General features: G+C 37.2%; 1 protein-coding gene across 1 annotated transcript; it reads right to left on the bottom strand.

Annotated features, from left to right (window-relative positions):
• Positions 1-25606: 25606 nt before the first annotated feature.
• Positions 25607-60682, bottom strand: APOB (apolipoprotein B). The gene is given in 30 exon segments (XM_062488442.1): positions 25607-25816; positions 25818-27428; positions 28464-28647; positions 29474-29588; positions 30034-37614; positions 38516-38892; positions 40531-40676; positions 40962-41149; positions 41278-41453; positions 42639-42849; positions 43404-43525; positions 43738-43920; positions 44434-44645; positions 45829-45996; positions 46758-46949; positions 47250-47426; positions 47967-48204; positions 48543-48754; positions 49811-49957; positions 50343-50460; positions 50634-50861; positions 51639-51858; positions 52586-52671; positions 52863-52987; positions 53977-54132; positions 54318-54471; positions 55478-55623; positions 56480-56595; positions 59222-59260; positions 60625-60682. Coding segments are annotated over 30 exon segments (13896 nt in total).
• Positions 60683-72089: the final 11407 nt, after the last annotated feature.

Below are 72089 nucleotides of genomic sequence, written 5' to 3'. Positions count from 1 at the left end.
AGGGAATTAAGTGTGTTTAATCTGGAAAAATGGAGGCTCAGGAATGAACTTATGTCTGTCTATAAGTACTTGAAAAGAGGTTGTGCCAAGGTGTGGGTCATTGTCTTCTCCTGAGTAACAAGCAGGATGAGAGAAAAAGGCCTCAAGTTGCACAAGGGGATGTTTATATCAGATAGTAGGAAAAAAATTCTTCACTGAAAGAGTGGTCAGGTGTTTGAAAAGGTTGCCCAGGGAAGTGTTTGAGTCACTATCCCTGGAGGTATTTTAGACATGTACATGTGGCACTTGGGGACATGATTTAGTGGTGGATCTGTCAGTATTAGGTTGATGGCAGAACCCCATGATCTTAGACGTATTTCCCAACCTTAATGATTCTATGAATTTATAAATTACATGCCTAAATGTGGCTGTGGAAGTGATTCCAGTGTCCCATGAATTCAGCAGGATGGCTGAGGTGCAAAGGTCCAAGCTGGATTAGGATCTAGTCTGTAAGAAAAACATTCCTTGTGGATGAAACCCTGCTTTGTAATTCAGTGAAACCTATTAAGGAATAGGTTGCTGTAACAAAAGTCAAAGTGTGAAAGTAGTCCTGGACTGCTTAGCAAACTGATTTCTATTTTACGCCTTTTGGCAGCCTCATGGTTTGGGCTTTTCCTATATTACCAACATACATAAAACTCTGGCTCCTGGGTTTCTGGTGTATTAGCTGGTTTTTACTGAGGGTTAGCTCGAGCTGTTCAGGTTGTATTTACCCTTAGTACAGCATCACCTGTCTCTCCAGCAGACCCAAGAGGCTCAGCTGTGACCTCTGCCAGTGGAGACTGTTCATTGTTATTATTGCAATCTAGCCCTGGGAACCAACCCTCAGCCATCCAATTCCTTCACCCTTGACTCTTACATGCCTCCTTGCTTCTCAAGTGCTATGGCAGCATTTGGCCAGGCAGAGAGTGCAGACTGGTGCACTCCAAGCGTTTTCTGTACATGGAGTAGTTTTCTCTCGAGTGTATGAAAGTTGTTTCTTTGACAAAAAAGGTTGGATATGATAAGGTTGTTAAAGTCTATACACTTTGTGTGATGTGAATGTCATTTCAAAATCTTTTTTAATGATTTTTTTTGCCTTATTAAGTTTCTAAGCACAAATATTCTAAGAATTTATGCAGAGGATAAAAGCCATTTTAATCATATTCATGCATATGCCAAAGCCTCTCTAATTCTGATCAACATTTATGTTTCCTTTCTATCTGCTCTTCTTAATTTTACTTATCTTCCCTTAGGTCATTTAAATTAATATTAACAGCAGGATAAATTCCCCCAAATTCCCATTTCTCTGCCTTCCTCCGAACCAGCACCTTGAAGGCTGAGAGAAGAGTTTGATTGAGAGCAGAGCTGTACAGCTAAAAATCTCACTTTGCAGAGGTACAGAACAAATCTGGTTGCTTCAGTATCATTTGTCCATTTGCTTGGAATAAGGTGCTTTGAGGAATCAGGTGAAGGTGGGACAGATGTGGCAGACACACTGATATTGTGTCAACCCTTTTCCCAGCCTCACCAATGTGGTGCAGCTCTGAGTGGAAGTAGCAGTGCCAGGACACAGGAGTCTGTGTGGACCAGTAGCCATTATGGCACCTGCTGGCGGAGCAGACAGATACAGAAACAAAAACCTCCAGTTAAAATGCTCTGAAGCATAAATAGCATTACACACACATCAAGAGATCTCCTTTTACATTGTGGCGCTGCACCAATTCTGCTGGTAGTAATTTTCTTTTGATTTAGTCACAGTGGTATAAAACTCTTTATAGACAAGCACTTCATATTGAAACAAGTATGATAAGCACTATCCTGTTTTCATTCAGAAGAAAAAATACATATTTAATAACAAGTTTGATTAGAGCTTTTACATAGTAATGATAGAATGCCTTTTCTGACTTATGTCCAGATTTGCTGTGAATGGAAAAGAGAAGTAAGCCCTTGAAACACTTGTCTTTAGCTCAGTTCTTGCAGCTTTGTCCTTTTCCCCCCATGAATCCCTATATTTGGAGAGAAGAAAGGAAAGGAGAGAAAGATCACCACCCTGTTCTCCTTCTGTCCGTAAATCTTATGAATCGAGGATCTATTTTTTCCCTTGGTTTCCATCATATTTAGTTAAGCAAATTTATGCCAAAGCAGTGATGGAAAAGGAATGTTTCAAATAAAAAAGTGCTTCCCAAAATCACATGAGGAAACCCATTAATCCAAAGCATTAGTGAATGAGTTAGAGTTCAGTTTCGAAATGGATGTCTCAGATGTAAAACAAAAGCTTGAGCTGAGCACAACACAGTTATGTGGTAATGCTGAATATTTCACTGTTTTTCACTGTGCTGAAATGCAACAATAAGTTAAAATTACGCACATTTTTTAAACACAATTGAGAGATTGCACTGAATTACAAAAGCCTAAATTTTGGTATAAAGCAATTAAAATTTTCTGATGAAAACAACATTTGTTGTAAAACTTTGATCTTGGATGATGCATTAACAAATTGGGAAACAACAAATTACTAAACTTCGCATCCTTGGCTTGTTTCTGGTTACTTAATTGCAGGCTGGCTCCTCTGCAGTTTTGGAGGAGATGGCATCTCTCCCCCCTGCTTCCTGTGTAATTTCACATGGTTTCACCTACACTTCATTGAGACCTGGACCCCATCTTGTATCACAGGACCTGTCTAAGTGTGAGAGGCAGAATTAACAGCATCACACTTTTTCTTTCTCTGAGGAGCCAGAGAAATGTTCTCAGTGTTCTCTGCTGTGAAAAGGGTAGAGTCAAGCCCCTCTAATCTTCCTGAATGTGGCAGAAACTCCTTTGCTATAGGATTTCCTGCTATGTAATTGAAATGTTTGCCTCTGACAAGGAATTTACTTCCACCAGGCACCAATCTATCCTTACATGCCAGACTGGCAGCTTCCTTTGTTGTTTTGAAGAGGATGGAAATTCTTTCAGGAATTCTTTCAGGCCTGCGGGACTAAGCCTACTATTTAGTTGCTTTCAATTGTATCTTTGTGGGATATTGAAGGTTAAACAATGCCATTTCAAGTGTCCAATTCTCATTCTTCTTTTCTTCATTATTTCTTACATGCTGCCAAGTTATAAATGCGACCCTCTTGCAGTAGGTGTTCCTTAAACATTTACACTGTCCCTCTCCCAAAGAGTTTGTAATTTAGCACAAAGACAGTCAAGGCAAGATTAAAGGAAAAAACTCAGAAGCCAATCACTTGGATGGAGTTGATATACACTATGTCAAGCAGCACCAACTATTTGCTGAGGTGTTTTCAATTCCTCTTAAAAACTTCTTGCTGACTCCATATTAATGGTTAAAATCACTATATTTGCATACATGTCCATTTTAAAAATTTCCTTCTCCCACACAGAATCCATTGACAGATACTTATTCATAGCATAGACATCACATTGATTTAAATAATATGGATAAAAAACCCAAAGACTCAACGTATTGTAAAGAGGTCTCCATCTGACATCCTGTCAGAAGATTCAGTCCCTCCCTTCAGCACTAATCAGGGCAATTATGACTGAATGCACAGGGAACAAACCACTAAACTTTTCTTGCTGATGTATTACGAAAGGTTTATTCTGTCCAAGTTCTGTGACCTCCTTTGGCACCTCCAGTGAAACGTGGCAGGTCCCAGCCTGCTGAGTTAGATAGGCCATGATGCAGAAGCAAGTGACAGAATTGATTTTTCAGCCTTTCTCAGAGCAAGAAGAGACTGGTGGGGTATGAAGAAATCAAGCTTCAAAATTTTTTGGATAAGGTTTGGAGGAGCCCTTTTTGAGGACTGTGATTATATAAGGAGGACTTAGAAGAAAGATAGAGGACACTGTTTGCCAAGGCCTCCAGTGGCAAGACAAGGGGAAATGTTTTTTAACCAGAAAAGGGTAGGTTTAGATTGGATAAGGAAGACAGAAGACGGCATCTGAGGATGATGAGATGCTGAAACAGCTGCCCAGAGAACTTGTGGATGTCCCATTACTGGAAATATTCAAGGTAAAGGGGGATAGGACTTTAAGTAACCTGGTCTAGTGGAAGCTGTCCCTGCTTATGGCAGAAAGGGTTGGACTAAATGGTCTTTAAACGTTCCTTCCAACCAGGAGCATCCTGTGATTCTGTTAGCATATCCATCCATAAATGTTCATCTTGAAGCTCAGTGGCCATTTGTAACATCAGCATGTGGTGGACATTGATCACATGGATGTGTGATGTTGCCTAATGGATGGGTAGGAAGTACACTAAATTTTGTTGCTACCAGCATGGTTTCTTATCTGAAGGGCAGGGCAGCTTTCAACTTCGTCTGGTTTTGGGCTTTTCAAGGTGGGTTTCAAAGGTCTCTGTGGACAATGTCTAATTGTGTGGACACTGTAGAGCAGCCACTGCCAGCCACAGGGACTTCACAGTGCACATTAGAAACCATGCTAGATGTGGGGAGAGACAATTAAACTTCTCATATTTGGGAAATAAGATTTTTACTGATTCCTTTTCTTGGACATTTAGAACAAAATAACTGCTAAGTTTTTTTTCTCAGAATGAACCAGGACCAGTAAATAAAATTTAAAAATGGTTTTGAATCAAGTAATGTTTATTCCCATCTGTGGAAGGCAAAGTAGACAAGCAGAGAGATGGACAAGAAATACTTTAACATTGACACATTCACAAATATTCCTAGAAATACAGAAATTGAAAGTGTGTTATAAGTGTGCTGTTAAAAATGCTGAAAAGCCTGCTCATTTCTTGACACCATGTCTGTTTCTTGTATTAAAGGGTTCAGAAACATTGTTTATGGATATTGCACGACCATGAATGCCAAAAATAATAATCCTATTAAGTTTAGTCCAAATAGCATGTAATGAGATTCAAAATGATATGTTAAATACACATTCTAATAATGAAACTCAAATTGCTTTACAAATAGCATCGGAGAACATTAGCCTATTTTGATTCTAATAATTACTTGCATCCTGTGTTCCAAATCTATTCAATATGCTTTGCGTAAGAGCAAATATTTGTTCTACTAATTGTTCTGCAATTCTCCTGGTTATTTTTAAAAGGCTAAAGGGCTACACAAGACCAGAAGTTGTCTGTTAGAATAAGATCTGGTTGTTTTTTTTTACTTTAATCATCTTACAGAATTTGAAGAAATTAGGTTCTCTAATACCTCTGTCTTTTGTCCAGATTTCAGTTGTCTGTGTTTTGTATACTATCATTAAACCACTTTTCAAGTGAATCTTTGCCAGACTAAACATAATTTTTTCCTTGTAGAACATTCCATCCAAACCACATACAACCATTGTAGCCCTTTCTGGATTGTCCTAAGATATAGATTGTTGATTTTTAAGCTAGGCATTATTTCTAGTTTACATATTAATTCTTAACTATTACTATATTATGATCATATCATATAGTCAGTTAAAAAGGAGCTATCGATACATTTTTAACTGCAGAAAAATGTAAACTATCTTTAAAGAAACCATATGGTTTAAATGTTTCAAAATATTGTCTTAAATAGAAAGAGAACAACTATAAATGGGAAAGGAGCTCAGCTTTCTTTCACTTCTGGCTTCACAATGAAACAGCCTGGGATCTCAGTGGGTATTAGAAATGTACCAGAATTGTATAAATGCTACTTTATCCACCCCTTGAAATATTTATTCAGGTTTCTCTCCTTAAGTCTTTTACAGATGTGAAGTCCATTAGTCTTCAGTCTCACTGCCACAATCTCAAAGACCCAGTGTGTGGCCTCCAACACATGGAAAGATGACCAATGTGCAAGATGCACAGGGGACTTTTCAGATCTGAAGCCAACAGTCTGAAAAATAAAGTACCCAGGGAAAGTGTGTCTTCTTTCCACTGACAGTGAGGTCAGGTTCAAGGAGAAGCTAAGCATGCAAGTTAGATATCAAGAAAAAAGTCAAACATACAGAACACCTTTGTCTTTGCATTTTTTTTCTTTTAAAAAGTACTTTAATTTTGTTTTGTACCATCCAAAGGGAGGTTGTCTGAAGATCACTGTTAAATCATAACCTTTGGATAATTTCATGTCTTTCCAATTTCCCTGCATTCTACTTAAAGAAGGAGAGGAGAAACAGTCAGACAGTAAAAATGCCCATTGCAATATCCTGGCCTTAAAAATATCCTGTGTTTGAATGGCAATTCCTTTTTTTCTTAGCTGAGTTGTGTGTAATTCTTTTCACATATATGGAATAGTCCTGGGTATTGAGTACAGCTGGGATTTCTGAATACAAATTCAACCTGACTGCATACCATTGAAACAGAACTCAGTTGCTTGGAGAGTCTATTGGAGAATTCCTTAAGTCTCATTAATCACGTATGTGGTGACACTGGAGGGGGCTCTTTACTTTTTTATTTCTCATTTGTCTCTGATATTCCCTGTTTATTACAAAATCCCTTCCTTTGCTGGATTTATAATGTGGCTATTTTCCAATACAGTTGTATCCTTTCACTCCCAAGCGGAGCCACCCATGTGTGAGAGCTGGGAACCTGGAGCTTTTTGATGAATATCCTTATTTGCCACAGAGCAGAGAGACCATGACAGACCTTGGAGATGCTTGATGGTGTGGCCCACCAGGAAGATGACAATTATAGATGGAGTTTGCTGATGCTGCTTGCACAGTCTGGTTCCAGTTCCCCCTACAGCAGAATGTGCCTGTCCCTCCACTGTTCTTCTCCAAGAAACATGTCATTTTCTTAAGCAATATGCATGTCTAATTAGGACATTTATTAATTAACCCTATTTGTAGCGTTGTTTCTGTTTTTTGGGTTTTTTTTTTTAATATTGACGCTGACATGAAAATTTGCAAAGATATTTAGGTACCAAGATGTCTTTGATGGCCATGGTTGCCTTATGGCATCCAGCTATCAATCCTGAACAAATAATCTTTCCCATTTCCAATTTGCTCATGCCTTCTCCTGCTCTCTGATCTGGATTCCCCTCTTGATCTGTGCAGTGGTACATCGTGACCACATATTTTGAAGATCAGTTGTTCCAGTCAGCTTTTTACACAAAGGTGTGATGCCGAGTACAGGGAATGGATTTGCAGAGAGGCTCCTCCTTGTGTTGGCAGAGTGGCAGTTGAAAAGACTCTAGAGGTCTGCAGTACATGCTGTTGATACTGCACAGTTAGGGCTCCAAAACTCCACTTGATTCTATGTGCAGAGGACAAATTTTCATGTGCACATGAAAAATGTCACTTTTTGTGTGTCTAGTATTCATACCTCATTTGTCCATAGACCTGAGACCTGAGCATGAAACCATAATTTGCTGTTAGGAGGCACCTAAGGTTCTTTTCCTAAGCTCATAGCAAATATTCTTCGTTGGAAAAATGTGACCTTTCAGATGAAAAACTATGTGAGGGTATAGGGACCAAGTAAAAGTTGCAGATGTGCAAAAACTTACTAATCGTGGAGAAAGGAAGGACAGAAGAGGAATTTTAGTTCTGTTTTAAAACATGCACTGACATATATGCAGCATATGGAATATGTAAGCATTACTCATATAAAATCACCAGCACAAATAAATTTCTAACAGTATTCATGAAGCCTGACACCTTTTCCCCCTCATTCCAAACAATACTTAGGTGATGTTTCTTCTCTACATTTGATGTGGCAAATTTCCCTTTCTGGTTTTGTGGTAGGAATTTGACATAAAAGAGAGCACCACTGCAGTGATTTCTACTAATTGTCGTGTTAAGTAACCTGATGCTAAGAGCTGCTATAGGTGTTAACAAAAAATTGCTTCCAGAACATAAATGTATGCTGCCAGCAGAATTTAACCTCAGTCTGTAAGACTGACACTGAGACATGGGGAGGCTGAAGTGGAATTCTGCCAGATTTCCCTGTGCAGATTATGCAGGTGTTTCCCTAAAAAGGAAAAGTTGATAATAGATATGATGGCAATTTATTTCCTCCAAATGATAGCACAGGCAAGTAGACATTTTGGCATGAGTTTTGACCAGGAAATAATTGTGATCTCCTCAGTATTACTTAAATATATTTTTAATAGAAAGCATAAAGAAATTTATGTTAAAATATATCATGTGTCAAAATCCCTATATTTGATAAATGAAAATATATGGTGGCTGGTCCCATAATGCTTTTTGAATTATAAATATGGGGAAGAATCAAGAAAATGGAAAAGAGAATATTTCAAAATGAAAACATTTGAAATAGAGAAGGTTTTAATTTTTTTAGAAGCTCTACTTAACAATTCAGGAAGATTTTTTTAAAACTTAATCTGCTGACTCTGCACCCTGGGGTGGAAGATTACCTTCTACTGCCTCAATTGTCAGGGTCAGTCCAAATAGGTGAAGGACTGTCCCACCATATCCTTAGTTACAGCAGTTTCATCTCCAAAGACACCAGCTGAGGTCACATCTTGGTAGAGGGCAGAAGTGTAACCTGTAGGGTGGCTTCTTCTCTCATTTGTAATGGTACAAATGAGCTAAAAGCAATGGAAGCCTGATTCAGAAATGGTAGAAAGTGGGAGCTGGGCTTCTGGATTCGACCCTCCCCAAAAGCCCATAATATTCATAACAGAACCAAATGACTCAGAGTTGCTAAATTTGAATGCTAAGGGATTAAGTAAAACACATATCCAGCACTTGGCTGTGACGAGCACTCGCTCTTGGAGAGACAGACTCACAGGGTGATGTCTGAGAGCAGAATAAAGCAGGTGAGATCAGCAGCTGAGTGACCCACGTGAGTTTGGATGTAGCTCTGGGTGAAGTCAAACTTCACTCAGTCCACTCACCCCCTCACCAATCCACTCAGCTGCCATGCAGACACAACAGACCCCTGAGCCCAGGGGAGCTGGTTTTACTGAGCAGAGCAGGATGCCCTTCAAACCCACTGCAGTCGCTGAGAAGGCTCCCTGTATTTGCGTGCTGTAGGATGAGGTTTGCTTTAGGAAACAGCATTATTGCATGAATGTATCCTGGAGTGAACCAGCTTGGAAAAAAGTCTCACAGCAGTGATGCTTGAGTGGGATCTTCCTCTGCAAATCCCCATCTATTCCCTTCCACTCTGCCATATATGTAACGTAAAAGACAATTGAACTCAGTGTTGAAAGCATAGGAATATTGTGAGAAACATTATTCTTGGAAGAACATATGTATGTGTTGAGGGATGACAGTGATTGTGTTCCAGTGTAGGGGAGTTAAGTGGGCCCAACCACATTTAGATTAAGGCCAGATTTAACCTCAGTCTATAAACTTGAATAAGCATTTGATTCCTGTTATCCAAAACTAAAAGCTGAACTGGAGGACAATTGAGGAAAAAGAGGGAAAAGAGCATTTACAATGTTAATCTATGTGGGGCATGAATGAATAAGGTTAAGAATGGAGTGGCTTTATTAGTAAAAAAACTTAGATTGTAAAAACTTAGATTAGTAAAAAACTTAGAATATTGACCAATGTTTGCTATAAATGCAGTCACAGTTTAACAGCATTTTGAACTGGGGCATCTGCAAAGCAAAAGCAAGCCTGGAGCTCTTGTCTGTGTCCATCCTGTGTCAGGTTTCAACATGTCTTTAATGGGACAAGAAATGTGTATCAAAGAGCATAAACTCTGCTAATTCTTCAGTATAACCTTTTCACATCACTTGGCAACTGTCCATTTAACTGAAAACTGCTTTAGGAGTATGTTAACAAGGAGATTTAAAGGTCCTTTTTATAAGATCAACATATCTGTCTTCCATATAAACTCTGAGGAAAAGGAGGAACTAGTAAGTAGAGCTGTAAATCCTTCTCAGTTTTTGAATTAGAATTTTGGCTTTATTAATGTATCATTTCTTCCTCTTCAAAATATGGTGGAAGTACTACAAGAAGTAAGATATTTTTATTTTGTTTAAAAAGTTGTTTTGAGTTCTTTGTTTTATTTTCTTAAAAAGGAAATTAATTATGAGTGGTACTGTCAAAACTTGCTTGCTTTTAACTTTTCAATGCAACTGTAAAATCAAAAATGTTTTACACACAAAAATGTTGGCCAACTATAAGAATGCAATGTTTGAATAATACCTTTTGTAAAAAGAGCAATGCCAGTCATGATGATCAGGCAGTCACTGATATTCCTTGTTGCCCCTTGTTTTTCACTGTGTGGCATAGGAAAAAGGACTATTAAAATTCAGCTGATAGTCTAGCATGATTCCTGTGTTTTATCCCCAGAGCTGCAGAAAAAGAGAGCATTGATGCTGCTAGGAAACATTTAGCTTGGATTGTATCAAGTGACGTAACTTCAAGAACTAAAAAATAAATCTCTCAGGCTCTGCTGAAATGGTTTTTCCCCTCCAATTTCCTTCACAAAAAAAAAAAAAAAAAAAAAAAAAAAACAAAAAGAAAAAAAAAGCAAAAAAAAGCCACAAAATGGACTGGAGAGATTGAGTCATGCACAAGTTCAGTGAAAAGATACTTTTTAGCTATAAGAACCAGCTTGTTGCCAATTTCCCTCAAAATAATTCCCCAGGTTAAATCCTGGTCCTATTGAAGTCATTGTCCAAATTCTCATTGGCTGCAAGGGGAGATCAGGATTTGTCCTGTACAATTCATTAGTGATGGTATGAACCCCAAGTAGCATTACGCTTCCTTTAAAGAAAGAGAAGCTCCTACTTACTGTTTATATACTAACGTTATTTCTCACACGTTTATTGTGTTACTCTCCTTAATTTGGTGCCTTGCTGGGTCCCTGTGGGATGCCACTCAAACATTATGTCAATGTTCTCAAAATTGAACTCCAGTGCTTTATTTTACAAATGGCTTCTAGCAGATGTGTGGCACACTTTATTAACTTAAGTACCCATTAGTTGAAAATTTCATTAGTTTGGGGGAAAGGGATCAGTTTCATCAATAGATCTGGTATGGGTGGACCCTTTGTGTCAACCTGACCCATATCAAAACGGATTATTGTTGTAAGTGAGACAAGTGACCTAATGTTCTGCCTATTATGCACACATGATCTATAACCTTTTAAAATACTAGTGTGGGAAAGGAGCACACTTCACTGCGTCCCCAAACCACGGATTCTTAACAGGTGGCAGTCCTTCTCTTAGCAACGTTTGCCATGGGCCGTCTGCGCCAGCATATGAATTATCAGGGGGTACAGTTTCCAACCAGGTAACCAGGGGAAAACTGGGATGGAGAATGAAACCAGAATAATGAACAGCCAAGCAGAAGTTTTAATGAGAGCAGCTGGTGGACCTGGGTCTGTAGTGCCATCGTCTGACTGACCAGTGTATTTCAGCTGAAGTGTTCCACGTGCTGCCTAGATCTGTCAGGATAATAAAGCCCCAGAGGTAAGAGCAGGAACATATGGTACATTTTACTCCACAGTTTTAATGTTTTGATGCTGTTTGTTCCTTGAATGATGGCAGCAGTAGTTTCCAATGCATTCCCTTGACCTCGTTTTGGAAACCATTTTAGGGGTGACTTGAAAGTCCATGCAAAAATATTTGGCGGGACCACACACTGAAAGGTGCACGACATAACCCTTTGGCTGTTTTGTGCAGCATTTCTCACACCTGCCTTGAACTGATTGACCTTCTGAAGAGGAAAAAGTAAATCTGTCTGGAAGCCATGAATCATAGAATCATTGAGGTTGGAAAAGACCTTTAAGATCATTGAGTCCAACCATCTAAACATGTCCAAGTCCACCACTAAACATGTCCCCAAGTACCACATCTAAATGTCTTTTAAATACCTCCAGGGATGGTGACTCAGCCACTTCCCTGGGCAGTCTGTTCCAGGGCTTGACAGCTCTTTCTGTGAAGAATGTTTTTCCAAATAACCAAACTAAACATCTCCAGTTGCAACTTGAGGCCATTTCCTCTTGCCCATTGCTTGTTATTTGGGAGAACAGACTGACCCCCTACCTGGCTACAACCTCCTTTCAGGGAGTTGCAGAGAGCAGTAACGTCTCCCTTGAGCCTCCTTTTCTCCAAGCTAAACACCCCCAGCTCCCTCAGCATCTCCTTGTAACTTGTCCTTCAGACCCTTCACCAGCTCCTGCACCTTTAGGATCTCCCTATTTCAAAATATCTTCCTGCACTTCTTTGCCCTTCAGGACTGCCTGCTGTTTCAGGGAAGGTCACACAGCTCACTTCTCATGAGCTCTGCACACTGTGGGTTGGGAAGCAAAAGTTAAAGACAAACTGCCCTATGTGGAACAGCACACTTGAAATGCCATCCTCAGGGCAGCCATTTCCGTGCCATATATTCAATACCAGAATGCTGGTGATGTGATTAAAGGTGTGAGAAAACCGGGAAGACAGTAGCTGGGGTAAACTGAAGTGATCATGTAAGGCAAAACACAGAATCAGTAGACTCCAAAATCAAAGGAACTGAGATGGGCAAACTAGATTTCCTAGTTTAGTGGTGGCTTCCTTTCTCCTTCTGCCAGCTTTGATGGATTCTCAAAGTTTGGGTTTCTGTCAGTCAGCTGAACAGAGAGGGGCTGTCTTGCTGCTGCAGGCCCCACAGATATGCATTTATTCCTCTAGGGAGACACAGGTTAGGTACAGAAGAAATGGCTGAGAAAAGCGGAAGGATGAAATATGTGCCTTGGGCAGCATACTTGCAGATTCTAAGTGATTGTAGGACACTTGGTTCACTTTTAGTTGCTCATGCTTTTTTCCCACCTCTGACATTTAGGTCTATTTGCCTCCTACAGAAAGTGTTTTCAAGTAGACTGAAAAAAGTTTGGTGAGAGAATGTCATGAGAAGTATGTCAATTCTTATACAGTGTCACATCACCATAAATCATGTTCTGTAATGAAACCATGACAATGTTATTAAGTTTAATCTTCTGTCTGTTGCTGAACAGACAGAATTTATGGAGATTTAATTCCAATCACTGCTTCTGCTGACAAGATGAGGTCCTCCCTCTCTCAAGTCAGTAGAGAAACACGCAGTTGCTTCTTCAGCTTAGGTTCATTGCAGTAATTTCAGTATATTTTGCTGGAAAGTGCTTTCTCACAGCCAGGTCTCCCATGATACCAATATGAAGTGTACACTATATTCTTTCCCTGTTTCCTCCAGAGCCTAATATATCCTTTGCAGTACTTTCAGCTTGAAATGAAGTGTATGACCTAAAGTCTACAGAATAACATGAATCACTGTACAATAATTTATAGGGTCACCTCATAATTACTATTGAGTATAACGTGACTCTGTTTATTGGCACATATACAGGAGAAAGGTTACTCTTGAAATTCTTCTTGTTTATTCAAACTGACATTACTCCAAATTTGAATGGATTTATTGATACCACATTAAAAATAATCATTGTCAAAACAACTGGGAGAAAAAAAAACTTAAAAGGTGGAAACTTCCTGCTTCCGAATCTTCCCTGAAAAGACGTGGGGAATAATCTATGGCCCATGGCTTTTCTGTGAAAGGTGATTTGTTCATATCTAAAGAACTGAAACCTACTCAAGGATTGGTAATGAGAATGAACTAACTGAATGATAAAAAAGCATGTTGCATGGTAGTGTTCCAAACAATCATGTTTTATTTGGAAAGAAAGCAGATTAAAGCAAAGAATAAGGCAATGATTTATAGGAAGAGAGTTATGTTTCGGGCTTGTTTTGCAGATTTTCAGGTTTCTGCACTTACTGTTCTTAAGTTATAATTCCCCATGCCTTTGTCCATGGGAAAGGACAGGGAGGGGTAGAAAAGGAAATGTGCTCAAACCAATGATGCCCTGGTAGTAAATGGAAAAGACTTCAGGCAATTCCAGAAGTAATGTTATACAAAAAGTCTACCTTTGGCACATATTTGTGGGACCAGAACCAGAATTCAGACCTTGATGAATTTTACAAAAATTTGGTGGGGTAAAAGCACCAAGACTCTTCACGCCACAGTGGTGTCCATAGAGGCTTGACAACCAGAGAATATCAAAGACTATGCAACAAATATTCTGCTGTGTTCAGAAGCCCAACTTGTTGCTCTTCTGGTATTTAGGATCTCTTAACGCCATCACACATTCCAGATGTGCATTTCAGACTGTGCCAGTTCTGAATGTATGCTTGGCTTGACCAAACATGGAGGGTTTTATTCCAAGTAGAGATGTATTCATTTGCAGTCATCACAAAAATGTATATTTATGGAGGGAATTTTGGATGCTGTATGCCAACACACCAATTAAGAGTGTGTAGAGTAAAGAGGTACTGTCAGGCTGCATATGTTTCAAATATATAAATTCAAAGACCAAAATACTTTGAGACAGCAGATGGATTAGTGACACATTCAGAAAACTATGGGTACATGTATTCTGGTAAATTAAACAGTGTCAAGGCATGGGCACAGGCACTGGGATTTACTCATCCACACTATTCAGTTGTTAGAACAGCCCTTGGTGTGGTTTTGGCCTAGATCAACTTACAACCTCCTAAGCAATTCCTAGGTATGGCTTGTGAGCTGGTTCAGGCCAGAGACCATTGCCAGCAGGCAACATGCAGGCAGCTGTCCTGTGCTGGAGGTTAAGAGAGTTTAATATCATGGGTGCGTCAGATTATTCCAGATGGCTTGATGGCCCTGACACTATTTAGTTTACTAATATAGATTTAACCTTTAGGTTTTTATACTCATCCACTTGGGCCTGTGACTCACGCACACCAAACAAGCAGCTGTGGTGATTTAAGATGTTATTGCACCTGAGCTCTTTGTTACTGGCTCTTGCTGGAGATTGCTGACCCCACTGTAGAGCTGCCAAAAGTAATGTTCTTCAAGTGTTTCAGGACTAGTGAAGGTCAAACCACAATGTGAGGTCTGTACATGTATTGAATATGGGGAAAAGACTGGCTTAAGATTCTTTCCCCACGCCTTGAATCCATGTATTTATAGAGCCAACATAAGGCCAGAGCTCTCACTGCTGCTGTTGCTGTCTCATTCTTCAGCACAGGATGCCCTGAATTATGAGTGACCTTTTGGATAATGACCCCGTCCTAGAGCCTTGGACTATTTGGCTTCCATGGACTGCACTGCTTTTCGTGAATCTGTTTTTCTGTTTTTCCTGAATCTGTCCTCCCCTGACTGTTGTGCAAGAGTTTTGCTCTCTAAAATCTATATACCAATGATATTTTCCCCATTTGCAATCGCTCTTCTTTTAGAGACAAATTAGCTTTATAGGTAATTAGTTTAAGGACAGTAGCTTGATGTCTGTTCAATTGTTCCAGTCAGGTTTATTGTGAATAGAGCTTCCAGCTTCCAGGAGGACTGTGGTGGGGTACAGACATGAAGGTGGTGCCTGGCTATGAGGAATGCCAGCTGCTGGTAGCGCTACAATGTGGTACAAGCTGGGACTATGCCTCTGCCTGAAGGGGAAAGAAGTGCAGGAAGACTGGTTATTCTGATACAGGGAGATCCTAAAGGTGCAGGAGCTGGTGAAGGGTCTGAAGCACAAGGTATAAGGAGATGCTGAGGGAGCTGGGGGTGTTTAGCTTGGAGAAAAGGAGGCTCAAGGGAGACGTTACTGCTCTCTGCAACTCCCTGAAAGGAGGTTGTAGCCAGGTAGGGGGTCAGTCTGTTCTCCCAAATAACAAGCAATGGGCAAGAGGAAATGGCCTCAAGTTGCAACTGGAGATGTTTAGTTTGGTTATTTGGAAAAAATTTATTCATGGAAAAAGTTGTCAAGCCCTGGAACAGACTGCCCAGGGAAGTGGCTGAGTCACCATCCCTGGAGGTATTTAAAAGACATTTAGATGTGGTACTTGGGGACATGTTTAGTGGTGGACTTGTCAGTGTCAGATTGATGGTTGCACTCAATGATCTTAAAGGTCAAGCCCACTTGCCAACAAAGGGCAAAATCTGGAGAAATTCACCATGGCTTCCTAGCGACACTTCAGGAGCAGTATGTGAGCAGACATGAAAAGGGCATAAAAAACCTTAAATATAAGAGACTGAAGAAATTACAGCCCTCTGGAAAAGGTTCACGACCTCTGGTGTACACACAACAATGCCACAGACACTCTTAGGAAGATGTGCATGTCTGTATGAATGGTCTATTTCTGTGAATTTTTCTCTGAGAGGACACCATCTCAAGAAAATTATACTTGTCAACCTGATAGCAAAAGGCAAGCTCAGAGGTAGACATAATTGGACATAGGCTTTTTGTCTTGATCAGAGTCTCCTTGTTTTCCTACAGTGCTTCTTTATCTGGAGAAACACAGAGCAGTAAATGTAATTTAAAAGGCATCCCTGACATTTGTGAGATCCTTAGTATCATAGCACATGCCATTCTCACCCTCCAAAACATGTGGGGAAAGTGTGGTCATCTCATACAGTGCATAAGAACAGCTGCTGGTTAAAGGCTCTTCTGATCATAAGTGAATTCTAATAACAAACAAATTCTACTACTTCTTACTTTAAGCCAAGTTTATGTGTTTATTTTAAGAACAAAGGCCCAAATGCATAAAGTATCAGAGTTGCTCTAGCCAAAAAATTGTAGACATCTCATAGCTCCCTTGCCCAAAAGAAAAAGGAAGTGTTATCTGGTTGACTGCAAGAGCAACATTCTTAGATTAATCTCAAAAAGGCATCTAATGAGTAAGAGTAATGCATTACGTCAAAACAAAAGATCACATTTAGTGGCCCATCTTTTTGCCAAAAAATTTCTACATGTGTTGAAGATGAACAACAGCAGCAAAACAGAGACTCTATGACTACTAAATGTTGTGTAAGGCAATTTCCTGTGACTTGAAATGTTAGTGGGAAACAGTTCACTTACATCACACTGAATAGCTTTGGGAGTGCAAGAACTGCTGAAGCCATCCATGTTTGATATGCATTTATGTTGCATGGCCGAATGTGACTTCCACCAGAAGATTTTCCTGTGTAGGACATTCATAACTAAGCTTTTCTTTGAGAAATATCTGTCATTAAATAGGTATGAATTTGCAGCCTTTCAGTGGTTTTGGGGTGCAAACCCCAAAAAGGGTTTAGATCTTATAATGAAATAGAATAATTCAGAGTGTAAAGTACCTCTTGCAATCATCTGATCCAATACCCTACACAATGCAGGACTAACTTGGAAGCTGTGCTGAATTTTGAAGTCAGATGAAGTTGTTTCTGAATGTTCCCATCTGAGTTCTGAACATGTCCAAAGAAGAACATTCCACAGCTTCTCCTGGATCTGTGCTAGCATTTGATTATTCACAGGGCATTTTTTTTTTTATACTTCATATGGCTTTTATTTATTGCTTTTTGTCTTTCTGCTCTGAGAAGAGCTTTACTCTGTCTTCTCTATAACCATGCAACAGGTCATGGAAAACAGAAATAATGTCTCTCCTCAGCCTTCTCCTCTTAAGACTCAGAAATCCATCCATCTCCCTCTTGCTTGCATGCTGTGTGCTCCAGCCCCCTGAGTACATTGCTGGCCACTGCTGAACTCACTCTGGTATGTCCATGGCTCTCTTTCACTGGGGATCCCCAAACCAGACACAGTAATCCAGATGTGGTCTCACAAATGCCAAATAGAGGAGAAGGATCTCTTCACAGACCTGCTAGCTACAACTTCCCAGTAGGCGGTTGGCCTTCTTGAGCAAAAGACCATACTGCTGACTCCTGTTCAACTTCTTGTCACAAGGAGAGTACAGACAGGTAGATATAACATGTCAATGTATATATTAGACATTGCACATTACATATTATATCTATATATATGCTAAATTTTATCCTCCCCAAAGGAACAAAGTGTACTTAAAATGTTCTCTTGCAACCTTATCCAGAGCGGAACAAATGGGCTATCTGCTAACTACATTATGGGGGATATCAGTAATCACTAGGGGAGTACTCGACTTCAGAAACAGAGACTGGCTGCACACCAGACCCAGAACAGAAGTGGAGATGGGGTGAAGAAGCAGCTGAGCTTAGCATCAGACTTTCTCATATGTGCTGACTTTTGAGTATCAATCTTTGCAGGCTATGCTTTTCTATTTTAAAAACTATTTTTTTTTTGTTACAATTATTTGTTTTTTTAATGGAAAAAAATGGAATGTAATTTTATTAAATAAATCATCTTCTCCCTGTAATATCGACTAGTTTGCATGCCTTGCTAAACATGAAACCAGACAAAAAGGGACTTGGTTACATACAGTTAAGTAGCATGCTCTTTGTGCACGGTAAATTAGATTATTATTTGTTATTTTTAAACAAATGTTCACCCATAAAAAGAAATATCTCTATTAGACAGAAAAGTGACTTCACAAAGGTGCATTATGTGGCAGCCAAAAACTGAAACGGGCGGCAGATAATTTCCAAAGTTAAAAGTTTATGGTGAAACCACGATATAAATTAACTGCTAGCAGCCGTTGAGTCCATTCCTCGGATCATTTATCTGTATGAGAGTGTTGTATGTTTGATGCCTGGTATGTATGATGGTTTTGGGGTGGACTAGAGTGTTTCTGAGTGATTTAGCACATGAAATCGACTCCAAGTTTCTGAAACAATAAACATGATGATGGCAAAGAGAAGTCAATACATGTATCTTGATTTCTTGTTGCCATTACAGTGTGTCTACCTACTTCGTGGTCTTCAGCACTATGAGACTAATCAGATTATCTCCAAGTCATGAGTTAGTTTCATTCTGACAATTCCATTGAAAAGCAGAGAAGTATAATTCACATTTTACTCATGGGAAACTAATATATGAGAAATTGAGGTGGATGAATGATGCAATGTATAAAAGAACTGACCTAGGAACTCAACCCTAATCCAGAACATGAGCAATTAAACTTGACCCTGTCTCTTCAGTGGGTACCACATTTTAAGGGAAGTCAGACATGAGGTCAGACATCAAGAAGATTTGTAGACAGCAAAAAGATAATAATGTTCAGTGGAAAACTAAAGAGGGATGACACAGAGTGCCAATGACACACATACACTTGGCCACAAAGAAGTCACCAGGCCATTACTGGGTTAGAAAAGTATCAACAAAATTTTTCTTTTAAAACAGTGTTTCTAAAAGGGCTGGAAAATTTAAGCTCAAATCTTTTGGAGGAGGAACTGGCCATTGTTGAATAAAATGAACTGTATCACTTAACAAAATTATGCAGTGAATTCATCAGCACATTTCAGCTGAAATGGAGTGAAAAAAGAAAAGGAAAGCTGCCTTCCTGCAGGACCCCAAAACTCTAACTTTCTGATTCTGTGTTTAAACAAAAATCAAAGTTTTGGAAGATGAACCTGGTGGAACACCACTGGTGAAACTGCTGAATTAATGGGTCCAGAGTGGGAAGAGTTACATCAGCTTACTGTTGACAAGCATGTTGGGAAGACTTGGCTGGCTTGATGTGCTGAAATGAAGGGGATGACCTAAGGATTAAGGATTAACTTTAGGCTTTTAACTTGACAGCAATGTACATAGTACGTGTGCGTGTATTTGCATGGACGTTTGCACATACAGACAGATGTGTCTGAGAGAGAGACGCTGTGGGGTTTTTTACTGCTGGAATATGGGCTATGTGTGAGATGTGTGTTCCTTCAGATTTGGCTGGTTTTCTGTTCTTCAGCTTTAAAATGAAATGCTTTTGCATAACTGTCCATATTGTTTGTAAGTAGTTATAAGCCAGTTATTTCCATAGAGAAAAACAAAGGCTTACTAAATAAACAAATATAGTAACAACAGCAAAAGAACTTTATGGAGAGACAGACAGGCTGCTGACAATAGGAAATGTCTGTGCAAAGTGTCGTGCAACACTGAGGTAGTAGGTGTTGGTGAGAGCTTTTTTTTTTTAATCCAGCTTCTCTTTGAGAACATTCAAAGGTAGTCACCTCGAAATAAATTAAATTAACACCAATGCTGAACTTTGGAGACAGTGATACCACCTTTCAATTTTTCTTCCTTTTAACAGCATAATGTGATGCAGTCTTAAAGGGATTGTGAAGTACAAAGGAGAGAGCATACACCTGGGAAATGGGGAGTTTCTGGCTAAATGCAGAAGTTTGATCTGGTGTCTTAGTGTAGGGGCCTAATAGTATCTTGTAACTGGCTTTGGATCTTTGCTTCCAACCAGGTGAGACACTGATTTAAAACCTAAGAATATTGCAGGTATTAGAAGGAAAGAAACAAATGGCTTTTCAGAGTGACTAGTTGGCACTGTGTGGGGCTGTTTATGAGGTTGGTGAGAAAACAACATGTTAGCAGATGAAGAGATTTCTGAGGGTTCCAATGTAAAAACCTTCCACAAACAAAACCTACCAAGAGAACTACAATTACCACTGCTTTTGGAGCTGAATACAAAGACATCCATAAAACACTTTCTACAGAAAATAGTTCTGCATAAAAGCACTATCAAGTTTTCTAGAAATAAAGTCCTGTAGTCATTGCAAATACCAGAAAATATACTACAGCAAAATAACAAGTTAACAAGTATGTTAACATTTTTCCTCTGCTTGGCAACAACATTGGAATACATCTTAACTGTGGCAGAAGTGGTGACAGCAGGGAAAACGTGGGGAGAGAAAAGTATGGTATGGAGGCTAAGTGTTTCCTTTCCATCCTTAGTGAAAGCTGCACAGAAACCAGAGCAGATTATCCCTGTAAGAACAGCTAGGTTGCCCAGAAACCCAGCAGCCTCTTTCAGTAGCCTAATAGAAGTGGCAGGCAGCACTTAAAAAGTTGCAGGTCTGATACTTTTCCCCATGTATGGCCTTAATTAAAACCATCTTAACTCACCCCAGTAGCTTCCTCTAAGTATCTAACCATGCCATTTGTCTGGTAGATGCAGTGAATATTTTCGTCCTTCATGCTCTCCCTGCTGTGCGTTTGGTTCACTCCATGCTTCAGACCAAATCTCAGGTCCCCCAGGTACCTATGCTTTATATGGCTTTTGGCTCACTTTTAGAGGAAACTTGGACACTTGAACAGAGAGTTGTTCCAAGTCCTATTTCCTATATGCTATATAATGTTTGAGCTAATTTGTATCACTTGTTCAGAGACCAGAACTTGCTCCTTGACTCCCAAAGGCAGTGTAGATTAATGGATCTATCCATAAATTCAAGATTGTTTTTAACATGTCATCTTGAATTATTTGCTGGGAAATCAGTATGAGGTTATAACTTGTGGTGGGTCTCTGCTTACAGTAAATACCTGGCAAATTATTCAAAATAGATGCATGGTGTAGGCATTTTGCATGACCTTTGTTACTTCCCCAAGATTGTGCTCAACCTGCTGCTCATGTACTTGATTGTCTCACTTTGATAATGCCCAGCCTAGCAGAGGATCCTTCTCCAGTCACTTGGAGAAGATGTGCATCTTGCTCTTCTAACAGCTACTACAAGCATGCTGTCAGAATATGAATGTCAATAGTCATAATATCAGCTCCTGCATATTGGGAAAGTGTCTATGGTTTGGTACAGCAGAGCTAGTCACATGAAAAGCACAGAAATACAAGAGGAATGATGCAGAACCAATGGCTTCAGTTGCTGTAATGCTTCAGGGAATTTTAGGATGCCTCATGGTTTCAACCAGAATGGAGATGTGTTTACATGCAGAGATACCATGAAACCTTTCTGTCTATGTATAAGAATATATTGCAATAATGATGCAGCCATTTGCTCATAAACCATTTACCAAAGGGTAGGTACAGTGTTAGAGATGGCAGCCTAAAACCATATCAATTTAGTCACAAGAGAATCACAAAGTAGCTCAAGTTGTAGGGGACCTTGGGAGATCTCTAGTACAACCTATTTTTCTAAACAGAGGCAAGCTTTAACTCAGATCATGTTGCTCAAGAATTTGCCCATTTGGGTCTTACAAACATCCAACACAAGTTTTTATGCTGTAAGGTCCCAGTTTCCCTTAATGCCTTGAATGGAGAATGAAATGAGGGAAAGGGTGATGTGATGTATGTGCATATTTCCATGTCTAAGGCCTGGGACCAGAACCTAGAATTCTTGGCCCTGGCAGACTTTCTCTGTGATATTAAGTAATGCTGGGTAAAAAATTATAAAGAAGCTCTGGTTAATGTTGTACAGGCAAGCTTCATTCTGATCTGTCTCAATTTTTTTAGTGATTCATTTTCTTGTCTGAATGTTTTTTCAATGATATTTCTGTGTAGATTTTTATAGATAATAATATAGCTTTGTCCTACAGGATCCCAGAGTGCTTCTCAAGTTATACACCTAACTGGGCAAAGCCTACTCCTGCTGAGGCCAATAGACATTTTGCTATTGATTTCATTTGGGCCAGGATTTGGCTGCATAGAAATGGAATACAAGCAATTCTGTATGTCCGCATGGCCTTTCATAAATTCTGGTTTCCCACCCAGACAATAAATCTGCCAGCAGAAGAGTAGTACAAATTTTGGTGTCACTTACTGAATAATTAATATTTGAATATAAGTCTTGAAAGGTATAAGCAGGCCATAATGGCAGTCGCTCTAAAAGTATCAATAGCACAATTTAGAGCCAGAGGTGGATGATGGTGTGTGTGGATGTGGATAAGTGTGTAGAATCTCTGCATACACAGCAAACTATGCATGGACTTTTGAATCACTTAATGAAAGATCAGCTCTAGTTGGTTGCATAATCTAAAATTCTGGAACATTTTTGCTGTCCTACGTCTGCAAAAGCTTTTCATTTAGGAACACACACATTTCTTGTCAATGTTATTTCTACAATCACTTAATTAGAGCAGGGCATATTGTTCTCTCAATTTCTTGTTAAAATGTTTCATGTAATTAAACTTTTACAACCAGTTCTGCTCTATGTCTGATACCTGCTGTAAATTATAAAGAAAAGCCCCTCTGGCATTTATGAGAATTCACATGATGAAGACTATAGAGAAAAGGAAAAGAAAAGAAAAGAAAAGAAAAGAAAAGAAAAGAAAAGAAAAGAAAAGAAAAGAAAAGAAAAGAAAAGAAAAGAAAAGAAAAGAAAAGAAAAGAAAAGAAAAGAAAAGAAAAGAAAAGAAAAGAAAAGAAAAGAAAAGAAAAGAAAAGAAAAGAAAAGAAAAGCAGTGTCACTGAGCCCCACATAGTTGTTGATTCCCTATCTCCCACACATTTTGATTTAATGAAATATAATATTTCCTGTTATATAAACTAGACTGAAAAGAAGCCAAAATCAAACTAACAATATTACAAATTATTATACTGCAAACATTTAATAAGTTGCAACGCAATTAGAATAATTGTGGTTTTGTCTATATTTCTGTAACTTACTACATGGGAAATAAGGATAAAATTTTCTAGATCCTGAAATAAAACAGCAACATCAACCAGGAAGGAAAAGAAATGGAAATTCAAGTGGTACCTGTTTGTATGTGCTTGTGGGATGCACACCCACAAACATAAACAACCTCTTCCCATGTCAAAATATTGCCCAAGTTTTAATGGAGTGTTTGAGATAACCTCTCTGGTGTGGGGATTTACAAAACAGCTGAGTTTCAGTAAGATCAGTTTTGAGAGCAATGTTCTGCTTCCAGGCCCTCCCCAGACCAACTGTGGGATAACTGCAAGATGGCACATAGATTACAGGATTGAGAACTTTAATCCACTTGGCAGCAATGCTGCTATGAGATTTGGAAATCTCCTCTAACCTCTAACCACAATTTAGTGTGCAAACTATTGTGTTTGCTCTTGGGAAGCTTCACTCTTGCCAATAAGAGACAGTATTTATACTCTTTGGCATATTTATTATTCATTTAACCCATTCCTTATAAGTAAATCCTTTTTTAGCATTTATAATCCTTCCAAGAACAATGGATGATGGACAGAAATAAAGAGACATGAGAGGGAAAACAAAAGAAAACAAAATTTTAAATCTCTCTTCTCCCATAACTATTATAATTTATTCTATTGTCCTTTGTTTCACAGGGCCATTTGTCATAAAGAAGGGAAGCAACAATCAGTCAGTGTCTGAGAAATCTGGTTGTGCTTAAACATTTGTGAAATTCAGGGAAATGAGTTGTGCAATCTGACATCCAATAAAGATCAGAAGACCCATAAGCTTCAGTGTCCCTGTGAATGAAGGTGAAAGGGCTTTGTAGCCAACATTGTTTCTACTGGGATGTTCAGTAGGACATGTAAACATATAAACAGGGATCTTTATACCTTTGATTTTTATACCTTTTAGACCTATGTCTGCATATGAGTGACATATGCAGGCTAGTTCTATTCAGAATCAAAACTTATTTTATAGTTCACAGGGGACTATTCTGAGAATTTTTGCTGTAGTTATGATAGTTGAAAGCTCTGAAGAGACAATGGATTTACCTTATTTTCTAAGAGATATCCACTTGCTGACAGCTAGATAGGTGCATGTATAATACCATGCCTGTGAGATTCTGATTTCAGGTTTAAACTAGCTTATGTGATAAGAATCATTACTGGCAAAGTTACTCAGGTAATAACATTATCTATCAGTAGGGATATCAAAGTCTTGGTGCTCCATTGCTTCATGTATGTACTCCATCATACCATGGAATGTAAACAGATTCTGTTTTCCCATTAATAAACAAACACATTACAGAGTGTACTGATTGTATCAAAACAGACGTGCACAAACTTTCTAGTGTTTGTCAAAAAGTTTATTCTCAAAGAGGCAACATTATTTCAGCCTGAGCATGCATTTCTCTGGGACCGTCTGTTTAGTACACCTTTACAGGTAAACATATTTTCCACTTAAAAATAGTCTTATTTTGTGAGGAACATTTTCAACATACTTTAAATTCATCTTTAAACTGGGAATTCTTCTAAATGGTCTAGGCTTCAGCCTAGGAGAGGAAAACTTTTTGGCTCCCATCATACACAGTGATGTCTGTGAAACTTTGACACTTGACTAAACTCATAATAAGTAAAACATAGACAATTTAAAGTGAAACCAGAAATATCATGGGGAAATAGGTGAGAAAACCCTGTATTTCTGAAGTATAAATTAGCCAGTAGAAAGAAAACTCATATAAAATCCCTTGTGTGTTTGTCTGAAAACTGACAAAGGCATAAATTATTTTTTTATTAAGAAAACCTTTGTATTATCATCTGCAATTTTCCAGGAGTCATATTTCTACATATGTTCATAATTCTATATTAATTTTCAATTTTTTGATGCATTTTTCAGAATTTTTAATTTTTTAAATTCATGTTTTTATACATGCTTTTTTCCTTACTTATCTATGAAGGTATTTCTGTGCTGGGGATTAGATGTGTTTCCAAGTCTTCCTTCAACTGGCTTATGAATGTGACCTTTATCTTAAAACATGTTTATTCTATGTATTCCATAGCTTTTGTGACTATTTACAATATGCATTGCACATTATTAACTTGATCCAACATACTGTGAATTCAAAGAAAAGACTTCCCATTGACCTTGAAAATTGTTGGATAAAGTTTCATACTCCAAGTAAAAGTAGGTGTAATGAATGACACAAAAATGTAATAAAGAACTCATTTATTTGCTTATTAAGCTTATTAAAATAACCTAGTGTAGATTATTAAGTTTTCATTTACAACTTCCTATTCAAACGTATCTACCTGAAGCTCCAGTATACTGATTGCTGTTACATTTAAATCCATTTTGGTAGAAACTTGTTACTTCTTCTCTTCTGCATGCCCATTCAGGTGTTCATGCGCTGCTGAATATTTTCCACAATGTCCTGAGGATTCACTTGCTCAGTGTCAAGTTGCTAATCTGTGAAGTGTTGCATTCCTTTCCATTTCCTGGAGCCTTTCCTGATGCCTTGCTGAATCAGTATGTGTGTCATTTCCACTTTAGTTGTGAGTGCCTGTCTGCTTTCTTGGGGCATTTGGTAAATGGACTGCCAGTCACATGGGCACCTGTATTCTAAGCTCTCCTTGACGAACAGCTACGTACGGTTTTATGCTCTCAGCTGTTATTTGCTCTAGCCAGCGAAGAAACTCTGAGATATATTGCAGGAAAGCAGAGTAATTTTCTACAGTTAGATCAATTAACCTTTTGGCTTCGCTGATTAGCTTTTCTTGGGACTGACTAAGCTGCCCATAGATCTCCCGAAGTTTTTCTTTGAGTTGCTTGTTATGTTCATCGATTTTCCTCTTAGCAGCTGCAGACCAATACCGGATTTTTTCCTGAGCAGCAGATGAGAGTTCCATGATCTTCTGTTTTCCTTTTCCTTCAATGTCAGTTATAAGGTCATAATATTCCTGACTGTAGATTTCCACCAATTCTCTTACTTGGTCTGTCAGGCGTGTAACAATGCCAGCAAAATCTTCAACGCACCGGTTGTGCCAATCCACGAGATGATTTATGATATTCTTCAGCCATCCCAGTACCTTGTCTTCCACCTCATAGTATTTCACTGACAATCCAAGTGTAGTTGGATCAAAATACTCCTCCCGCAATGACTTTACATAGAGAAGCAGCTGGTGCAGCTTTTCTGAAAGGTCCTGGAATGTCTTCTGGCTAAAGTCTTTGAACTGAGAAATGTATTTTTTAACATCTTTTGTCAATGATCTCAGCTTCTGGGCAAACTCTGAAGCCATTGCATCTCTGTACAGCTTTTGTGTTTCGACTTTGAGGTCTTCAACAGTTTTGGATTGCAAGTTTCTAACCATTTCTTCTACCTTCTGAAAAACTTGTTGCACTGCTTGTTTCAGTTGCTTCAGCCTTCCTGCAAAGTCAGCTTTCTGAAGAGTAGCAAATGTCTGCCTGATTTTGTCCTGCAAATCTTTCAGCATTTGTTTAATTTGATCAAGTACATTACGGCCTCTAAGAATTGTTTCAGAAGCAGGAAGTTTGACTTCCAGCTCATTGATAGCCGCAATCAGGGCATCAAAGTATTCCTGAAGTTTTGAAAGGCATACATCAGCAGTTTTTGCCACCTTCTCTGTAGTTATGAGGTATATTTCTGCACCACTGTACTTTTCAGACAGCCCAGGGACCTGAAATTTTGTGGTTTTCAGGAATTCAGTGGCAGAGTCAATTACATGCTTTATTTTCTGGTGGTACTCTTCTATTATGTCAATTAAAACATCCAAAAGTTTTGCTTTTACTCTTTGATAGTCAAAATGTTCAGCCTGATCTGCTGCTCTTCGATAAAGCCGTTTAGCTTTGAACTTCAGCTCCTGATATTTGTCAGAGGCTTCGTTGGCGGCTGTGCGAAGCTGAGCATCTATTTCATCTATTTGATTTGCAGCAAAAGTGTATGCTTTCTCAGCACTATTCTGCATTATACTCTTCATCTTTAAGGTAGCAGCACTAATTTCCAATCCCATATGCTCCTTATGGTACCGATTAACATACCTATAGACTGCATTTGTCATTTTAGGCACTCTTTCTTTCAGACCCAGCAGCAAGTCTTGGGCAGCATTCTCATTCCAGTTGAATTTCATTTGAATCTGGTCAGGTTCCTTGAGGGATATTTCACCTTTTAGTATGTCAATGTCCTTCTGGGGAGCAGACTGAAAATACAAAACAGGGTAAGAAAACTCCAATATTATTTATGAGTGCATTTCAATGTACTCATTGTTGCATCTTTAATTTTATCATTTATTAAGACAAGCACTCTCCAATTTTTTGTCCACTGTCTGTTTGCTGTCTGTTTGCTCTCATCTTGAAAGGTTATTTTGGAAGAAATTATCTTATATCAAGCTACTTTGAGCTTCTTCAAAGAGCAAGACTAGAACATAACTTAGTCTGGTCTTTAATATCTGACTACAAATAAGATTTTTCCTTCCTTTGTATTAAATGCCTATCATGTCTCATAAGGCAAGTGAATTACTCAGGAAAATGAGCCTTCTACCCATTCCTGAAATCCATTAAAGTGAATTCAAAAAGCATCTTTTTCATATGAAAATGTTAGAGGATTTAATTTTGTAATAATTTAAATAAATGAGACAAATTAGACAGTTACTCAGAATAGTTAATAAATCTTCAAATGAGAATATATTTGCATGTACAGTTTTTCCATTTTTTTAATAAGTAGTGAATTATTAATTGCTTGTGATCCCTAAATTGGTATATAATTTTGGAAGGTAAGATTTTAATTCTCAAAATTACTGTAGTATGCCAATAATAAGAGCATATATTGTAACATGTTAGTGGATTAAAAAAGACACTTCACAGATGGTCTGACCTCTTCTATTTGCCTTATTCCTATAATGGTCACTTATGTAGTAATTCTAAGTACTGTAATGGCTATCTATTAAACCTGATGGGTAACTTATCTAAAAGTGATTTTGTCCATTCTTCACCTTCAGTCGGTGTGCCTCCTTGACATAGGAGATGGAAAAAGTAACTGTGTGAAAGAGCTGAAAACACCTCTTTACATAGATATTATTTTTAGTACTGGAAAGGCCACTTTAGGAAATAAAGCCTTTTATTACTGATAATACAGTTTTTATTTGGTGGTTAATTTATACACAAAATTTAAAAGGGAACTTTTCCTCTGACCACACTAAACATTTTTTGCTTTTTATTGCTCATATCAAGCTTACCTGAGTTTGGTAGTAAACTCTGGCTAGGAAAATTTCATCATTCCCTTCCATGACATAAGCAAGGGTCCCAGATGAGGGTGAGGATATTGAGCCATAAGATTTCCTTTCATTCTCTTGGTAACGCACATGAACATCTGTGAAAGTTGGGCTGATGATGTCTAGTGATAAAGTATCCTCCAGGACTCTGCAACCACAGTAAGTACACAGCTATGAAGCAATGCAGAAAGCACAAGCTCAATGCTGTATGTCTGAACATAGTGCCACCTATAATTTCATATGTATATATATGTATGTAAACAATGCCTTTATGATGAAAAGAAAATGTAGGGTTTACTATCCACATTTCTTAGAATTTAGCCTGACACATTCAAAACTTTGTGTCATTCCAATTTTCCTGCTTTAGGTAAAACTATATTGAGCTCTGTTGTGAATTTTCATTAAATTAGGCCAGCAAAACAAAACCTGTAGCTTTACAGTTGTCAGTTTTCTACAGATTTCTAGAAACTGATTGCAATTTTCCCACCAACACAAGTATAGGCACTACTGTTTACTTACATATGAACTTACCTTCACTGATTCTGTCCCTTGGATGTATCAACATAACACTTGCAGATTGACACAGTCAGTAAGAGAGACATGTCTAATCCCTGGTGTGGGGACTTGTGAATAAAATTTTTTCTGTAGTGGTTTGTGGTGACAGAGGGATCTACTGGGAAGAAACCCAACTATATTGATGGTTAGATCTAGAACTTCTCTGATTATAAAATACTGTGTTTATGTCTCAGTGATTTTCTGACATGGGGCTGGTGAGAAAAGCTGTTCTAGAAACCCTGAGAGGGAACAGCTTTCAAGTTACCTTGAGGGGGAAAAGGACACAGCAAATAATGGCAGGGTAGATATACAGGTTCTTATTAATTACTCAAAGTACCCTTGGGCTTAGAGGTCAAAGCAACAACACATCATTTGCAATTATGTCTATTATAGATTATATTATTAGAGCAAATCTTTACCCAAATCCTGAAATAGTCAGATTTTCATTGTAGTTTGCACTCATGTCACGATGTGAAAAGCTGCCAGTTGTCTTCACAACAAGCACTCCTTCTTTATATTCATAGTTTGAAACAACTGTGAAAAAATTTAAAATATCTCTATTACCAACAAAAAATACAAAAGACATACCCAGCTGTATGTTAGATAGCCAGCTGTGGGCCATCTTTCGCTGATACGTCAAATTATGCTTCAAGAAACTGAATGCCCATAATGTCCCAAACAAAAAGACATGAAAACATTTGTTAGACTGGAGAATTTTAAAATTCACATTATATCTCAACGTGGATATGACACACAAATACATATAGTCATTAATCTTTAGAGTGACTGACTGAAGCTCTGATAGTAATTTATGAGAAAACGCCACTGCTGGTAAAAGAAGAGTCATCTAACGTCAAGGCTAAATAGACAGAAACACTTTCATATGCAAAGCGCTAGGGAAAAAAAAAATATCTGAAAAAGCCTTGTCTACAATAACTTCCCCCCAGAAATCATGGCATATAGAATTGTAATGTCTTACCATTCAGGTCATATTCCAGGAATTGCAATGTTGAGCTGCAGGTAGAGTCAATGGAATGTTCAAAAGAGTCCTTCTTATTTGTCAAGTCTGTTCTCCAGGTGACATTGTACAGAGGAGAAACAACTTTGAAAGATCCAGTCAAGGCACCAAATGATGGGATGTAAATTCCAGCAGGCAAGGATATTTTCAGAGGGGGGACCTCAATTTTCTGTTCAGGAATGGTAATTGTAGGCATTTCAAAATCTGCAATTTTATTAGCTACTTCATCTAGATCTACAGAGAAACTGCCAAATGAAACACTCTTTGGTAAAGTGAACTGAGACATAGTTATTTGGTATTCAGGTATTGTCACCTCAAAAAATGGCATTTTATATTCTTCTAATGTAATATAATTTGCTCCTACATCCACTTTGGGGAATCTTAACTTTGGCATTGTGGGTAAATGGACATCAAATGGCATTGTGCTTAGAGTCTGTGGAATTTTTATGTTGCGCAAGTCAACAGTGTATGCTGGGACCTGGAGAGTGGTGAAAGGAAGGCTGAACTCTGGAGTGCTGAGGACAGGGCTTGGAGCCTTTAGGTGTAACCCAGGAATAGTGACAGTGAAGCCGTCGGTCAGCTTATCCACAGGTAAGGGGAAAAGGTAACCATCCTCACTCTTTGTGTACACGAGGGATGCTGAGCCATTCAAGAACTGTTTCCTGTCAGCACTGGTAGTGACGTCCAGCTTCATGATATCCCATAAGCTCTTCTCAGAAATGGGACACTTGATGACTTTGAGGAAGTCCATATATCCTTCCAAAGATCCAGAAATAACAAATTCTGCCTTTGATTTTTCATTTGATAACTGCATATCATGACTGAGAGAGAGTGAGTGAATTTGGCCTTCGCCCTTCCAGCCAGCTTTCTGGTTTGCAGGACTGATTTTCACTACAACAACCTCATTAACTGATGCCATGCCCAGGTAGGGATTTGGCTGAATGGCTTGAATCTGAAGATCTGCTGATACATCCCAAGGAGCTAGCTCTAAGGTTGCTTTGCATCTCTGAGTCCCCGTTGTTGTGAAACGAGATGTATATCTTGCATAGTTCTTCCCATTGTGCTCCCAGACTGCATAAATACGACGGGTCGATGCTTCAACTGCAAGTAATTCTTTGATTTCAATGATCCAGAGTCCATCTGCTTTAGAGTGGGCCTCAAACTTGAGGGATGACCTAGCTCCATTAGCATTTAAATAGGCATTTGCCTCATGGTCTAACCTTCCAGAAAATGCATTTCCAGTGTAAAATACTCCATTAATATCCCCAGTTGTAGAAGATTCTACTGATATGTAATATGTAAGGCTCTCTAATGCAAATTTGTGAGCAATTTCTCCCGTAGCACTGGTACCATATTTGAGAGTATTAAAATCATACGTTAATTTTAGACCTGAGGAAAGAGTGGGTTTAGATTTTGTATTTCCAGAAAGTTCTTGACTGAAATTAATTTTTAAAACTGGTGTGTCAACTTCTATATTTGTTGCCACAGAAGCTTCCATGATCCTCTTTAAGAGAGTGATAGTGCTATCATGGTTTCCTCCTAGATATTTGTTATTACTCAGGGACAATGCTGTGGCCAGCTTCAACCCCCTTTTTCTTGTCAAACTTGTTGAACCATCCAGCTTAAACTGCAGAGCCTCAGTGACAGAAGAGGATGAGACACTGAGATGTCCAACAATATCTGACTGATTAAACAGCCCAGCATTTGCAGTTAAAGTGATTACACTGGATTTAAATGAGAAGTCATAAGTAATGTTACCCATGGCAGGAACTAAGATGTTGTTTGCTGAGCTGTTGATTCTGAACCTAGGAAGTTTTAGAGTGCGTAGATCCTGGGGGATATGGAGAACTGGAAGCTCAAAAGAAGGTACGACTAGTGTGTAAGATGGAACTGAAAATCCAATTATTGGGACTGTGAATCCTCTTGTGCTTATTTCTTTTGGAAGTGTGAAACCAAAGGCTGGCATCTCAGCAGTGAAAGGAGAAACTTCAATATTCACAATTGGAATGGTGTATCCTGGAATCCTGAGAGTCCGTGGTATTTTGTTCAGTGATGTTTGTATCTTGTACTTGTCCAGTTTTGTTTTTGCTTCATTATATGACTTTGTGAGAAAATCTAAAGCTGCATTTCTTCCTTTCTCAAAATGCTTGTTGAATAAAAGGATGTTTTTATTAAGTACTTCATGCACTTTTGTTAAAGGAAGTGGGATTGCATGCATGTCTTTGTTTTTCTCATACTGAGCTTTCAAATTTAAATCAAAGGATTGTCTTGTTGTCTTCAATAATTCCTTCAGGCCTGCCTGTTCCCACAGTGAGTAATCTTTTAGTTGAGGAGTTTTGATTCCAGTGTAGGGAATTTGAACCTGAGGAATGCTTAGAGGAATGTTTAGGAAGTCCAGGTTGGCATCTCCATTCATTTCGATATGAACTGCAATTCTGTCATCATTGCTGCCAGCAGACATATTATGGGAATATCTGTACTGATTGAATCTGCCACTAGCTTGCCAGTTGACCTGCTGAACAGAAGAACTGAGGGCAAACCCATAGTTATTCAGGAAGTCAATTTTGCCAGTCAGTTTCATTGGGAAGCTGATTTTCACATTTCCATCATTGTTTGTTGAAAGACGAATTTCAGAAGGGTATGCCAAGAAGGAAAGATCATTATTTACAGTTCCAGTAATCCGTCCATGGAGTCGAGCATTGTGAGAGCCTGTTAATTCTACTTTCATTCCTAGAAGCTCTCCTGTGCCTTTCACATTCAGAGTGCTGTGTCCTACACGCTGTGACTCAATTTCAGACTGAATCTGAAGTGCTGCAGACATTAAGGAATGACATTCATATCTCATAGCTTGGTTGACTTTCAGGTACTTATCATTTATTCTGTTGTTGGCAGAAAATGTAATACTGGGGCCCTCAATCTTGAAAGTGGCATGTGAATCATGAGTACCTTCATCGGAGAAATTAGGTAAAGCCCATTTCCAGTTTCCTTTACCAGCAGAGGTAAATGATATGTATCCTGCTTCTACCTCTGTTGTCATGTTATTGACCAGATCAGCCTGGCTGGAGAAATCAGCTTGTGGAATATTCAGTCTGTGAGAATATGCCATTCCACTCTGCACCCAAATTTTTCTTTGCAGCTTGACCATTAAATTACTCTGTAGTTCTACTGAATTTTTCTTAGTATGTAAGTTTGCTCTAGTTTCAGCTTCACCTTCTACTGAGGTTCCTAAAAATACCACTTCGTTGGTGTGATCAACTTTAAGGAATCTGTGGTTGACTTTCATGACATTTTTAAGGTTCAGCTGCTTCATGTCAGGGGCCAGGAGACGTGAATCTGCAATAACACTAAAAACTAGGAAGTCTAATTTGGATGTTGTTTGAGCTGAAATGGAGGTAACAAATTCTGGACTGTTTGCAGATGTGGTGGTATTACGAAGCTCAGCTTGTGTAGACAGCGTGAAGAATGGAGAGGTGACTCTGAAAGAACCAGACAATTTGCCAAATGTAGGAACAGTCACAGTATGTGGGATAGGTGGGAGCTGGAACTCTGGTATCTTCATGTTAGGAATCTGGAGCTCATTTAGATTTAGCTTTGGAATCAATAATTCTGGTATTTGAAACTGAGGCATTTGTATTTCTGGGAAAGAAATGTCAGAAAAAGGCATATCTCTCATCTTCAGATCTTTTAAATAGACATCAATAGATGGTAACTGAAATTCCGCAGACATGAATTTGTCTATTGTTCTCACAATCAGAAGCTTAACTTCAATCAAGTCAATTTTGAATGAAGGAATTTGAAAGGTATTTAGAATTTTAAATTCTGGGGTAGTAAATTTCATTGGGATTTTCATGTCCTTTAGTCTCTTAATATTGATTTCATAGGACGGGATATGGAGATCAGTCAGTGGGACAATGAATTCTGGTGTTTGAAATGTTGCTTCCCGAAGACTTCGGAGACTAACCTCAAAGGCAGGTATAGTGACTACAATTGTCCTGATTTCAGGGACTTTAAATCCAGTTTCAACAAACTGTTTTAAATTTTCAGCCCAATTTTTTAGATCATACTCTTCAGCCAATGCAGTGATTTTTTTGAAAGCTGTGTTCCATTGGTCAGAAATGTATATAACAACAGAATTGTAGAATTGGCTTATCTTCTGAAGACACCACTGGAATTCCTGGGAAATATCCATTTCAGAAATCCTCTCTCGCAGATCTTCCAGATGTTCATTTACCTTGGCTTTGAGATTAGCAAATGTTGTTGAGTCTATGAGCTCCCTCAGCCAGTTAATTATTGCAGCAAGCTTTGTGTCCTTTAACTGTTCCATGTATTTTGTAATCACAGATCTAAAATCTCTTATATATTGTTTCAGTGCTTCTGCTTTCTGTGGAAGTTCTAGATTTCTGAGTTCTTCATTTATTTTCTGGGTCACTTCTCGAATTTTGTTATTTGTGTCATCTACAAATTGGTCATAGTCAAAAGCCTTGAGCTTTTTAACAACCATATCAAGAAACTTGTTGACTTGCTTTATCATCTTTTCATAATCAAAGGTTTGCACTTTCTTGACAGCATCATCAACAAAAGCAACAACTTTATCAAAGCATGACTTCACATCAGTATTTTGCAGGTAGATGGTCAGTTTCTGAACAGTTTCTTTTATTCTGTAGGTTTTAAGCAGTTCTATCATTCTGTCAATTAAAAAATATATCTGCTTATCAATTTCATATTTTACAATCAATCTGTGCATATGGCCACGGAAAGCGCTGATCTTCTCAGATAATTCATATTCCTCTATCCAATTTAGAATAAAGTCTTTGATTTGTTCAATAATTTCATTAATTTTTTTGATTGGCAAAGATTGCTTAATTTTTTCTAAACATTCTTTAGCATCAAATGATTTAATCTGTTGTTTCAAATTTTCCGCAATGCTTCTGATATCAATTTTCTGAATCTGAATCTTGAGTAGTTCTAGGTTTTCATGGATTTTAGCTGTAATCTCGTATTCATCATCAACATTTTTAATCCAAGCCAAAGCGCTGCTTTCGATTTTGTTAAGATCATATTGTTGAAAAAACACCCGCAATTTTTCAATGATGTTGATTACAGTTGTTCTTACCTGATATTTGTTATCTAGAGCTGTCATTGTTTCAACTATTTGATCAAGAAACTGTGCAATAAGTGCTTTAATGTTGTACTGTTCGTAGCAGTCTTTTATGTATTGCTCAACTTCTATCAGATAGATCTGCAGCTGAGACAGTATTTCTTGAAGTTTGTCCATGGCTTTTTCCAGCATAATTTGGAGATCATCCGATGTTATTCGGTAGTCCTTTGTGAAAGCCACAAAATTATTTTTCATGCTGCTAACTTTGTCTTTGATATCTAATGTGTCCACGTAATCGTTAATGTCCTGTGACAGTTTGTCCAAAGTTGCTTTGTATTTTTTCATGTGTTGTTCCATGTCTATGTTCTTCAGGTGCCTTTGTAGGGCCTGGAGTGTGGATAGAATGGTGCCTCTGAGTTTTTCAAAGTAAAATGGCAAATTTTCCAAGACAGGTAGGCTAATAAGATGCATATCTTTATTTTTGTCATACTTCACAAAGCCAGAGATGCTGAATTCTTGAGGCTCTGACACCCTGTCCCTGAGACCCAATACATCAATTAAATTAACTTCTTCGGATGTTAATGGTAGCATGACTGCTGTGTCCATTACAGAGAGATCTGCTAAAGCTTTTCCATTAAGTTCCACACCAATCCTTTCTGCATTATTGTAAGCACTGAAATCTTGTGAATAGACATTATTGTTTAGCTGACTTTTCAATTTCCAAGCACTTGACTGCTCTGATGGGGTAAAAAGCATATGAACTTTGTTATCAAGCAGTGTAGTGTACTTTCCTCTAGACTTCGAGCTATGGCTGGTAGAACCTCTGTAATCATGAGATAAAGTGAAAGCAAGAGGCTCTGCTTTAAACAGGAATTTGCTGTACAAGTCTCCTGTGTGCTCACCCACAGCAACCAGCTTGCCATTAGCATTGGTGTGTACGTCAGCAGTGATGACAAACGGGGCCATAGTAGAACGCACAGCATTGCTGAAACGGAGAGGCTTGGAATCACAGTTTGTGTTCATGGTAAGTGAGGAAGAAAGTCCTGCCACATCCAGATGAACCCTGTGACTCACTGCTGCACCTTGAACATTTGCCACAGTGTCTGTTTTCAAGTCTGCAGTCAGACCTGCACATGTAAGGGTGTAGGTGTGCCTTATTTCATCTGCTCCATGGGCTCCTCTGACATTGCCACCCAAGTTCATATTTAGAGGCTTGAGAAGGAGTTCTGCTTTGTTGGAAACTTCTGTTTTAGTGTATTTAAGATTATTGCTCAGTTTAGCTGTTAGTGAGCTAGGCTCCAGTTGAAGGTCAAAAACATGTTTGTGGAACTTGTCAAAGCTGAAGCTGTTGTCTAATTTTGAAACAAATGTTAAAGATAAGCCTGGAATATTCAAATCATTTGTGTACTCCAACTTAATATCTTTGAATGATCCCTGCAAATTATTTGAAAACTTGAGTCCTTCTGTATTAACTCTGAAGTTTAAAACATGTTTGTTGTCCATGCCCAGAACTGTACTCTGATATTCACTTCCCAGTGTTATTTCTGTTAAGCTCACTCTTCCACCTACATTGAATTTTGCATTGTTTTTCCCATAGCGCCCCGAAGAGGACAGTGATATGGAGCCTCCAGCAGTGTCGAGCTTGGCATTCATTTCACTCTGCATTGCCAAGGGACTAAACTGCATGTTGGTTGTTGCACTGCTGGCTAGACCATACCGATTTACATTGAGTGATGACTTATGTGCAGCTCGATTCTTCTGATCAGTCAGGGAGATATCAGTGTTGAAAACAAGATCCTGGGAAGTGAGAGAACCTGCAAACAAGGCAAAATACTGGATTTGCTTGTAAGTGGCTTGGTATTCAGATCGAAGTGCTGCCATCTTCTTTGACAAAATTATTTCAAGCTTATTGACACCTGCAGTATGTTGATACCTCGCATTGGTTTCAGATGACATTTTCAGCTGGCTGTTTTCACACTTCACTGAAGCTGTGTTCTTTAATAGCCCATTTTGTACATCAGAAACTGAAGTAATGGAAAACAAACCATCACTGTATCTGCCAGACATCTGATTGGTAGCCTGAAGGTAAGAAGAATCCAACTTCAGATTTGATTTTCCTTCTAAAACCCGTCTCTTTTCATTGTATGTGGTAGACAGACTGTAAATGCTTCTTGCAAACACTGAAGCCACTCCCAGCTGCCCTTCCATTTTGATGTTATTGGTATTCATGTTATTTATTTTTTCAGAAAGAATATCACTGGAAAATGAAAGCTGAGGACCCAGGGTACTTGATGCTGTAAGTGATAAGGTATAGTTTGAAACTGGAATAGGTTCATAATTCTTCTTGCCGGACAGCTTAAAATCTGATGTTAAGAGACTGTGCTTCAGGTGATTTTCATATGCACAGATGAATCCATTTCTGTTATATGATGCTTCTCCAGAACCTGAAATAGAAAAAAAAGAGACAAAGGTAGGTGTGTCTATACCTTTTCATCTTTGAGAACCTGTCTGATGCCACTGAACTTCTATGCTACTGCTTGAATTGGAATTACTGTTATACCATTTTGTTTTAAAGGCCCAAGTGCTTTGGTAAATACTGAATTTTTTCTGTAAAAATGGCTACTATTTTGATATTTGAAGCTAAAGTTTTGAACTACAAATAAATTCAGTTTCTACACTACTCTACTAAATACAATAATGTGAAATGACATAAAATTATGTCATTATTTAAACTCAAACTAAGAGAATGGACTCAAGAGTAGCCAATATCTAATATTCCTAGATTTTAGTGTTTTCTTTATCATGCCTCTGTCATGGTGAGGAGTTTAGGACAAAATGAAGTCAGGTTGTCCTTCTGCAGTTTCAGAACCCAAACGGCAATTTTAGGGGAACTAACTTAAAAATACAATATTATGGCAATATATGGACATAAAAAAAGAAAATAAGACAATTTTATATACATATATACACATATTAACAGATTGAGAAACAAATTGTGGGCATACCTACGCATACACTTGCACACCTGATTTTGAAAACAGTTCACTTATCAGCTGCACAAGTGTTTGTAGAATTATGCTTTCAGTTTTGAAGGATATTTTCTTCAGTAAGGAATACCCAGGAAAATATGGACTCTAAAAGTCTTTACTGAATTAAACTGACTTCAGCTTCAGTACCTGAATAAACACACATAATAGCTATAAAATCAAAGAGAAAGTTATTCAAGATCGCGCAACACCTGTCTTTAAATAAGTGCAGGCAAATTAATGTATTATACCTGATATAAGGGATGTAAAACAATTAAAGTAAGCTTGCAAACACTGCAGTATTAGCAAACATTCTTACCTTTCACACTGTAGGCAAGCAGCTCAAAATCTGAATCAGCATTTGTGTTGTAGGTCGCTTTTATGCTGGTCACTCTCTCTGTGGTGCTGTTAGTCACAGTGTACGCGCCTGTCCAGTTGTAAAAGTTGCTGTACACACTAGCAGAGACCTCTAACTTGCCCAGCAAAGGCATACGGAAAGGATAGGACTTTGGAACGGTAAAGGTTGGGATTCTGTACTCCTGAGATGGCACACTTATTCCCATGGACTCCATTACCAGGGGAGGTGTTTTAACAGTCTTTGGCACCCATATCTCATCGGATGATCTTCCCGCAAATGGTAGAGGAATATCAATCACAAAACTGTTTTTATTTAAGTTGTATCTGACCCGGCCTTCACTGGAAAATAAAGATAACTGTGTTAGAAATTAAGTTCATAAAACAGGAGTTTTAATTATTTCCTCCTCTGTCCATGATACTGAGCTTACTTACACACTTATATCAATGACTTTCATTTTAGAGAGAAATGTAATGATCAAACATTAATATCAACGTTTTCAAGGACTCATTCATTCTATCAAAAGTACTTTTGGTATCAGGGAATTGTTTCAATGTTTTATCTTCTCATTTCATAAACAAAAGGACTTGCAGGTAAAGTTAAAAAAATCCCCCAAAATCACTGGCACACTTGTGGGATGCTGAGTACCAGAAAAAGGCAATTATATATTTTTAAAAAGTGATATATTCTTATAGAAATCCATGAAATCATATTAGTGTTAGACATGGTAAAAATCTAAAATTAAGGATTTATCTATCTTTCTCTTTGTAAGCATTTAAAAAGTTTCATCCAAATATTCAGCATTTTTTTTATTCTGAATAGCAGGAAATAAAAATCTAAGTGTGTGACCAGGAACTAGGACTGGAAAATGGATCATTGGTCAAAAAAGTGTAGTTACGAAAAGACAAAGCAGAAGGAAACTTGGCCTTAATTTCTGAATGAACAATAAGCTGGCAAAGATACATTTTTGTTGCCCTAACTGGTCTTTCATATTGCATAATCTTGAATTTTTATATTTAGAGCTACACCCGAAGATAAAAATTAAGCAAACACTTCTGGAATTTGTTTCTTTACATCGAAATATTTAAAAAGCTACACAAAAGAGCAGTAAGAAAACATTATTATTATTATTATCAACATCATCATCATCACAGATGGTAACAATCTAGTAGAAAAAGCACTTTCTTCCTTGCTTATACTTAGCTCAGGAGTGGCAATATGGCAGAAATAGAGATGTGTGCCATTAATGCACAATACCATGTTAGCAGAATAAAAGATAATACATGGAAAAACAGATCTAAGAGATACAAAATTCAAGACTCTTCTCCATTTGATTTTGGAATCCAGTCTTACACTAGCCTCTGTTGTCCTTTGCATTCATTTCAGTATTTCATTTCTATGAAATGTGACAGAAGGGTAATGACCTATCCTGCAAAATTCTATTAGGTAGCAGAGATGGAACCAAACTAGTGCAAGCACCCAATCCACCCATGTACAACTTCCCTCTGAGCATGTGAGGAGGTCAGGTGCTGTACTGGTGGAGGTTAACCAGTATGTGTAGGGGAATGGGAAGAACAGGACTGCACAGGAAAATGTAGGAGCTATGAGGGTTATGGCCAAAGTGTCTGCAGGGATGTAGGACACAAATCTATAAGAAACATGGCTTCAGTAGTTCTGTGGCTTGAAGACTGTTGAACGTTGTATTTTTATTCAGTATGCCTTGTAATATAATACAATACTTTGGGATTTATTCACATACTAAATGAAGTCAAATCTGTATTAAATATGTGTATGAATTCCTCCATATAATATCATTTCTCTGACCTTAAAATTCTTTGTTATGATTCCAGTTTTATGCTAATGTTTACAGCAATTCCATGTTGTTTTATAAAACCAAAGTAAAATAAAATAACACTAAAATGTGAACCAATATCTATTTTCAGTTTCCTGTTTCACTATATCCCAATTTCATTCCCTACCTTTTCAGGAATAGTTCTTCAGGAATGGTGATAACAGGCAGGTTAAGTTTCTGAATGCTCAATTCCTGCAGTGCACTTAGTTTGTCTTGCAGAGCCTGGGAATAAGGGACATCTTTTGATGTCTTTTGCAGCCAGGTGTTGGTTGCCTGCAATGAGGAGAAATGTTTTTCAAAGTAAATAAAAGTCTTAGGACTTCCCAGTGAAGTTATCTGAAAGTTATTTGAACTACCCAAATACTGGGGTCTAGTATCTGCTATTACCAAATCTGGTATCTGCTAAAGTGACTCATTCTATCAAAGCTGGAAATAAACAGCTAATTGAATCTGAGTGATTTTACAAGTAGTTCTTATTTTGGCTTTCATGGGAGAGGCAAGAATTCCTCAGGACTATGTACTGGAGCTGTAATATCTACTGCAGGTTGAAAACCATACCACGATGAATTGTGACACAATATGTCGCAGTGTCATGTCTGTGTGAGCCACTTTCTGATCCAGGAGTTTGTTGGCATGCTTCTCTAGGGTTTTTGGGTAGTCTGAAAAGTCAACTGGGAAGGCAGAAGACAGTTTTTTCACAACAGCACTGGCGCCTGAATTCCACTCTAGCTCAACTTTCTCAGCATCTAAAAATCATTAATTTAAAAGAAAAGGGTAAAATTAGTAATTCTCTTGTTTTGAGAGATACGAACGAATGCAAAAAAAAATGCTTAGATTTACAGGTTGTGTATATGGATCACATTTATGCCCCTACCATATCTGAGAAGAACTCTTTTTGAAATTGAGTTTCCATGAACTGTTGCAGCTGAGCTGATCTGAAGATATGCTTTGTTTGGTGAATAATTAATCAAGGCTTCACTTCTAAGTTCGGTTTCCAGGCGAGGAAAAGAAAGGATGCCTCTTAACATTGCCTCTTCCACTCCAGCATATCTATGAAAGGAAAAAATGAATGTGAATAAAAATATTTAATTGTATTTCTTCAGGAGCAATTTCAGCACTTAAATTTATAGCAAAGGCATAATAGGTGTTATAAAAATTATATTTGATCAAACTTGTAAACACTTTTAATTCAATGAATATTTTCAGCTTCTGCTAGATACTTTGGAAAATCTGTAGTACACTATGTAATGATACTGTGCAGATACACACAGTAATGAGTCTGTGTTACTTTCATAGGAGTGAAAAAGATAGAAATATCTACCTGTCCTGGTAAAGCTGTAACTGAACAAAATTCTAAATGCCTTACTCAAGCTGAATTCTCTACTCAGGATACAGACTGTGGCTATGAATCAAATAGAAACAAAACACTTGGCAAAATATATTATGCCACTGGGCTCAATTTTCCTTTATTCACATTTGTTTTATATCTCCGTTACTTTATCAACGCGAGCAAACTTTTAATGTTATGTTAGTGCAAATGAAAGGGAATTGAGGTCCCTGACATCTATCCAAAGCTCCCACTGATATCAGAGGCAATTCTACATGAACAGCAAAGACAAAGACTCCCTGGGGCACCATCAGGATCACAGAATTCCATGGAAGATTGAGGTTTATTAAAGAATGTGATCAGCCCATTTCAGTATGGGCTTGTGAGGCAGACAATTTTAGAAACCCTGGCAGGCTGAACATTTTTGTTAGCTCCCCTGTAGGTGTTCCCGGAAATATTCTCATTGAGAAGCGTGGGAATTTTTACAGGAAGCTCTCAGTTATTTTTGGTTTTGTTTCTTACTGAGTGCCATTAGATTTCTTCATGGGGAGATGTAATAACTGCTTTTAGAGCCAAGCATATCCAGTAAAACATAATACCTCTCTGAACAAACCTTGCCTTGTTTATATCCTTGTATTATCACACCTGCAATAACAGCAGTACAATGCATTCTTGTAGTCATGCGTGCACAAACATCAAAGTAGGAAAGATCAATCAAGGTATTATATGTATGCATTTGATGTATTACAAATAAAATATTTTAAAGTTTTAAAAATGGGGTTTCAATGGTAACTTTGTCTCTGTATTTAAGAAATTTCTCCAAAACGAGATAAAATTTTCCCACTATTTTACATCAAATAAAACTTTTCAAAGGTAACTGTTAAATGCTAAATGTTTTCCTGGGTTACCTTATCTGGCCAGAAAGAGTAACTTCTGTAATCTTCTTGTTGTTGATGTCTAAGACAAAGGTGTATGCTTTCTTCCCAGAAATGGATTCATCAGTAATTCTGAAGTTTGTACCAAAGTCAACATCAACATCTGGAATCTGGATATCACTGGTCAAAATCTTTTTGCCTCTGTTGTACCTGAAGGTCAGTGTGGCCTCATGCTGGTTTACACCTAGAAAATATAATGTGCTTTGATTATTCACAACAATGGAATCTGCTTGTAGTTTTCTTAAAAGGAGAACAAAAAAGTATCAGCTGAAAATTATATCCCACTAAAGATCTAACACAACTTTTGATGAGTCTGATTAGCAACTGGGTCATCTTTTTTCTTCTCATCTTCTAAAGACATGATGAGCTGACCCACCAAGCCATCAATACTTTTGTTATTTTAATGATCCCACAGATCATCCCACAGATGTTTCATAAGAAATATATTTTTCTCTTGCTTATATAGACCCCCCTGAACATCTCCTCTTCCCTGCTTCCATTCACCAATATCACACTTTTATTAAAAACATGCAAAATACAAAATCAGCCTCTCATCACGAAAATATTGCACTGGGATTGCATACTTGAAAGGAAATGTGCTTAAATTGCTGGCCTGATTGGGTGTGAAAATGGTATTCTATCTTTCATTGTGTTAAGAATGCTGTTAATTAAAATGTCTTTTCTGGTAAATGTCAGTTCAAAACAGAGCAAAACCACACAAGTTTTTTTGACTCTTACCTTCTGCCTGGACAGCAAATTTTAAGGTGTCTATCTGGTCATTTCCCTCTCTCTGCAGCTCATAGTTTGCACTTGCAGAATATTCCTTTACTTCGCCTGTGGACACTAATTCAACCTCAAATCTACAGGAGTAAACAAATGCCCTGTGAATAACTTTTTGGTCCGTGACCACAAACAGAAGAAATCATACAGTTTGCAACAGTTCTATTTCTGAGCTGCTGCTGCCAGTAAGTTTTGAAAGATTTTTAAAGGTAATCTCAATGTGAGAGACTACTGGAGAGTAAGAGGAAAGGTAGTTAGCACAAAATAAATAGTTTAAGTTGACATGACTTACCTGGATTCACCAGTCAAGGGAAAATATGGAACTGCTTCGGTGTCAGTGGAATTAGAGTACAGTACTTTGGTGCAGAAATTTAGACCAGGAATGAAAGGCTTGCAAGAAGCTGAAGTTGTTTGATTCTCCATCAAAGTTGGAATTTCTTCAGTTTTGGCTGGAGACACCAAATGCAGCGTATTGCTGGAAAAGAAAAGTCAGTCATTTATTCCCAGGACAGGTGCTCGGATGTCCTATTAGCACAGTTACTTCTGAATAAAACTCGATTATTAATGTAGGGGCTAACTGAAATAACATCTGTCTTTGAATGATGTAGTTATCAATACTGGTAATTATAATTTGATATATTGAGACATTTTCTCTCCCTGAAATTAATGTAAGTAGCTCATTTAAATTCAATTTAAAATTCATATTGCTGTTATAATTTTTTTTGTGAAAGAAAACAATGGAAATTTTAAGAGTCCTCTATAAAATTTTAAAAATAGTGACAAATAATCTGTAAACCATGACTCCAAGTCATCACCTATCTGGCATATTTACTTGTCTTACAAAAGAAGTTACTCCAGTTTTACAGCGTCTGGAATTTTTCTGAACTGAGAATTTTTCCATGCCTGCCCTAGCCTTTCAATTACACCACAATAATTAACAAGAGAAGGAAGAACACAGCCTTGAAAGTTCTCATTCAGTTCTCATTACCTGATACTGAGGAGTTTTACTGGAACCTTCGGAGCAGGAATGCTGAATTTCAATTGTCCAGCCTTTACACTAACATGTGCTTCAACTCCAGATTCATGGAATATATTAGAATTCATCTCCACACCACTTCCAGCAAATTCAGGGATGTTTATTCCCAGGTGTGTCACAAATTCAACTGCTACTGAAGGTTTAGCAATGAGATCTGCCAGCATCTATTTAATAAAAACAAAATGGGGTATTTATTTGCTCAATACACTTCTTGCTGATTATACAAAAAAACCCCATACAACTCCTGATAATACAAAGGTAAGTTTTATAAAATTGACTCTGATATTCAAGTAATCTGATTCCCAAATCACATAATCAAATGGCCCATATAATTGGTGACTTTAATATAAAAAGCCAGCAAGATGATACCCCCAAGGATCCCTACCTACTTTAATGTAAAAATACTCACGCTTCAGGAAAGATCTTATACATGGAGCTACCTGCATGTATTTTTAAATTTGAAGAAAAGAGCCAGTTTTCCATTGCAAGGAAAAAAATAGCAGTTTTCAAAGACAATGATCAAACTGTTTGACAAAAAAGAAATGGATACAAGATTTGAATTTCTCTTAACACAAACCAGCTTATTTTTGAGCTTTTGCTTTGGCTGTTAAGGAAGACGGGACAGAATGCAAAATGCTGGCAAAGATTCCAAAGCTAACTAAAGGGCAACAACACTAAATTTGAGGATCTTGGTTTTTTATTTAGATCTTGTATATGGTAAAAATTAAAAGTTTGGATGAACTGAAACTACTAAGAATTTTTTACAAATTATTGACTAAATTAGAGTAAGGTAGTTATTAGAACTGTAAAAAGGAATAGAATTTGGGTTTTTTTTAATTTTAAGTGGATAACTAATTTTATGTCATATGCTTTTTTCCTTGCTAAAATTTTTCTCTCAGGTGAAAATATATTTTACTTGACTCAATTTTCAATATTTCTTTTAACTGGTAATCAATTTTTTTCACTTTGAATTGGCCACAACAAAAGGTTTAGTTAACTTTTTGGCTTGATAAGAAAATTCACATGCTGTACCTTTTATACCAGAGCTATTTGAGTACAGGGGGACAAAAAGAAACATATCAAAATGTTTTATTTTTGAATGAGTGATTGAAATATTTTTAATTAATCAATTTTATTATATCTCATTAATAATTTATTATATGCATTACTTCTTAATTTAATCTAAATGTTTTCCACAAATGAAACAAAGACCTGTAATGAGTCAGGGTTTTTTAATACCAAGAACATTTTGCAATCTTTAAAATACTCCTGGTGTTACAGTTTTACCCATAAATGAAAATATAGATTATTAGGAGGAGAAAAATATAGACAACTATTGGGACTTACGCTTTTTTGGTGAAACTTTGCAGCTACTTTTGCCCCAGGAGTTGCTATTCCAGACAAGGCAAACTTCAGCTGTAAACCTGCTCCAGTTGGCAGCTCAAACTCATTGTCCATGAATATGTAGTGGACAAACAGATCCCTGTCAATACCTTTCGAGATGAGTTGTGCGATCTGTGAATCAAACAAGGAAATGAACACTAACAAATCCACACTTTGGAATATGCACATTTTGTACTTTTCAAACTGATCAGGAAATGATTGCAACTCTATAATCCAAAAGTTAATTTCATATGGAGTAGAGAACCTAATTTCCATAGATTCATTGCTTAAAAAAATATATGAAAGACTGTCAGCAAAATCTGAACTTTAAATGAACACCAGATCTTTTACCAGCCTTGATACATATAGGTTATCTACCTTAACATACACACAGAGAGGTAAACTGGTTTAGATAACACGTAATATTCTGGTTTCCCCAAATTCAATGGCAAAGAATTGTTTTACTTCAATGAAAGAAGGATATTACCAAATATTCCTCAAATGTGCTACATATTTTCTTTTTAATGTGACAAGGATGCTTTTTTTAATATTAATGCATATTTCCATAATTTAAAATTTAGTCATGTAACTAAATAGCCAATACTAAAGTTTTGGGAATTGTTCCCGTAGATATCTTGATAATACAATATGATCTGAACTTTCCCTTTTTCCTTCCCTTCACCAATCCTCCAGGATGACTTCACTTGATTACTGAGGAGTCTTCATAGATCTCTCAGAGTCCTTCAATATAGACCTGGATATTTTATTTGAAATAATTTTATTTTCATGCTGGTATCAAATATTTTTACATAATAGTTAAATACAATCTAAGTCTTTAAAAATATCTGGTTAAAAAGAAGTTGATAATGCAAATTGCTGCATCAGAAACATACCATTTCAGGAACAGTCTGAAGAGTTTTAACACTCTTTAAAACCAAGCTTCCCAGCAGTTTAAAATCATTGAGTTTCATGTATCCAAGTTCTTCTCCCAGGATCCTTAGATATGCTCTTCCTTCTGGAGCTTCTTTGCTGCCTAATTCTTTTATCAGTTTTTCAACATTAAGTATTATTCCTTTCATGATCTCCTGAAAATCCAGTCAGAAAGCAATAAAACAAATTTATAAGTATGTAAGGTCACATACATAGAATAGGTACATAGTGAATGTCAGCTATTCTGCACATGCACTTAAGATATTTCTCTCCAGGAAAAAGACCCCTACAAATACAGTTAAGAAAACATGTTGTTAAATAACATTAAGGATTTCTGTTTATCTCACCAGAGAGGAGAAGGAGAGAAGGAATGTATAGAGCAAAGCAGTAAGTGCTGTAATTTCTGTGTAAAAATAGGAATGCTTTGCTGCACAGAGAATGTTTTCAAGCTGTACCTGATCCTGCCTGCCATCCTGTGAGTAACCAAAATAGTCAAAAAGTGCCTTGGAAACCTGCTCTGGCACTTTGCCATCAACCCAGTACAAGGCCTTGGTTGCAGTGTCTGGGAAAAATCCCTTCTCTCCAAACAACGCTTCCAGTGTTGGTTCAAATCCCTTTCCATCCAAGCCAAGCTGAAATGAACAGAAAGGACAATGTATAACTGAGACAGTTACCCCCTTTTCTTTGGAACTTTACAACAAACAGACCTTCTGGGGAGCAAAAAATGCATTTAAAGTGTATCCTAGAAGCCCATAACTCTCAAGGGAAGGTATGGAACATGATATTTTATAATTCATTTTATCTCTGTGGTGAGGTTCAACAAAAAACCTAGGTCGTATATCACTTAAAATCTACTATGAGCACTTCAGTGTGCCAGTAATGATTCATTAGCACAAAGTCAGTTTGTTACAGATGGGTTCATTCTACCCTGAGCCCTTTAATAACTTCAACAGGGTCGTCCATCTAGTCAGTGGCAAGCGACATCACATAATGGATGGCTTGCTCTATAGCTCATTGAGACCAAATCAAAGTCCCCTTGTAGTCACAGTGATCTTTAGATTACTCCCAAGGCTTGTAAAAAAATACATTATTCAAAGAAAGTTGTTATAAGAAAACAGAAATGAAAAAGAAAACATCTGAATACTAGCAAATGTTTTTCATAATTGTTGTACCTCAAAGACATCACTTGGGTCGAATCCATAGGCATGCAGGGTGGTTTTCAGCATGGTCTCTTTAGGAATATAGCTGCTTGGATCAAATATCACATTTCCTTCTACTTTGGCAGAGATAGGGTCAACTCCAGGTACAGAAACTCTTTCTGAAATCTGGTAATTTTGTGAGAATTTTCTGAAATCTTTGGCTGCTGGGAGCTGATTTCCTTTCAGAGCTTCTTCAACTCGGCTTTTTAGACTAGGGAAGAGGATAGCAATTAAAATATGATTAGTATATATTCCAAACACTCATTTAGCCTTAGTTAAGGGAATTTTTATGCCACTTGCAGACATTCATACAGCTGTGCTGATTGCTAATGGATAGCTCTCTGCACATATTTAACAGTAAACATAAGATTTAAGGGAAAGACTATAATCTGGCACTGTTCTGACAAAGCCAGTTTACTCAGCTGATGTGCTTGTTCAAATAAACAGAAAAACCAATCAAAAACTCCAATGCAAGATAACTACTACTGCGACTACGGTCAAAAGTTTTTTTCTTCCAATGAGACCAAGATACACGAAAATTTCACTTACTCTTCAATGCCCAGCTCCTTGGAGTCCAGGATGTTGGCAATGTGTGAGGCAACAAAGCTTTTCACTTGCTCGCTCTTCTCCTTTGTGAGGACTCTCAAAATTTTGGTGAGATCACTTGGGGAAGGATTTTTCATCACTAGGAGATAGGATGCTAGACGTTTGTCTGTGGGTGCATCCAATTCTTGGAATGTTTTGAGAAGTGCTGAACGATCCTGTATAGAGAAAGATTTGCATTGATGAACTGGCTCATGGATGATATTATAAAACCCTTTTGGGAATATATAGGGTGAAATAATTATAAAATATTCTTAATTGGAAGGGATTCATGACGATCATGTAGTCCAAGTCTTTAGTGACTGCATACCTATTTTTGTACCATATTTCCAGAGCTAATCACAACAACTTCTTTGAAGTTATTTTGCTAAACTTTCTTTTGCTAGAAATCATCATTGAAGTTATGGCTTTATTGGAACTGATTTTCAAAGAATTAGAGGATCACAGAATTGTTTGTGTTTCTTCCTCTCTTCTTTTTCCCTTATCTTTTTTTGGTTTGCCTTTTTTTTTAAAAAAGGTCCTTTATTTTTATCATCTTGTACATACAGGTTACATTTTTATTTAAGAATTAAGATTTTTGATCCATGGGAATTATATACGCAGACAAATTGTAAACATTTGGAAAAAAAGATAATTCAATTTAGGGAAAGAAGCTGATCAAAATCGACTGCTGCATAAAAATTAAAAACCTAGTTTAAAACTAAGTAAGAATTAAAAACTTTAAATGTATTAAGCTGAATCTGAGGATATAAGTTTCAGGTGTTTCCAGTCCCCCAGACGTTTTAAGCCTTGTCTGAAAACAAGAATATTTATTTTAGGGAAGGAATTTTTTAATACTGAAACTAAATGCCAGTATAAAATAGGGACATGACTTTTTCTTAGCTAAACACATTAAGTCTGGAGTAATTCATTAATTTTAACGCTACCTTTAAATAAGCAGAACTCCATTTAAGACACTAAAAGGAACAGATCCGAACTTCCCATTTAAATTGAGACTATCTATCAAAAGAAAATGCATCTCAAAAGAGCAACACCCACTAAGTCAGGAGGCTTCCCAGCTATGTGTATGGAAACTTACTAAAGGGGTTCTTGAGACAGCTAAAAGGGAGATAGCTGAATTGAAATAATGGGAATAGCTTTGAATACTCAGTAACTCCTGTGAACAGTCCAGGTGAACTAAGAACAGTTTATTCTGGTTCTTGTGACCAATTTACCTCTTCAGTAATTGTCATTTTCCTGAATGCCTGGATAGCTGCTTTCTGAACTGAAAGTGATGCAGCTTCATTTCTGATACATGTCTTCAGAGAAGATTTCACACTGGGTTTAACTTTCTCCATTACTGCACCCATATTTCCAATAGCCTGACAGTGATGAAAACATAGAAAGATGATTAAAACTTCCTCTCCACCAAGAGAAGCAAAGTAATATATGTGATAATATGTGATAATGTAATGTAATGTAATGTAATGTAATGTAATATAATGTAATATAATATGTGATAATGTGATATGTGATAATATAATATAGTATAATATAGTACAATATAATACAATATAATAATATAATATAGTATAATATAACATAGTATAATATAATATAACATAGTATAATATAATATAACATAGTATAATATAATATAACATGGTATAATATAATATAATATAATATAATATAATATAATATAATATAATATAATATAAGTACTATAATAATAGCCTGCATAAGGATAGAAGGAAATCAAAGTACCCGAAGTGTGAGGTATGTGAGTTCATCTTCCCCAGAACAATCAGTGCCAAGCAGTGATACCATGAAGTCTGCAACATCTGCTATTTCCTCTGTCACAATCTTTTTCTCATTGTGGAACCTAAAGAAATAGATAAACACATTAGAAACAGAAGAGGAAATTGGGAATGTCCATATTTTATTCCTAAAGACCAAATACATGAAAATAAAAATATCCTCCAAAACTGAAGACTCTCAGATTCTAAGTGCTCTAAGCACTCTAATTCTGTACAATTGCACACTGTCATTACTTACTTAGTAACAGAATGACTTAAGCCATAAAATGAAGCTCTACTTGGCTGATACTGGGCCATGTTAAGAATTTCCCGTATTCTCTGTGGAGTTGGAGAAGGCAACAGTCCCAGGGTGTATGTGACCAGGTCTGCCATGAGTGGATTCACGTTTCCAGTTCTCAGGATTTGCAGGATTGCACTGTAGCACTCTGGAGTCCCACACTGGGCCAGTCCCTGGACAGTAATAGAACTGAAAGGAGAAGAGATGAATTTTATTAATTAATTCCCTGCTTGTAGTTATAACTGCATATTGACGGTCTGAAACAAATATATGGCAGGTTTATTAAGGTGTTTTAATATAAATGATGTAAGCTTTTGTGTGGCAGTTTCTTACCAAAAAAGAAGATTCTTGGTTTTACAAGTTATATTAATAACCCATTTAAATTAGAACAAGTAAGTATTAACTATAGGATCTTTACATGGTCATATATATTTTTTCCTTCACAAGAGACTTTTCCACAACTTTAAGTGTTATCATCTTATATATTGACTCAGACTGAGCCTCTAGTTCTTTTATAGTCGAAGGACATAAAGTAGATGTAAACTGGCTCAAATCCAGCTTGGACAAAAGAGTAAAGGTGTGGAGTGGAGTCAGTGGAGGGTCAGACCAAATAACAGCACTCTTCCATGTCTGCTGAAGTCTCTCACTCAAAACTGTGTTCTCTGCTCTAAGTCACACTTGGGAGTTTGGAATTACAGCCGTTGTCCTTGAGCAAAGCTGCATGAAAGATATTTGGCTATAAAAACTCATCCAAAGGATTGTGTAAGGCACACACAGTTGTCTTGACACTCCCTTCCATATTTCCCTCTCTTTATAGTTCTAATAATACTTATCTTTCTGAAAGTCACTCTTTAAATATACTACTTCTCTAATTTAAAACCATTTGCAGCAAATCATCAACAATAGCGTGGTTTTACCAAGGCATTGATGGGTGGTGTTCTTGCACTGTGAACTGCTGAAACATACCTTGAGGTTTCCATCATCTTTGGAACAAGAGAGCCAAGAGTGCTGTTATGTAAACTTCTCAACCCAGAAACAAATCTGTAGAAGATTCTTGCTCTCTGCTGGTTCTCCTGGGAGGCTGTAAGTTTCTGCATTTCCTGCAGGGTTTTCAGAACAGCATCACCCTGCCTGAGTAGTTTGGCATCTGTACTTTCCAGTGCAAGTCCCTTCCCTTCCAGTGCATCTAGAAATTGGAAAAAATTGCATTCTTTATGTCTTTTTCAGGGAGCTATGTCAATTATTACCTTCTGTCATACATTCAGTATAAATATAAAGTCTGTTCATTATTTCATATGATAACTGTTGAAGTTTAAAAGCTGAACAATTTACAAAACTAATGGCATGGAATTTAATATAATTGTCCCAAAAGTTGAATATTTGCATACATTCTTTTATATTTTCATGAAGATTATTCCTTAGCACCTCTCATATTAGCATAGTTTGCTTTTTCAACTTTTAATAAATATATAAGAAATATTTTTGACTGCAGGTCAGAAGAGTATGTTTCAGAACAAAATATATAGTAATAATGGATTGTTTACATTTGGCACTGGAGCTAAAAAATGCATAAAAAATTATGGGTAGCTGAAAAGGGTTCATTAAACTAATTTCCAATAAGATTAAAATTAATTTTCCAGAAGATTTTACATCTTTAATTATAAAGAATAATTTTAAAATTAAAATGCAAATGCAAAGATTATTTAAAATTAGTGATGCTTATAAACTTCTCAGGTTTTCCCATTTTATACTCAAACTTTTCCTTACTAAGTTGATAAAATTTTATTTAAAATGATAAATTTATTTGGTCCCCTCATCTTTAATTAATTCACTATAAAAAAATCAGAATAAAAATCTGTCCCTGTATCTATATTTTGTCTCTGTATTTATAATATTGAGAACTGCAGCTATACCTCCATCAAAATTTTTGTTAGTGATCTTTGGGGTATCTTCAAGCTTCAGAGTCTGGTTGACCTCTGTCATGATGCCATAACGATTTCTAGGAAAGCAAGCAAGAAAAATTCAATATTTTAGTTAAGTCCAAGTGCCTTTACGAGGTCTTGACAGGCCTCCTGCCCTCTTAAAAACAAAATGTCTATTTAGGGATGAAGTCAGTGCAGAACACAGTACATCATCATTTAAAAAGGATCTTTATAAATCAAGGATAATGATAAATAGTGAGCAACCCACTTGTATGAGGAAGGCAAAAACAGGTGTTTTTCACTGCAGACAGCATCTCTTATGTGCCTTTTCTTTGCATCAATATTGTAATGACAGAACTGAGTGCTCTTCAGAAGGCTCGATAATGGGCTGTTCTGTGAAATAAATAGTTAGGCAGTCAGCTTACTGAGTAGAATAGGAAACAATCCTAATTTTAAAGGCTGACACAGTTTTACTGTAAGATTAACAGTTATATATTGGAAATGAAGGTGCATAACTGGAGTAATTCTTGCACAAAGACAAAATTGTTCTAGTAACAATCTTTGGACTTAAGTCTCTTCTCAGGCAAAAATCCTACTGAAATGTTCCCTCAGGCCCTATTGAGGTGTTTGGGTTACTAGTTACTTCATGATTGATCCCCTGCTGCCTACAACAAAGGCTCCTTCATAAAACCAATTTGTAATTTTTGGAATAGCTCAGTCCCCTTGTAAAAACTGTGCTGTTCTCTTTAATTTCAGTCTCATTACACAAATTTTAAAGACTTCTACAGAAAGCTGTAGAAGTGGCAGAAATTATAAAATGTGTTTTCAGCATTATATGGAACACTTTTTTTTTTTTAGTTGAAACACCCAAAAGCATAGGTGCCATCATATCAGAAAGAAATCTGACACTATTAATGCAAGCAACTGTAGCTGATCATTGTGGATTAACAGGTAGGCTGAACATTTTGTCAAACCACTTACTTCAGGGCATCTAGAGCCCTCTCCTCCTGGACCTCACATACACTTGAGAGTTTTGGAGGACTACATGTTCTAGATAAAATTGGAATTTTGAAAATTTTGACCTACAAAATTAAAAGTTTGGCTATGGTCTGATAGGTTATTGAATAATCAATAGTACTAGCTCCATATATGAAAAGCTCTTCTATAAAATAGAGAAGAACATGAAAGGTGATTACACTCTTGTTCTGCATCTGTTTTTTCTATTGACAACCAACAGTAATGCAGTCCGATCTAATGGAAGGCTGCAGAAAAAGAATCTTTTCAAAAAAACCCCAAAAACATAGTCATGGTAGTGGTTGTTTATGATTTCAAGTGCTGGTGTGAAAAATGTTACATTATATAATTTTTAATGGCATACTTACTAGTCCTTTTACAATGGAAATAGGGCTGACATGGTATCTGTTGGGACTGAAGTTGTCACAGCCTTTTAGATATCTGGTGATTGAAATATCTTCTGCAACATTCCCTTTTCTGGATTTGAATTCAATTTCACTGTCACACTTTCCGTACACGGTATCCTGGAAAGAAGAAAGAAGTCAGTGCCTTTGCTCATGCTGTCAGACATTTTCTGATCTACTTGAAAGGCACTCTTTCTGATCTGAATATCCAGGCCTTTTGAAAATAATGTTCAGGAATAACTCTGTCTAGGTGATCTATTTTCCACTGGTTAACACAGTAAAATGAATGCTTTTTAAAGGCCTACCATTGGAATTGTTTTCATGTTTTCCACCGTTTCTGTTGGCACAAGGAGAGCTGAGATGATACCTCTCTTAAGATTCAGTACATTCAGAGGCTCTTCCTTCTCTGGATACAGCTTGACTTTTGTTCCATCCTGAATGCTGAATTTTAGCTCATTCCTGCCCCCCAGAAAAACAACATTAGTATGAAATCATATTAAAGCCACACAGTGAAAAACGTTATCAATAACCTGCTGGGCTAGGATAAAGCATCATGTTTATCTTGGTCTATCATTATTTACTATTCACTGCTTACTAACAGAAAGTCTTACTTGTAAAGCAGGAAAATTCTAACCAAGGACATTTTGATTTTGCCAGATTACATCATCTAAGGTCAAGCAAATACCAAGAGCAATGGCTGAAAGTTGGAATTGCATAAATTCAGAGAGAAGACAAACTTTTAGAATGAGGTAATTATTAACTACTGCAATAGGCTATGAAATGATGGGAAGGATTCTCTACTAGTTGGAGTCTTTAAATAAAACCTTAATTGTTTTCTGAACATATTTTAACACTATCATTAGTTGGTTTGAGATCTAGAGCTTGTGATACAAGATGACTACTGCGGCACTGAAAGAAGCATGAAGGTGCATGACTAAAGTATGCACTGACAAGCCCTAGAGACTAGCTGGGTGAAGGGAGTAGAAGAAATTAGTTACAAAAGCAGATAAGTAAGGAAAATATTAGCTACACAGGCTGTTAGAGCTTGGGATTGGAAATCTGGACCTAAGTCTCAAATGCCTTTCATAGTCTTTTAGCAAAGGAAAATTATCTTAAATGGGCTGAGTGCAGCCATTTGAGAATGTGCTTACAAGAAGGAACAATAATTACATTTGCACTAATCTTTCAGGGCACTACCCAACAACTTTCCGATGTAGGTGACAGAAATGAAAGAATCATTCCAGGTGAAAACATATGTAAAATTCCCTTCCCTATTGGCAATTGAAAGCTATGTTAACCCTAAAGTGTATCAGGGAGTGTTTTGCTGTGGAACCAGCTTATAAATCTATCATGTTATCATAGAATGTGTTCCATGCCTAGAAAAACATAATCAGGGTGGACTGTTTACACTGCAGCCTGTTCCATGGTAAGGTCCCAAGTATTGATGATAATTGATACTGCTTACTTGGACATGGCACTTGCAAAGTCATCAGAGTTCTTGGACTTTTTCAGAATAGCCCTTCCCTCGGTGTCAACACCAAATGTCTCCCTCAGGGAGCAGTGCATTGTCCTCAGGATGAAGCGGCATAGCTGGGGTACCTCCAGCTCAACCTGAAAACACAAATATTATATGTTATTCTATATATTATTATCACATTTCCAGGATCACCCTGCTACTGCTTTGAAAATTCCTTAGGTTTTGTAAAGTGTCGGAATCACCGTGCCACCAGCTGTTGGGAAAGAGTCCAAAGTGCTCTAAAGAGCTTAAGGCAACTCCAGAGGAGATAAGAGGACAAGTATTTGCCTGGCTAATAGCATGGCTCATACTAAATGAGCAACTTAGTTTCTGGGAATTTTGAGTATTAGAACAGTATGAAAACTTTAGTCATTACACTGATCAATGTGTTTAGACTCTATCAGAGCAGTATGTGTAAAAATAAAAAAAAAAAATTCTCCAGTTACTCCATTTCAGGAAAAAAATCCTCAAAACCGACATCATGTTGAGAAAGTTTTGGGCAAGATAAGGTGACTGGGTAGTTAAATGGCCTATAGGACCTTTTACTCCTACAGGCCTGGTATTGTCTTGAGTTACCATCTGCAGGCTCTCATGTGATCTTCATGGCATCAATGAGTCATTTTAATTCAACTTCTAGAATGCTTGATTAACATTGGTAGGCTGAGCCTGGGAGCTAAGGAAAACTGAAGTCCCAGGTATTGCCCCTTTTATCATGTACAAGTACAGCCAGACTGGGATTAAAATGCATGGGCACAAAGTAAGAAGGACTTCTGCCATCCTCACTGCCCTCTGCCTAGAACAGGGAGGGCATAAACTTCATGGTTCTCAATACGCGCCCTTCGAAAGGATGATCTTGTTTGGAAATTCACTGAAGGATGCTCCCCAGCTGCCAGCTCCCACACTGTTAAGTACACAGTCCCCAGCTGAGTGTATTTCCTCCTCTTTGCCTACCTTGCAAGTGATCTTTGAACCGCTTCGAGAATCTGCTGTTCCTGTGACCCCACTGGATGTCTCTGCTTCATATGAATAAACATATTTTCTGAGGGGTTTAAATCGGGTTGCATCCTCTGCAAATGGGAAAATGAGAGTGGTTTTATGACCTGGGTAGGATATACATATGTAATCCTTACAGGACGTGCTTAGTGTTGCATAACTAAAATGAATGCCAGAAAAAGGAAGCCTGAAGATCCATGCTTCCACTATTTCATTTTACAGAATATCTTTCAGACAGAGAAGTGATGCATTCATGTAAGTTGGATACTTTCTGAAGCATAGGACAAAACTTGTGGGAGCAGCATAAGTTTTGGGGTTCACTACTCAGATGGGATCTGAAAGTGTGACCCCACCTCTCCTGCAAATCATGGGCAAAAAGCAAATGAGAAAAACAGGAGAAAACATGATGTGTGAAACTGTTTTAAAAATTGTCCTATGGTTTTTAAATTGAGCCAATCAAATTGTAATTTTCAAATTGGCAATAAGAAGATTCCTTTCAGCTCAGATTTTTCCATCATAATGCAAGTACAAGGAGCTGCTTTACCAGTCACATGACTGGAAGCAAAACCCATAGAAATAAACAGAACACTAAAACTACCTCTCCTCAATACAATTTCACCTGTATTTTTGGAGGATCTTTCTGCCTCAGACTATGTGAAAAATGATTTACTCTAATTCAATTATAAGATCAGAAAATTTTACTAGGGCAGATGATTTTTAATAGACATAAGATTTAGTTACATGAAGGACATCCAAAACAAGGGAAAAGCATTAAATTGTGACTAAAACTATCGCAGGAGGGAGTTTTTCCAGAGGTGTTTCTATCAAAGGAAGCCCTACAACCTAATAGACTTCCTCAAAATAATGAATTTCACCTGTATTTAACTCCCGCCTGCTGCCCTCAGACCCAATCATCTGTAATTTTAAACCCTGCAAGCAGGAATGAATGTAGTAACAGAAGTATAAAGAAAAAAGATAGTTTTTGTGTCAAATATAGGGATATAAGATATTCCTTTGGTGTCTGGAATGAGTAACATAAACCAAACAATATCCTCAATCACAATTCACTCCCACTGAAACTGCAGGCATTGTTTTAAACTAAAGATGATGATCAGGCATTTGAAGTGTCTGTGTTGGAGCAGTTTAGATCAATCTGAAACAGAAATTAGTGTTCCTTCAGTTTAATCTGAACAACTCACTGGAACTGATTCTGTCGTGGTCCTGAATGAAAAGCAATTTCCTAAATTGCTCCTCTGTGCTCATTTGTGACCATATACAGTCCTGATCTACTTTAATTAAAAAAAAAAAAACAAGGACAGGTAATCCTCGTGTAAACCCAAATTTCCACCCCCAAATTTGTATGACTTTTCCTGCCAATGCCTGCAGGAATGCAGCTTACACTTCTTTTATGAAATCTTTGTCATGTCAGAAGCCAATGGCAATGTTAACATTGCTCTTCATGTCACACCATTTCATACAGAGGGAGTAAAACAAATTAGCACTATAAATCTCTTATTTCCTCACTTCACTATTACTTTTATAAGCTTTATATACTTTAATGATGTTTTAGCTGAGATTATTTTCATGTAATTGCTGAACAGAATTGTTGCAATAATAACTAACTGTCATACAGTAATCAGCATCTTAGCAAAATTTGAAAAATTAATTAAATTATCTATTTAACCCTAAAATTAGCTTCTATTAAAATATTCATCACTACCCTATCACTTTTGGCTATCCTGGTCTATAACTGTGCTCAGAAAAAATTGCAACACCGGTATTTACATTGCTAAAGTGAAAATTACTGCTTCATATCCTACTTTTAAACAGAAATCTATGAAAATACAACAGAGAAATACTAATCTTAGAAATACAAATAACAAAGAAGTAACTGTATCAAAAAAATGAACAAGAAATTGGCAATGAAGCCCAGGAGTCTATGAGGTGGTTCAGGCCTCTGAAGTAAACCAAATTGCCTGGAGATGGTGCTAAAGCACCCAACACAGGAAAAAAACCAAAACCCTGAAGACTAAGAGCAAATAAACTCATTGGGTACTTTGACCCGGTGGTGGAACATTATGTATCTAACTGAGAAGTCAGGGCCAGTCAGAGTTCATTAGGAAGAGAGTGCATAAAGTCAGCATTTCCTGACTCTTGGCTTTTTAAAAGGAATTGCTGTCCTTGCTGACAGAGCTGATGATTTATTCTACAGGTATTTAGTTAGACAGCTAAATGCAATCCTGTGGGCTTAGCAGCAGCTGTGAAGGGTAATTAAAATGTGAGATTCAGTCCACACTTAAGTGTAGTGTACATAACCTCACTGTTAAAGCTTCACATTTGGTAACCAGGGATTTCTAGATTAAGGAATTTGCATCTAACAGTTGAGAAATAAATTTTAAAAACTCAACCAAACAACAAACCTACAAACCCAATGGAAAGTAGTTTCTTAATGGGAACCTTAAGAAAGTTCAGAAAGTTAACCTCAGCTTGTCCAATGTTATGGAAGTTTTAAAAGTATTTGAACCAAGCCTAATGGATAATTTCATCCTTAAAATAAATGGCACGAAGGACTCAAGAATATCACCATCACTTTCATTAAAGTTATTTCAGAAGAAAAGATTAGGAATAGTAGGTTTGAAAGATGTATTCAGTTAAAATAGTGACATAAGATAACAAAAGGAAATGCAAGAAATCACTTACTTGAACATCCTGGATTTCCACTTTCAGGTGATTCTTCTTCTGTAAAAAACCCAAACAAACAACATTGAAAGCTGGAAAAGCTGTTTACAAAAAAGTTTGTAAAATGAGATTAAATGTACCATATAACATATTTTACTTTTAAATTTTAGTCTATCTGACCACACAAAAATACTGCAAAATGAATGAATGGCTATATTCTGTTTTTTGTATGTTTAAAAAAGGACAATTTTAAAGGTTAATACTAAAATTCTCTGCCAATAAATCTTTTCTGGATATTGAGAGCACATTCCTTGGAGGAAAAGAATGCTGGTTGGAAGCCTATTCAAGTTAAGAAGAACCATTTGCTCCAATCAGTCTTAGATATGTTCCATATGACTCTATTTAAATACAATAAAATACAATTAAACTAAATTAAACATAATCTACTAATTTTTTGCATTTATTGGATGCTATGTCATTCTTTGGGATATCACACATGAAGGCCATCATTTTTCACAATGTTCTCTGCACATTTTCCTAGTTTTCATTCTGGAAATTCTAAGCAGAGAACTCTATAGAAATAGACTGTAACATTAGTCACAGTAACAACAATAACATCAGAAATACCACTATTGCTATTAAAATAAAATTAATAATACAATTAATAACAATTAAAAACAAGGTGCATTGTATAGCAATACATTTGTGTAATATCAGTGAGGAACAGAATATTATTTAAACAAAGATGAATAGATCAATAGATTAGTTCAACAATGATGAAATAGATCTTTATATAAAACCAGACCTGCATAATTACCTCTAGATTCACTTTTCTCCTTAAGTTCCCTGAAGCCTTAGGTAACATTATAGAGCTGTATTCTGAAAAGCCACTTCTTGGGGAGAAAGGATAGCTCACAATCCATAGCATCGTATTGATCTCAGTGGTCTTTTCTGATCTTAGGAAAAAAACCTTTTACTGGCCTACTTCTTTTACTGATGACTGTGTCCCTTCAATACAAAAATGCATTTAAATTGCCTGCCAAATATAATTTGCTTTACTGCTCTCTCTCTTCACATTTGCTGCAAAACAGGTTAGCAACAGCTGGGCCAAGTCTGCATGGTATCTCCAAGCTACAGTAGCTCCATGAGGGTTTAAAAAGACAATGCTACAGAAAAATAGTCAATGACTTACAAGTTGCAAAATACATTAAATCGCTTCAAAAGCCACCAGGCAACATTCATGACTTTTCTACATTGGGATCATCCTATGACTACTCATTCCTATGAAGGGAAGGAATTGTATCTTTGTCATGCTGAACCTTTCTAACTTCTATAACCCATGGTCCTTTTGATTTTTTTTCCAATATTGCTATTTTAATGGACTCAAAGCTGTAAAGAGCACTGACATAAAAGAGAGTACTTACGTGCGAGAACACCACTGCTGAGCAGCAGGGAGAGCAGCAAGAGCTGCACAGGGCCCATGGTGAGCCCCGGTCCCTCTTGCTGCTCTTTCTTTTCCTCTTTTGTCTTCCCTCTTCAAGTCTTCCCTGCTGCCTCAGAGGGAGAGTGAGCCTTCTGACTTGGACCTCCATTTATATAGTCTGTAGCAAGAAGCTGAGTCAAACAGTTTAGAAAGCTCAGAGCAAATTGCCAAAGGTGCAAAGGTGAGAGTCCCAGATCCTCACTGCGCTCCATGCCATGCCCTGCTTTGGTTACTGATAGTCACAGAAATATTTAGGTTGGAAAAACCTCTAAGATCATCAAGCTAACCTCTAGTAAACTGGGGATTCTCCAGTTAGTCAGGTCTGTTCATAAATGATTGACAATGACTCAGTGAGCATTCCTGCTATCTCCCATCATTCCTCCTCTGAGAACTGAAAACTATCATTTTGTGAACTCTATGATTTCATGCTGAATCCAAACACTCCTAAAACAAAGGGCTATCCAACTGCCTCTCTTCCTTGCCTGTCCCTTCTGAAGAGTTTAGAGCCCTCCACTATGGTGGTTCCGTAACTCAAGTCATCCCACTGTGTTGCCATGATGGGCACTGTATCACAGAATCCCTGCTGCACAACCGCTTCCAGCTCTTCCCGTTTGACGTCCATGCTGCGTGCATTGGTGTAGATGCACTTAAGTTGTGCTTCTGGTCCTGCCACCTTTTAGGGGAGAAGCTCTAATTCCTATGTGATTATTCTCAGGTGCATCCAGTGTTTGTAACACATCTACAACTCTTGTGTCTCTGCTGACACTGGAGCGCGTCCCCAAGCTCTGCCTCTGCTGAGAGGGCAGATCAAAGGACTGCGGTAGGACGCGGTCCCTCAAACACTGGCATGCTGCCCCCAGCCTTATCTGAAGACTGAGCTGGAGATAAGCCACTCTTCCAGTTCACTGGTCTTTTCCTTAAGCAGAGCTTTAAGAGCAAAATCACGCAGCTAGAGACTCTAACAATGTATTCAAATAAATGTACCACATCTAAACAAGTGATTACAATGAATAAATTAGAGACGGAAGAAATTATCACTGCACTGTGCTTTAGTATAGATGTTGAGAATCTCAAGAATATGAGTACTTGAGAAAATGAAAATACTGTGAACCCACTGGCAGGAGATTTAAAGTTTTTTTCTTTTTCTTTGGAGCAAAGTTTGTCATATGCTTTTAAAGAATAATTTGTTTTGACTTAGAATATTCAGGTAAAACAGATCCTGCCTATGTTGAAAGTAAGCTCTGTATACTTCTTTGTTTTCGTATTTTTAGATTCAATTTCTGTTTGCTAATAACAGCAGAAATATGAAAATGAGATGATAAATTTTATCTTATTGAAGAAGATAAACCTATGGAGAAAATAAACTTGATTAAATGCAATCTTTTTAGGGTTATGTGTACTGGCAAAAAAGACAGGGTTTATGTCATGAGGAATTCTAGTAGTTTGAATTCTTTCTCTATTCATATTTATCAAAGCTAACTGCAGTAAAAAAAAATGACTATGGAAATATTTAAGAACATTTTGTTCAGTAAATTTAATTTTCATATATCTGATTTAATTGAAATGTTTTGACATTCACATATTTAAATATTTTTACTTAGTTTGTTGAATCAAAAATCGAATTTTGGCTTAGCTAAGCAGTAATTTCTATGACCCTGCAATGTTACTATTTTACCATACATCATGGCAGTTATCTTTAAAGTCTCCTATTTCTTCATACCCTTTCTCTCTTGGATTTAATAGCTGGATTACATTTCCCAGGGTGCGCTGAGATCATGTAACTCGTAACATCAGATCAGCCAAATGGTAACCATTGATGTATGATGGCTTGTATTTTCCAATAAGGGAGGCATCTTTCTTGTAATCAGGATTTTTTCTAATGACATTAACTAAAGTATGCCATTTCATAGACATTTCCTGCAAAAAATCAGGGATTTTCAGGGATTAATTGGTGTTGGAGATGCCAGAAAGAAAGCATTTCTTTGATTTTACCATTCTGGTTTCTGTCCTTGGCTTATACCAATCACGAATACAATAAATCAATACAGACTTTTATTTTTATTTCCAAAAAGTAACTTTTTTGTTTACTTTTGTGTCCTCAGCTGACCCAATATGTGCTGTGATATGTAAAAATGACTTTTTCTTATAGTATGATTGTACCAAAGAGACTGCACAAAGGTAGCATTTTGTTCATAGCATTTGATTAATTTCTGCATGCAAACATAAAGGCTTTGACTATGTCCTAAAACCTATTTACTTGTTCACTGTAGCACTGCAGATAAATAGAGCTCTGAGGTTCAGCCCAGAGCATTTAGCCCAGCATTCAGAGTTAGTTATTTCCCTATTTTACCTATCTCCTCACTGCCTTCATGTGATTATTTAGGCTGAAGTTGAACCTGACTGTATTAATATCATGTTGCATGACTACAAAAAGGTTACAAAAATGACTCAGCCCATAAGCATGCAGGTAACTAGTGCCCCAATCTGAGTTTTATAATCTGCTGTATTACCTTGTGTCCTGGCTTTGGCTGGGATGGGTTAATTTTCTTCTTTAGTATCTGGTGCAGTGCCATGGCTTGGATTTAGCAGGAGAATAATGTTAACAACTCACTGAAGTTTTGCTTGTTGCTCAGTAGTGTTTGCCCAAAGTCAAGATCTTTTCAATTTCCCATGTTCTGCCAGTGAGGATGTTCACAAGAGCCTGTGAGGGAGCATGGCCAGGACAGCTGTCCCAAACTGGCCAAAGGGATATTCCATACCAAGGAACATCATGCCTGGTGCATAAACTGGGGGGAGTTGGGTGGGAGCTGCCAGTCACTACTCAGGGATGGACTGGGCATTGGTCAGGGTAGGGGGAGGAATTGTATTGAGCATCACTTGTTTCCCTTGGGTTTTATTTCTTTCCTTTTCATCACAATTCTTCTGGGTCACAAAGCCCATTTTTTGTGCATCCATCAGACATGCTGCATATGGACTGAATCCATGGTCTTGGGAAATGTAGGAAGCAGGACAATACTTCTGATACACTGAATTAATTTTATACAGAGAGATAATTTTTGTGTGTATATTATGGATGTGCAAAATCTCTGACATGCAGTGGAAGCCTTAGCAATTGTGGAATTGTTAAATATATAGTATTGAATATAAAACACATTTAACACTCAAACTTTAACCGAGCTTATTAAACTGATTTGGGTTTAAATTTCATTTCTAAAACACATTGTGCATTAATGCTTTATTTTTTGAAAAATTTTAGTTGTACTTCTCCTGACATTCAGAATCTAGATTTGTTTCTTAAAAGAAGAATTTATTTTATGAAACTCTGTCTTCAGATTTCAGCTCTTTCCACAATTGCACAGAGAAATCTGCATCAAATCACTCATCTGAATTCACTCCTTCCTACACTCGTGTCCTCTAGTGAAGAACTACTTTTGTCGTGCCTGTTGTGGCAATGGCAACAATAGTTTTCTTAATAGTAATATAATTAGAGAAATTCCATTAACCTTTAACTATGTATGCTATAGTGTATATATAAAAATATTTTTATATATTATGTATGCACATATATATGGTAGGATATATTATAGAATGTAGACTTTTCAGCTGCCTGGTGATACTGAGAGTTTCTTTGTCTCTGGAGATTGGTCAGATGTTTTGATAGTACTTCTAGGAATGTTTTACTCATAGTCAGGATTAGACTTATTTAATTAATTCATTAAAACACTTTATTAAGTTCTGCATCTCATTTTTGTTTAATGTCTTTAGCAAGACAACAAAACAGACAGTTGACAGAAGCAGTAATGGTTAGTACTAAGCTACTTATATTCCTACCTATTTATATTCCAAAGAATAATTTTGCCTTTCCTTCTGTCCCTCTTTCTTTTTTTCTTTTTTCTCTCCTTCCTTCTTTTCTGTCCATTTTCTTCCTTCTTTCTTCTTTTATCTTGTAGGAAATATATCCAGTATGTGGAATTCACATTTATTTTTATCTCATTCAGGTCAAGGTCCAGCACTTCTGCCATTTGGGAAACACTGGTCTTAGCCTTCTACTGTGATTCCCAGTTCACAGTGTCATCTGTTTAGGTCTTAGCATGTCCCTCATTAGAGAAAAACAGCTCTATTTTCTGGTGAAACACCTATGGTGCTGACTATAACCCAGTGGCAATTGGGGGAAACTGTGTCTCCCAAAGGAGATGTTGGAGGTGTATAAACATACTCTCTGTTTGTCTAAGAAACGCTGCCAGCAGCCTGCTGAGGCATCAAGAGTAGAAAAATATTTGGCATAAGCCATCTCCTCCAGAATTTGTCTCCTTTTAGGTAGTGGAAAATGACTCCTTTTTACATATTTATTTAGTTATTTTGAGTATATTCTTGGGCAAAGGGTCTGACTTCTTTTAGCACTAACAAGAAAATGTACTGAATCCTTTGAACCTTTTATTCATATTCTGCTTTCATAGTATTAAACCTCCTCAGTTCCATCATTTTGTTTTGCTATTATGCAAAGAAATTTGCTTTCCAAAACTGTGGTAGGTTGGATCTATAAATTCAGTTTCTGATTTTGCCAAGACTTTCCTACAAAGATGTTGCAAACTTCTGGTTTATTCTCTCTCATCAACAAGGTGACATCATGAAGTGCTTGATGTGTTTCTGAACCAGTTTTTCCCCCTGTTTCTTTCTTATTTGTCCATAATTTCTATTCAAATGCTCGATTTTTAGTTCACTACTGGAAGATGGATCATGTATGGTCCCTTTTAGTATTAATAATACTCTTTCTGGTACAGATGTTCAGTGCATCTGCAAAAAAGGTAAGATTAAGTAATAACCCATTTACTCTCAAAATGACAATCTGGGGATTTCCTGTAGTAAAATTACATGCTGCTGTTCTAGTAACTTCCATTGAATCAGTGGCATTTTGTCATCCTTTCTGTCCAGGCTGTAATGTTTGCCTGCCCTGCCAAAATATTATATTCATGGCATAAGTGGTTAAGTGAGACATGGTCTTTGAGAATTCCAGCTTGAAACTCTGTGCACTTGTTTTGCTTCACCTCTCCCATGGTTGCAACTCTCCATCATTTTCATACTGCTGGAGCTCATGCTGTCCCCACAGGCTTTCATGTACACAGGATGCCATCCCTGCCTGCAAAATCCCAACTGCTTTCCCAAAATTAATTCACACCACCACTGTGTTTTCTATGAGGCTTTTCTTCATCTCTGCATCTGGCCACTTCTCAGAGGCTCAGTTTTTCTTCTGTACTTACAAGCTGAATGCATCAAAACAGAAACAGTTTCTTTCTTTACGTTTTTTTTTTAATTTTAAATGATTACTATTATTTCTTTTCAGATATTTATCTGTCACATTTCAATTTTCTACAGAATAACATGTTCCTCAAAGAATCTATAGTCAAATAACGAGCCTTCTGCACTTCAATTAAATTAAACCTTTGAATGTAAAAATTATCATTCATGATAATGGTGCCTTGCTGTTTTTCTTTTTGCTGGCTTCTGCTGCTCACAAATGCACTGAGGAGTAATGTTTAAATATTTTCCAGTTCTTTTGGGAGCTCATTTTTTCCATCACTCTGACCAATTCATATTTCTTTCTGTTTTTGAGAGCTATTCAATAATCATTCAAAGAATCTGACAGGTTTCTATCACTCTTTCTGAGCCAATCCATTAATTTGATCCATCAATTTCAACTGATTGATATTGTGCGACACAGGTTTCTACACAATATTACATGGAATTTTGCTAGATCATCCCTGAGTCTTTTTAGGGCACTGTTCTCCTTGGAGAGGGAAAAGAAATCCATCTTCATATTAGTAATAGGGAATAAAGCCACAAACAGACTAATTTGCCTTACAGAGTGCAGGAAGCCCTCAGCTTTCTCCTAATGTTAGATAATTAATACTGCAGGAGATGCCCCTTGTGACACACCAGGTGCTCGAAGGCCACAAGGAAGTCTCTGTGGATTGAGTTCACACATGACAGCTTAGGAAATAGTTCTACCCAGTGTCTCATCTGAGGAGGAGAAAGAGGTACCTATACATAATTTTTCCCATTTGTAAGGTGCAGATGCTATACAAGAAAGAAAAGAAATGAGTCAGTGCTTTTGCATGATGTTACCACAAATGAAAACGAAACTCATGAAGCCACAAGGGTGACGAGAGTAGATATGGCTGTCAGGTGAGGACTGAACTTTAATCTCTGTATTGACCAGGTAATAATTCATATTCCTGGATGATGAACTGCACCTGTTGGGCTTGAGGCTCTGAAAAGTTAGAAAGAAGGGGGACATGTTCTGCATCTTATTGGTACTGACATCAAAGGTTTTTCACTTTCTGGTCACATTTGAAAATGTAACTTTAATAAACAGTGGGTTCAGTTCCCTTCCCTGGGTAAAAATGTTTTCAAAATTAGAAACATTATTGTAGTGGTTGTGTTTTAAAATTCTAGGACAGGCCAAGAGTCACAGAGATTTGAGGAAAAACCTTGCCTTTTATCTCTAAACATAGATTGTACCACTGAAATATCTCCAGCTTACCCATAAACCTGAGTATTTTGCTGATTAAACAGCACAAATCCACTGATGAGGTCCAAAATTCTTCATTTTGGAAGGCATCTGAGAAGACAGGACTTTTTACCCTCTGTTTGAGTTCCTTTCTAAACTCAGTATGCCAGCCTATATTAATATACAACAATAGGAATTAAAACAATATTTTAAATATTTTTAATGTATTTTAATACTAAGGTAATGCAATTTTTGTATGAAATAATTGTATCCTTACTTGTACAGGACAATATACAGGACAATATTGTGGTGAATAAAAATACTACATACTTTCCTATCACAGGAACAAGTAATCTAAAATATGGTCTCAAATATAACATTTTGCAAAACATTTTAATGTATTTTAAAGCAAATCATTTGCTGTGCTTAATGAAATTTTGTTTTGTTTTGTTTTATTTTATTTTACTTCTTTCATTCTGTGTTTCTATGAATCTGATATTATCAGTTTAGATGAAAAAAAAAATCAGTCTTCGAACTGAGTCTTTTTTTTGTTGTTGTTGTATTGCCAAAGAAGGAAATGTGTCTCCTAAAAGCCATATTAGTAAGAGTTATATGTTTGCAAATGAAGTTCAGTTTGATGAATTATAACCTTGATGGGATATAAATCAGCATGAATGAGGTGCATTTATTCACAATACTAACTTGTCTCTATTATTTCACACAGCAAATGGGAGTTCTACTGTAAATATCTTACATGTGGAATGGTTAATTCCTCACTTGTCCACAGATACACACTTCCAAACATTTGATTAATTGATTAATACACTTCTGACAAAATCAAGGGGGTTCCAAATCTGAAGATTTGGTTAAAATTCATTTCCAATATTACTACATTTTTCTCAGTAGAATCTGCTATCATTTTAACTCCTTCACACAGACAGAAAGAATGGGGCTGGAAATAAGCATGCTACCCTTTGCTGGCCCTGCCTACGTTTGATGCTGTCCCAGGGGCTAGACTGACATTGTAACAAGATTCCAAGTTTAGGTATCAAATTATGTGGTTGTAGTGTCACATTGGGTACAGAAGTCCTGCCCTATTGAGGTTCTGTTTTGGGGTCTGAGGGTTTGAAAAACATTCCATGACATCTGTGGAAAACTTGCCTCACAGGATACTAATGAGTTGCAGTTGCTACTTAATCTAAAACTCCTTTATTCAAAGATTTCAGGGAAGATGGAGCATTTTGTCTTATGTTTGTGCATGACTGTCCAACTCTCCCTGCTGTCAACAATGTAGTGATTCATTATGTTGATCACTCAAAACCAAATCTCATTTAACACTAAGATAAGGTATAAACTGCAAAGATGAGTTAAGATTTATCTTTCAATAGCAGCTGGAGCTCAGAAAATTAAAAATAATAATAAAAAAAGAACATCCTGTTATTCAAATAGTATTTAGTTCAGATGTTATTTAGTAACAGAAGTAAAACTTTCAGAAGTCATTTTTTTTAAGTTCTTTGAAAACATGCTTAATCAAGGTAAATAAAACATCTGTTTACTTAGCTGGCAAGAGCAATGATTTCTGAATTAGACTTTCAACATATCATCATGACAATTAGGGCATATTTTAATAAAAAAGGAAGGGTTCCTTATAGACATGTAACATTAAGGGTCATTTTATCTGCAAGAATGAATTGGTTGACCATGGAGGAGTTATATTATTCTATCTGATATTAGGACTGGGCTCTATTCTGAAGCTGCCTCTTTGTTGTCATCTGATGTTCTCAGCAGCTATTTCTCTATTGACTGCTCCACATTTTGCTTTCCATTCCTTGACCTTTCACCATCTCTCCCCTTGTGTCCTGTATCTCTGTTTGATTTTTCTTTGCCACAATTGCACCTAAATAATTTTATTTTCTAATGTTGTTCTTTCAATTGTTCCTCCTATTTTCTGTTTCAGCACATTACCCATACCACACACTATCTCATTCTTATCTTTACTTCTTCCTTGCAGCTAGCATTTTGTTAAGCCTTGCTTTAGTGCTATACTGCTGAAATCTCCTCATTTCCCTGTCCACTAAGCCCTTGTAATCCATTATCCTCTCCGGAATTCCTCTGCTAGAACAACCTCGCAGATTTTTATCATATACCACTTCAGCTCTTTGAAATGCCCACTTTTGTGGCATTAAACCATGCATAACCTCAGAGTGCTTTACTGTGAGGCTTCCTGAAATATCCCTCTGCCCATTTCCTAAGCTCATAATGCAACATCTGAGCCTTGTTTCCTAATCTAAAGTAGACTTCAGGCCTACAATATTTAGATGTTAAATTCAGGTAAGATGATTCCATTGCAACAGTAAGGATTTGGTGGGCAGAGAACGTGCATTTAGTTGTGGACAATTCAGGATTTTGGTCAATGTGAAGAGGTGGGCAAAAAATAAAATAAGTAACAAAATTAAGGAAGAGAATGGAGAATGCTGTTAAAATATTGTATCAGTACTGCAGTAATGCAAACAATGTTACATTATCCACAGCAACAATAAAAATAATAGAAAGCAAACTGACCTATTATTCAGTTCCAGTGTTTCCAGTTCAATGAGCACGTAGTGGAAACTAAGGAGGATCAGAGAAACAGGCCAGAGCCACACCATCTCTTATCCAGAGAGACTGAAGAGGCTCCAATTGTGTGCTTTGCAGAGGAGATAAGAACTAAGATAAAGGCACACAAACCAATTAGAAATACAGAGAAAGATGAAAAACACTGAGGGTCTACTCTTCTTGAAGCACTAGAAGACATTTGGAGGGTGCCTGTGTGTGAAATCCATTCCTGACACAGTGTCAGACAAATGTATTTTTAACTCCTTGGCTATCAAGGACACTTTTATGGTGGCTGAAAATAATATAAGGATTTTACAGGAGATTTGCAGCCATCTCAGATAGCAATTGAAGCTCAAACAAGACAATCCTCCATGGATGAAGGCATACTAGATGCACAGGTCTATTTAATCTTGCATTCAATGAACTTGAAAGTTGGCAATATATCTGAATGTAAAACCTAATATAACTAAACAAAACCAAAGAATAAATATGAGCCACAGGTAGTTTTTGAGATCTCTGGTTAAAATATATTTATTAATGTGCCTCCTGGTTTTGCTTACCTCCTGAAAGTCCTATTCTGGTTGGACTGTGAAGTAGTGATTTACAAATGCATAAAAGAAGACTTCTTTTCCTGACTGAGTACAACCTAAAGATACTGAAGCAGGTAGATATGACAATACAAGAATACAGGAAGGATGTAATTTATGTATTTGCAAAGTTGAACACCTTAAGTAATTTCATGTCCTAGAGGATCTCGTCTGGTTTCCAGCTGCCACATCAAAAGTTTAAGAACCACTTGTTGATAAAATAGCTGTCATTGTTGACAAACACAAGGAAGCTCAGATAACATCAGGCCCTCATCTGATTAAACATTTAGATCTCCACACAGTAAAATGCAAATGTAAACGTTTAGATTACCTGCAGACACATCACAGGTAACAGTTCTGAAAGGGTTCAAATTGTCATGCTTAAGCATGTGAACTAAGAATTTCCCTTCAGACCAAGATAGTTCTATAGCTCCTTCTGATAGATTCTAGCATATCTCTTTGAATCACCTTACATTGCTGGGGAAAATGTGTAGCTGTTTCTGTAAGTCTACTTTATATTCTATAAAAATCCATCTTTCAGACTAAATTCTAATCCATAAGGCCTGATTCTGGCGGTGCTGGAAAATAAATGTAAAAGAATCAACTATGTCCTCACATATCATTTTCTCTTAACAGGTTTACTTAGATAGACATTTGCTTTTCTGTACATTAAGTGGAATAATTCTTGATGCACCAAAATTGTAGAGTGTAGATTGAGGGAGATCCTGGAGGGTAGAATGAAGTTATTTGTTGATGGATGGTAGTGTTTAAAGGAGGTAAATATGAGAATGTAAAACTTCTCCAATTCTTTGAAACAGAAGTTGTGCTTAAAATTTCAAGTTAGCATTTTTTATTCAGTTTCATGGAATTAATATCAAGCCTAATGTTGAATTTCAGTTACCAAGATTTATGTTGGGAAAGTACTTGAAATTTTCCCACGACTTTACACTTTGGTAAAAAATTATTCTCAGGTGAAGTTACATATGGCCTTACCAGCTCTTAGCTCAACCAGTGCTGGAAATTTTCAGCCTTTAATCAACTGCTGATGGACATCCAACTCAGCCAAGGCACAGAAATAGGATTAGATTGAAACACCAAATGGTCAGCAGTCAAATAGTCTAGAAACAGGTTACTTTGGATGGGATTTTCCTACTACTTCTTTAAAGTTAGGGTCCACAGAGAGAAGGTGATGATGGTTAGGAGAGAGTAGGTCCAGAAATCTAGAATGTATATTATCTTTGGATGACTACCTGGATGAAGCCATTTATTTGAAAAAGTAGAACATAAGAGAAAAAATGTCTGAGGAGTGGAAAGATGGTGTTCAAGTAGGGATGGAACGCAGAATTTAGGAGAATGAATGTGTTGCTTAAATATTTACACACCTAAAGATGCCCAGAAATGCAGATAGCAACTTGCATCAAGAGAAATTCAGACACCCCTTACTATAGAAATACTGCTTTGACAAACAGATTTGCTGTAGTGGAGAATATGAAAGACACAAACAAGAAAGTGTCTGGTAAAAACCAGAAATTAAACTAGTTACAGCAGAAAAGGGTTATGAGGACAGTTGGGTTTGTTTGTACCTAAAAAATGAGCTCACACATAAAATGGGCCAAGGATAATTTTCTGGGTCAGAGTCAAAGGGTCATAGCACAGTCCATGTCCATCAAGTTAAATCCTCTCATTGACATGAGGTGCCCACGTGCAAAATGCGTA

Source organism: Cinclus cinclus, chromosome 3 (assembly GCF_963662255.1).
Source record: "Cinclus cinclus chromosome 3, bCinCin1.1, whole genome shotgun sequence".
Lineage (NCBI taxonomy): Eukaryota > Metazoa > Chordata > Aves > Passeriformes > Cinclidae > Cinclus > Cinclus cinclus.
This window is presented reverse-complemented; position numbering and strand designations above follow the sequence as displayed.